Source organism: Quercus robur, chromosome 2, assembly GCF_932294415.1.
Source record: "Quercus robur chromosome 2, dhQueRobu3.1, whole genome shotgun sequence".
In the NCBI taxonomy this organism is placed as follows: domain Eukaryota; kingdom Viridiplantae; phylum Streptophyta; class Magnoliopsida; order Fagales; family Fagaceae; genus Quercus; species Quercus robur.
The window spans coordinates 12,634,402-12,706,490 of NC_065535.1; the positions used below are offsets into that span (position 1 = coordinate 12,634,402).

At 36.3% G+C, this 72,089-nt stretch overlaps 4 protein-coding genes across 6 annotated transcripts; 3 read left to right on the plus strand and 1 right to left on the minus strand.

The window, feature by feature from the left end:
* The first annotated feature begins 12,192 nt into the window (after nt 1–12,192).
* LOC126712419 (thaumatin-like protein 1) lies at nt 12,193–15,558 on the plus strand. The gene is made up of 3 exons (XM_050411741.1): nt 12,193–12,677; nt 12,781–13,453; nt 15,156–15,558. Exons 1-3 carry the CDS (start codon nt 12,632–12,634, stop codon nt 15,361–15,363), a joined length of 927 nt encoding a protein of 308 aa, XP_050267698.1. The 5' UTR covers nt 12,193–12,631; the 3' UTR covers nt 15,364–15,558.
* Nucleotides 15,559–17,327: 1,769 nt separating this feature from the next.
* On the minus strand, nt 17,328–23,713 carry LOC126712421 (endoplasmin homolog). Its single transcript, XM_050411742.1, has 14 exons — nt 23,547–23,713; nt 23,165–23,436; nt 22,983–23,063; nt 22,654–22,765; nt 22,430–22,556; nt 22,195–22,333; nt 21,003–21,120; nt 20,618–20,817; nt 20,314–20,529; nt 20,042–20,207; nt 19,586–19,727; nt 19,322–19,472; nt 18,743–19,147; nt 17,328–17,850 (listed from the first exon to the last, which is right to left on the minus strand). Exons 1-14 carry the CDS (start codon nt 23,611–23,613, stop codon nt 17,569–17,571), a joined length of 2,478 nt encoding a protein of 825 aa, XP_050267699.1. The 5' UTR covers nt 23,614–23,713; the 3' UTR covers nt 17,328–17,568.
* A 22,939-nt stretch (nt 23,714–46,652) lies between these two features.
* On the plus strand, nt 46,653–47,635 carry LOC126712422 (uncharacterized). The gene has a single exon (XM_050411743.1). It carries the CDS (start codon nt 47,132–47,134, stop codon nt 47,450–47,452), a length of 321 nt encoding a protein of 106 aa, XP_050267700.1. The 5' UTR covers nt 46,653–47,131; the 3' UTR covers nt 47,453–47,635.
* Nucleotides 47,636–64,614: 16,979 nt separating this feature from the next.
* On the plus strand, nt 64,615–69,632 carry LOC126712423 (E3 ubiquitin-protein ligase CIP8). Of its 3 annotated transcripts, XR_007651110.1 has the most exons (3): nt 64,615–65,846; nt 68,877–68,948; nt 69,412–69,632. XR_007651110.1 is itself a non-coding variant. In XM_050411744.1 (2 exons), the coding sequence occupies exon 1, from the start codon at nt 64,745–64,747 to the stop codon at nt 65,828–65,830; it is 1,086 nt and encodes a 361-aa protein (XP_050267701.1). In that variant the 5' UTR covers nt 64,615–64,744; the 3' UTR covers nt 65,831–65,846; nt 69,412–69,632. The 3 variants fall into 3 exon arrangements, 2 of the variants coding, with proteins under 2 accessions (XP_050267701.1, XP_050267703.1); XM_050411744.1 differs by lacking the exon at nt 68,877–68,948; XM_050411746.1 differs by lacking the exons at nt 68,877–68,948; nt 69,412–69,632 and adding an exon at nt 68,703–68,719.
* The last annotated feature ends 2,457 nt before the right edge of the window (nt 69,633–72,089 follow it).

Here is a 72,089-nt window from a genome sequence, read left to right on the forward strand (position 1 = left end):
TTGGTGTTCTAGTGATGGTTGCTGGGTTATAATGCGTAAATGTGACAGATTCTATGGCGTGCAAAACTGCAAATGGATAACATACTTAGACTAACCTGACCAACCAACCCTATTATTATATGTTATTATTTTTGTTGTTATTAAACATTGGTCAGAAAAACAGTTTTTTATTTAAATCTTTATAGCTTGATTTGCCACAGGCGAAAACTGTTATGAGGCATAATAGTTAGCGTGTGATATGTCACATGAGCGGGATCTGTATCTAAAACTTTTTAAGTGTTTTGTAATTTGCAGAATACTAAATTCTTTATAGGTTCTTAGAGCACTCACAGCAGTGATGCTATATAGGTATAATGTTATTTTTTAGCTCCTCAATACCCAAAAACCATTATGCAGCAATGGAGCTAAATCTAAAAGATTTAGCTCCTCAGCTACAGTGCACATCTATCTTTAAATGTGCACTGTAGCTCAAAAAAAAAAAAAAAAAAATATTACACTTCTCTCTCCTCTCTAATTAAAATATTCCTATCCTTTTCTCTCTCTCTCTCTCTCTCTCTCTCTCTCTCTCTCTCTCTCCGGCTTCTCTTCCTTCTTCTTTCTTCCTCAATTTTTTTTTTCTCTCAAAATTTTTTTTCTCTCTAGCTCTCAGCTCCCCGGTCAATTTTTTTTTTCTCTCTAGCTCTCAGCTTGCCAGTCAATTTTTTTTTTCTCTCTAGCTCGTCGGCCTCCCTCATCCCTCAGCTCGTCGGCCAGCTCCCTCACCGCCGACCTGTTCCACCGACCCAACTCGCCGACCCACGCCAAGCCCCATCGCCGATCTCCCTAAGCCCCAAGCCGCCGATCCACGCCTCCGCCCAATCCTCCGATCAGACCCACGCCGCCCAGTCTTCCCCACTCCGCCGATCAACGCCTTCGTCCAGTCCTCCGATCAGACCCATGCCATTCTCTTTGTTGTGTGATTGAGTTTGTTTGTTTGTTTTTTTTCTTTTTTTTTAATGTATTTTCATGTGGGAATGATGTTTGATTTTTTTTTCTTCTGTGGGTTTGATGGCTGTGGTGGTAGCGATGGTGGTTGTTGTGGCTATGGTTTGGTGGTACGGTGTTTGGTTTTTTTTTTTTTTTTTTTTTGTGGGTTTGGTTGTGTCTGCTAGTGGTGGTGGTAGTGGTGGTTGTGGGTGTGGCTGATGGTAGAGGTGGTTGTAGATGGTGCTAGGTTGTTTTTTTGGGTAGTGGGATATATTATTTTATTGTAGGTGGTATATTATTTTATTGTGATGTTTATATTATTTTATTACGTTAATAGCTAAAATAGATCCACTGCTGCAGCATATGTGTAGGTATAATAGATAAAGTAACTTTTGGTGAAACTAAAAAGCTAAATTTTTAACTCCACTGCTGTGGATGCTCTTAGAATATAAAGCTAATCTGTGAATCCCATTTCGTTCTGGTAATATGACATTATTCTGTGTCTTTTTCTAAAGATTCCTGAGGTTTTTTTTTTTTTTTTTTTTTTTTAATTTAAAATTCGTCCTTTCTATAGTTTTGACTTTTGAGTAAAAAATGAGCCCAAATTCGCCTACCCCTTTCTCAAAAAAAAAAATCGCCTACCAGATCATCTTGGATCCACAGTACTCTGTTATCAAACATCGAACGCCCAAAAATAAAAGAACCCAACAAATATCGAAAGGCCTAAAAATCTAGGAAAATTATATTTTGAATCCAATAATTTATAATTGGGAAGGCATCAAATTAAACCCATGTAGTTTAAAAAAATTAAAAATTAAATGGTTACGTTTTAAAAAGAAATAAATTAAATGTTATATTTTTAAAAGTACCCTCAACCAATATTATTAAACCACAAACACAATGCCCTTACGCCTCACACTTAAATAGGTTGATACTTTTTTTCTTTTTTGAGAATGTAAATAGGTTGATACTTGATGCTCAATTTGTTACCTTTTTAAAACTATAGAGTTTAATAAATTAAACCTCAATCAACTATAAGGTATAAAATGTAAAATTTCTATAATAAAAAATTCTGTTCTTTCAAATGCTTCTTTTATGAGAAAACATCCTATCAACCAAAGGGGATGATCAAATATACTCTAAAAATTAAGTCAAGCTAAGAGTTTTGGGGAAGAAATAAGAAATGGGGAAGACTTTTTAACTGGCTCCTATGGTGCTTGCGCCATTGCTTTATAGTGGGAGCTTGACCTATCGCATTTAAGGCAAAAGGAATGGTGGTTATTCGTTAATCGAAGTAATGATTGATGACTGGATTGGCGCAAAGACTTTTCTTCGGTAATAATATCAAGCATCGGAATTTACTGGTTAAAATTAGGGACCCTCCCCTCGAGCCTTGTTATCGAGCACTTCTATTCGAGTGTCCCTATTTGAGGTGTGATTGGTACGTATCAACGTTGGTCGATCAACAACGTAAGGTGGAGCTTGAAACATAAATGTGGTCTCGAATTGAACACATTTCTGCTTGGGTGCTAGCCTAGGGATTTCTATGGGAGTGCATTCACCTTGGGCCATGAGAAGCCCTTGATTTTACATCGAGCTTGGGCCTCAAGGCCCTCCACTTTACCCCTCCAGAATAAGTCTAATAACACAACTTCTGTCACACCTTAGTCCTTTGTTGATGTGGTGAGCACTGAGCTGTTAGTAACAAAAAGAGAAGTGATATGTTTATAATATTTTTAAAATATTTTTATAATAAATTATAAATAGTTAGATGTTATTGGTTCTAATTTGAATCTACTATTGAAATTACTTTTTTACCTATTCAATAACAACCTGTAACAACTTGCCACTTAAAAATTATTGTGAAAATATTATAAACATACCATTTCTTGTAACAAAAATATAATGATAAGCTCATGTTGAAGTGATCATTAATCCCTTACAATTTATTATGTAACAAATTGTGGACAAAGTTCTTTAAAATATTATCCCTAAAATTGAGGCAGACTTTTCTTCTAGATTATCTCGTGTATCTGTTCCTAAAATAGGAAAATCTCAATACTCACCCACGGCCAATCTCATAACTTGAAACATGCTGGAAGGCTTAAGTCTTAAGCCATATATCTTGTAGATCACCGAACTTGTAACTAAATGGCTCAGTTAAGCTTGCCTCAAGTTTTGAGCGCAATCAATTGTGATGAAACACTTGGGTTGAAAGATCATTGAAAAGGAAACTAAGAATACATAGTCTTAATTCTTAAGTCACTGTCCTCAATTTTGTTGTCTTTTTCGGGCCAATTCTACTTTACTCTCCCTCAATCCAAAAAGACCATTAATGGTATTTTTATTGGCCGAATTGTTATAGCTTTTTATTCTATTTAAGAATTTTCAAAGAGTAGTATCTATTACATATTCTGTTACACACACATTTACACACACATAAATAAGAAACTAAAGCTATTACTTGGAGTCATGATTTAAATTGAAAAATGTGACTTCAAGTCAGAGTTATAGTTGCTTTTTCAAGTCACATTTTGGAGCCACTTCAAGAGATCTTTTATTATAATAATTTCTAACAGCTTAAATTTTTGGAATAAATGATAATTTATCAATATCAAAGAATGTGATCTTAAATTTGAATCATCTCTTTTTGGCCCATATCAAATGTGACTATGAGAGGGATAGTATTAGAATAATGACTTAACCATCTTTTAGTATAAATGGTAATTTATAAAATATTGCCTCTCATTTCTTTTCTCTTTTACCTTCATCCATAACATGGTTTGCGGAGATGATGGCTTCGGATTAATGTGGTTGGTGAATTTTCCATAGCCATTCTTCATTCCTTAACAAGACCAGATCCTCCATTACGGCTTAATTTACGGGAATCGAGAAAGCACCCTCCAAATGCACTTGCCTTTGCCGAAGCACATGAACAAGGAGTAATCCATTGGCCGAAGACATGCATATGGGTCCACATTCTGTGTAAGAACCCCTTGAATAGAATCTAAAAGTGTCCCGGAAGTGTCTAGTACAAGATCTTTAGATGGGTCCAACTGTGTCTTTACACATAGAGTTGTTCTCATTTGTACGCTCTGATAATCTGACCCACATACGAACTTTATGCATGTCAAAACATGTATGGATCGAGCTCCTAATTGCAGCTTTCTTTTGTGGGTCAAAACAAGCATAGAGCAATGATTTGATAGGAATAGGATCTACATCAAAAAGACACTTGAAATTAAACTTTGGCCAAGAAAGATAGAAAATAGAATGTGGACCTCTTGCTACTCCGACAGAAACAAATTGTAAATTGATCAATATTCAATAATGCAAAACTAAAGATTAAGCAACCCCTCCTATTAACCAATAATTATTTTCTGCAGTGTCACTTATTGTACGCCATAGTAAATTGATCAAAACTTAATTTCTACACGCTAGTTTATACGCAATCTTTGGCAAATCAACCATTAATTAATTACGTACCCACTTGTTCACCCTTCCCATCAAAATCAAGGTTAGCTTAGCATGCATGTTACGTGCTCTTGAAAGTATATGTTCGACACTTAAAGATGACTTGTCAGTGTCTATTCATATGTGACTAAGATATTGACTGCGAACTACTAGATTATGTGAAGAATTGATAAACAAAGGGAAAAGCGAAAAATCCTTCTTTAGATTTAGAGGTTTCAAAACTTGAAAGCAGAAACAAAACTTTTAATAAAGTGATTTGAGAAGGAAAGAAGTAAGGAAGAAAAAAAGAAAAAAGGAATAATGGTATTGGTTATCTAAATTACAAATGTTTCTTTACACGATGGATAGCATGTCAATGTGGATTCTTGGATGTGGAAAGGAGATCATTGCCGAGTGTTAAAGATTGTTCATCACCTTTTTGATATGTTGACTGCTTCATCTTGATCTTGTTTTCCTGGAATTTCATTATTTCTGCACGTTCATGAATTTTCCAAATGGTTCTTTACACGATGGATATTATGGATAGCATATCAATAAGGATTTTTGGATGTTGAAAGAAGATCATTTTCCTAGTGGTAAAGATTAATTTTTCATCACCCTATTTGATATGCTGACTTCTACTTCTCGATTTCATGTTTTAAGCACGTTTGTAATAAAGATTATCCAGTTTGTTACTTTTAAGTCAATGGTGAAAAACAATTTAGCCAATCTAAAGACACATTACTAATTTACAATTTCCTTTAATTCTTCACGTCATTGTGGTAAGCAATTCTGCCTATGCAAGATCTGTTTTTCGATATTCTAATGCCAACACACTACAGTACTATGATAGGCAATCAAGCTTATAGCTAGAAGATCCATGCAACATGAAAATTAGTTGTATGACAGAACCATTGAACAAATTTAGGCCGTGTGTGCAATTTGTGTGGCACTGAATTAATTAGCTAGCTTCCAGCACGTGCTAATATATAATATGGTCCAAAAGATGCAACTCTTAACTTTACCCTAGGGCACTACACCATGGACCAGATTACTTGGGGACAAGCAGCGTAGGAATTCCACTTTTGCATGTCATCACGTATAGTTCTAGCTAACGTTTTGATAAAGCTGGTTTTGAAGGTCAACCACTACTTGGTTTAGTTCACTCGGAAAGACTGCCAAAACACCAAGAATCATCGTCCTTTTAAGAATCTTATCTTGGAAACCATGGCCTTGAGCAACTTTATGAATTGAACAATTCTAATGATAGTGCTTTCAATTGATATAACCTTAATCTAAAGCTAATTTTTTGAGATAATCTAAAGCTGAGAATTGAAGCACCTATACGGTTACGGTACGATACAGGATACTGCAACAATTTCTAAAAAATTGGGGGTACAATAAGGTGAGGACACGTGCATAAATAAATTAATAAATGTTTTTTATATGTTATTAAACATTTATTTTTTACGTACTTTTTTTTTTTTTTTTTTTTTGCTATGTAAAATCTACATCCATCTCAAATCCTAATGAATTTTCATATTTTAATTTTTCACCACAATTCATCCCAAATTCAATTAAGAAATCCCAAAATTTATTCTGAGTTTGGATGGATTAAAAATTTAATTAATTAAATCCATCCCAATACAGTCCCTATTATTAATTAGACTCATTACTTTTTCTCTTTTTTTTTTTTTTTTGGGTAGAACATTACTTTTTCTGTGTTAGTGATACATGCCTATATTACTTTTTTTTAGAATAGCCTATATTATTTGTTCTCGCATATATATTTTGTGTGTCCAGTGATTGATCGGGACGTAAGTACGAGCAAAAGTAACCATCTTATTTTTGCATCGTGATTTGTTAAAGTGGCCCTCGCTTTTCAAGTCAAACTTTTATATTTGTCCTAAAAATCACCGCCAAAACCCTAGTTAATTAGACCCACTCTTGATCTTTTCAATGAACGTAATTGTTACTTGTAATTTGTCGACTATATCCAGTCATTATACATGCATCGTGATTTGTTTTGTACCTTAATTTTCAACTCAAATGTCTTACATGTCCTAAAAATCATACCAAACCAGTTTAGACTTTAGACAACCACATTGAACTTTTGAAACATGATCACATGGAAAGCCGTAAACTTTTCTAAATGAAACGTAGGCATTTTGCTTTTCCACATTACCAACTCGTGTTTTGCGAATATTCCAAGTAAGCCTAGCCTGCATATTGTTGGTAGAGGATACCTTATTCAGAACTCAGAATTCTCATTTTCCTTCGGCAATGGTATTGACTAAATGACTATTGAGTATTGTTTTGAAGAACCACGAAGGGGCAGTACTATTTGTAAAGCAATATCGAGCAAACATCCATTACTTCTCTACGTATGCCTTTTTCCTCTTTTTAATGCATACTTCAATACGTATATATATATATATATATATATATATTCACACACATATATAAATATATGCTACGTATTAACTGAATATTATATAGCTAGTGTAATAAGTCTGTAACTTGTGATAATAAGCATCACTGTGATGAACAGTGTACATCCAGCAGCACTTGATGAATGAAAATCTTTTTGCCACAATTTTTTCATAGTTATAATGTAGTAGACTGTGATGTGAGTGGTGGAAAAAAAAATAATAAATTTATGTGAAAGTGGTAGATAATCACATCGTGACAAAATTATAGCAAAAATAATCGTGGTTTTAGAACAATTAATGATGAATTCTAGATAAAAATAAATAAATAAAACAGTGCTAGAGAGCGGAAGTTCTCAAAGAAAATAATGAATAGGAGTAGGGTACTAGGGTCCCATAATTCAAGTGCATTCCACGGCACCAGTAGCACTGTGACTTGGAGACGCAATATCTGCATTCCTTTTAGTAATTCTTATAGCAAAGCCACATGTTATATATAAACCGACTGTCACAGCCTAGCTTGAATGGGGCTCATTAAATGTATTCTCAGATCCTCTCTTCCTGTCAAAGTTTTGTCTGCTGATTGAGTATTTGCCAACCCCCAAAAATAAAGGCAAAGCCGGTTCCTACCTTTTGCTTTAAAAGGTTCCTCCTTATTTATATAGGCCCCAGATATAGTTGATAAAAAATTCCAGAGTTTTCTTAATAATTCTTCTTATTGAAGAAAATAATTTATTAAAAAAACAGGACCAGTTAGCTAGAGCTATTTACTATATCAGGGTGCCCTATATTATTATATACAAACTATGATATAAAATTTTCCCCCCATGGCATGCACATTCCAAGCGCTCCTTCAATAGTCCTCCTTCAAGAGTCAAGAATGAGCTTTTAGCATTATCTCTTCCTGTATGTCAAGAACTTCTTTATCCTTGACCACAATCATTGCAGATGGTATATGTGAAAAATATGTCTTGCTCACTGGCAAAAATATATAAGAACAGATAGCATGTGAATAATATTATATTCCTCATATATTGTTTAATTTCGTACAATGTGGTCATGTATATAACATGTCAATATTCCAACCATTGTTTTGAAAATAAAGTAAACTATGCAATAGATATATAGTTCTTAAAATTTGACAGGGTCTTATGATTCTAAGATCCTACATCCTTAAACCGTTCTGGATTTTACTACGATCTCCACTAAGGACAAATTCGTGTGGGATCTAAATCCAGATCTTAGGATCTTATAGAATCCCAATTCCATACCGATACTAAAAATCCTATGATATAGAGAAAAATTCAAAAAAAATTCTTTTATTGGGCCTCCAAATGGAGTCCAAATGCCCCAAACTTATAAGCAATTAAATAAACAAATAACCCTGTGGCCCTAACCCAAATTATATATTATAAAAAAACATATATAAAAAAGGAAAAAATAAAACCCTAACCTGAGGTTCACATCAATAATAAGCTGCCACCTTAACGACTTAACATAATAAACAAAATCACAAAAAACAGAAAAGAAGAGACTAAACTACTAGAAAGTTGGAGGCAAATGCAAAAATCTGATAAATCTAGTAGGAACGCCACTATAAGAGAGACCATCAACAACAATGGTGAGTTTTTTTTTTTTTTTTTTTTTTTTTTTTTTTTTTTTTTTTTTTTTTTTTTTTTTTAATTTTGCTGTTAGTTGCTTACTCATGAGAATATGAGATGTATTGGCTCTCAGTTGCTTAATTTTTATTGTGAATAATAAAATTATAATTGATATAATGTGTTCATGGCTAGTGTATGGCTTAATTCATCATAGCTATTTATTGTGTTTTCATGGTTTAATTTTCTAAACTAATCTCACGAGAAAAATTGTGTTTTCAACGAGGCAGTGATAATATTTTTAACTTGGTACTTTACCTTTTATTAGTAATTTCACTCATTTGTATTAAAATTACTTTTTAATTTATTTTTTAAAATATATATTATGAATTATAATTATGAGTATTTTTTATTATATTTTTTTTAATCAGAAAGTAGAATTTTACGATTCTCGTGCCAATCCTACGATCCAATCCCCAAACCCTTTTACTGATCCCATGTAGGATCTCAATCCTGAATTCCTAATAACCTTGGAGGAAACTACATAAAGGTGGGATGAAGTTGACAAAAGATCAAAATCCTCTAAAGTTAGAAGCCGAAGAAGTTTTATCAATTAGCAGTAACCAAAGCAACAAAACTTGGATACAATAGTTTGTGATTTGCAAAGACGACGCTTTAAACACGATCCTTCCTTTTCAAAATTCTTAGACTTCTTCTCATTGGGCCATTAAAAATATTATTGCTAGAACTAAACTGATTTTAAGTTCCTTTATTAAATGGTAAATCATATTTTTACAAGACTAAATATTCTTTCACACTTGTTTACATTTACTATTTCACACACATCTATTTTTGACATAAATTATTTCATTATTCAGACTCCAAATCTTTCCTCGTCTTTGTCAAATACCTAGTAAGTACTAAGTAGTAACCAAAGAAAGGCTAAATAGAAAAACTTAAAACTAAAATTAAAACTCTACGTTAATTATTTCCAAGAAATTACCCTCTTATTCCTTCTTGCTTGATTTTGATCCTAAGTCTTATTCCTTCTTGCTTGCTGTTGATCCTAAGCCTAAATACTAAGTCTTATGTTATTTTTCTATTCTTCAATTTCGATGTAGCTTTCGTTTCGGTTGTGTCATGTATCAAAGTTGTCAAATTTTACATGTTATTGCTATCTCATTAGCTGAATAACCTCAATCACCTTTATTCTGCGAATAAATATTTTTTTAAAATAAATAAATAAAAACGTCAATTACGTGATTCTAATATTAAGGATAAAAGAAAATTGATATGATTTGTCATTTCAATTGGAATCTAATTCCAGTTGAAGAGATGTCGAGCCAATATATATCTGTAAAGATTTGCCACTTTTCTTTTATACAGATTTCAAGATTTGCCTGAATCATTGAATTTAGGAACCGAAAGCCAAAGATTCTTAGACATAATGCTTCGAATACGTTTGTAAATTAGGTGGGAAAATGGCCCCAGGGTCCAGACCAAATCAAAAGATGCTTAGGGCACATTTAAAGAGGTTCAACTGAAAAGCCTTATCAAGATTAATCGCTTTGTGTTTGCCATATATGATACTGGATTATCCACCACCCCCGCCCCCCCGGCCCAACCCCCTCCCCCAAAAAAAAAAAAAAAATTTATATGATACTGAATCATAGAAAGTCCAATAATGCATATTTTATAAACACACAATACTTATATTAAATGAATATTTAATTACTTGAGAAAATCGCTAAGAAGAAGCATAGACATACTCTTCCAATAGGATCTATTGGGTAAAAGAAAAAATCCAGAGGAGATAGTGATCCCTTTAAATATGCTTAAATTCAATAAAAAAAATGTTTTATTACTTGAGAAATATAATACATTTTCCGATATCATGATAAAAATACCAAATGAATATATTGTATTTCTCTTGTACTAAAATATATAATAGTACCTTTATATATAAGAAGTATATAAGTGCACTATAAGTATGTGTAAGTACAGTGGACCTAAAGAGTAAGGCGGATATGTCTATACATGTTAACAGGCACCTTAATATTCAACTTTGTACCATGTTTATACTGGAAATAAGGTGATTAAGAAGTTCAAGATTTCATTCCAACCCTACCCTAAAGCTTAATTAGAAAGGATTTTTTGGCATTGCTGTATCCAATAGCACAGACAAGCGAAAGTATAATAGTTTATAGGTAGGTTCTATTGCAAGGATGAGAGTTTTGAGTTTTGACACAACGAAATCTTATGTCTCATAAATTACTATTAAAAATTTGAGTTTCATGCATTGGTTACGATTTTTTTTTTTTTTTATTCTTTTTGTTTGTGTTCCTAAACTAATTGTTTTTTTGCACTCATTATCATATGCAAACTACCAAGAGTATATAGCTTAATTGATTAGTATCTCCTGAATTTTTAACGAATAATTTTTAGATACTTTCAGAAAAATTTATGGTGTAAAAAATATGTAACTTTACAGGAGTTACACCAAATGTGAGTTGAACTCATTTCTATAACGGTGCTTTATGGCAATTGCTAATAAACTAGTTTAGAAAAATTTTGACACTATTTTCATAGAAAATATAAAAAGCCATAAAAATAATTAATTGATTTTTTTCCCATAAAAATTTTCTTAACATAATTCTTTTTTTTTTTTTTTTGTTGGTTAATACATGATAGAAATTCTACTTTAATCTAATCTAAATGTATATGTATGTAAAACTCCCTTCTAAAGACTTGAAACTCGGCCCTTGTCCTTCACATCTCACAAATACTTATATTTATGGAATAATCATCATGCTAAAAGTGCACATTGATTTTAACATAGTTCATAAGCTAATACTTTAAAGCAGCCGTTAACTTTCCCATTCATATGCAAACCCACAGTAATTACCTACATGGTTTAGCACTTTAGCAACGGTAACTTTGACTTCTTGTTTGATGTTTGATACGAAGCAAGTGCCATTATTCGTCTTTATCAATGTTTTATTTTATTTTAGTGAGAAAAAGCAGGTTTTTTGTGCGTGATCGCCAAAAATTATAAAAAGGAATGTTGGTAATTATGCCTTAAGGCCACTAAAAAAGGAAGCATGTGTAGTTGTCTACAAAGTGGTGATTAAATGATTTAAATCATTAAAAGTTAGGGGAGCAGAAATATTACGTTCCACCAAATTTGAAAGTGAAAGAGAAAGTTCATCAAAAAAAAAATTGAAAGAGAGGATGACAGAAATGATGGTAGGGACTTAAATTCAGTGAACTTTTGAGGTTGTGTGTGTTTTTTTTTCTTTTTTTTTGGGTTAATAAAACTTTAGAAACGTATAGAGAGTTTTGTAATTGTTTAAATTAATCAAATCAAAGAAAACTATAGGAAAGGCAAAATGTGAGTATTACTTACACATCAGATTGAACTTCATGTCCTAATTGATTCACTTAAACTCTCAATTTATTCATGCATAATGGGTACGGTGATTGAGAAATGCACCAAACTTTGACACTTAACAAAATAACTAGAGATTAAATTGTAGTAACTATGCGTAGCACAAACAAGTGAAAAACAAATCAAACTAAAATTTTACTTGAAATGAAAGTGTTAATGAGTAATGACCCATTTTAGCAATGACCCGTCGGATTGTGCTGATGAACCATAGAAGGTTCACTTTTAGTAATTGGTCCCAAGCAGGCCCTACATAAAATCCTAATGGTGATTACCAGTTACACAGTATACAAATTCCCAATACAAACTAGGAAAGACCACTAGAAAGCTCTCTAATTCCATTTACACGATTTTCCAAACCCAGAGTTTACGGGTTTTTCTTTTCTCAGGAGAAAAAACTTGCAGTTTACGTATATTCTTTCCTTTTTTTTCTATATACATATAAAGTTGGAAACCTTTCCTGCAATTTCCATTACTCCAGTAGAGAATCAGAAAGCAATTTCTCACTTTTACGTGTGAAAATTCCCGTCTATTTCTCTATTTTCAGTTCTTCTACCTGCGTACTAATCATATAAATATAACCCCACCTCGCATTACCCAGCAACAACATCATCACCATCATCATCATCATCATCTTCTTCTTCTTCTTCTTCTTCTTCTTCTTAGAAATATCAGGCAATGCAGCATTTCCTTCACCATAGAAAAATCTAAAACACCATCAATAACCCATATTCATAGTAATGGATCTTATTATCAGCCTCATAGTCTTGCTGACATTTTGTAGAGGTAATTTTTTAAACGCTTCAGATTTTGCAGTCTTTGAATTATTGATTTATATATATCAAAATCACTCTATATATTAATCTCAATATTCCTTACTTTGATACAGGCATATCTGGGGCTACATTTACATTATTAAACAAGTGTGACTATACAGTATGGCCAGGAATTCTCGCCAATGCAGGTAGCTCCAAATTAGATAGCACAGGGTTCGAACTCGGGTCAGGCGGGTCTCGGACCCTCCAAGCCCCACCAAACTGGTCAGGAAGATTCTGGGGCAGAACCGGTTGTACATTCGACCCAAACACCGGTCAAGGAAGCTGCACCACCGGTGACTGCGGGTCCAACCAGGTCGAATGCAACGGTGGAGGCCAAAAACCACCGGCAACTCTGGCGGAATTCACAGTCGGGTCGGGTACCCAAGACTTCTACGACGTGAGTCTAGTTGACGGGTACAATTTGCCTTTGATTATTGACCCGAGTGGCGGGTCGGGTAATTGCTTGTCAGTCGGGTGTGTGACCGACTTGAACCGACAGTGCCCGAATGAGTTACGGTTCGGGAACGGTTCGGCATGTAATAGTGCGTGTGGTGCTTTAGGGAGCGATGAGTACTGCTGCCGTGGCGCGTATGGTTCTCCGAACACTTGTAAGCCGTCGAGTTACTCGGAGATGTTTAAAACGGCGTGTCCAAGAGCGTATAGCTACGCTTATGATGATGCCACCAGTACATTTACATGTACATCAGCTGATTATACCATTACATTCTGCCCTTCATCCACAAGGTAAGGATAGTATCCCACTATTTCGTATCTTTTCTTCTTTTTCTTTCCTTTTCTATTTTAAAATTTGAAGTTTTTATTCTTCTTGAATTTATTAATTTAATGCAGCTTAAAAAAATATTTATTTATTATTACGAAGAAGATGGGTTTTTAGTTCGGTAATTATCTTTTCACACTCATTGATAAACATTTCATACAGGCAACATTCATAATTTAGCATGGGATGTCCACAATTTCTGTTGATATGCACATTTAAACAATAAAATGACACATAAAAATAAGAAGGGTGAGAGAATTAATACTCATTTTTAACAATAAGTCTAGAGTTACAATTTTTTCTCTTTTTACAATTGTTAAGGTCACAAGTTATAAATGATACCTTTTCAAAAACATAAGTTATAAATAATAGATAATAAAGAAATGTAAATGATAAACCTCGTGGAAATCAATAAAAACTTAACATTGTGAAAGCATCTATTGTTCCATTTTTAGATGAATCTATCATGTGTTTTGACAATTTGTGTTGTCTTCTTTAAGACGATTCTACTTAGCTTTCATATTACTTTTTTGCATTGTCTTCTTTAGTGTTGACTTGTGGGATACATAAAGGTTAGTGATAGGCTACCTGTAAGCAAGAATGTTGTCAATAATTTAAAATATAATGGCTGTGATACAATTCAAGTTCATGTGGAGTTGGTCTTTGATTATATTGGTAGTAATTCGCATCCTATGAGAAATGGGTTGAGATTGATTAATCCATAGAAAGGTAGATGATCGTGACCTGTGGTTCCATTGATCATGTTAAATATATGAGCCTTACAAGTATAAATAGAATCAACTTATTTTAATGAGTTTTAATATTTGATCAAAATTTTGAAGTTTATCACAATATTTTAATGAGATTTAATCTGTTCCTACATTTTGATAGAGTTAATTAATATATTTGATTCACTCAACATGACCTTTAATATGACTTCCTAAGGTAACAAATTGCTGGTGGTGAGCAATGTGCAAAGAAAGAAGATTGGTGATAAGTCTATGCAAAAATGATGTTAGGTTTATTATTCATCAATAATGACCTGTCACTTGGGTGAGTTGTGTAAAAAAAATAGTGTAGTGTTTAATATGAGTTTGAGTTGCTCTAATATTCTTATTTATTAAAGGTGACATGGGCACAACACATATCCTAATATGATCTCATGTCAGTCAAATATCTCATTCATTGCTCTCATTTAATATTCATGTGATTTCACTTAAATTTTGTAACTTGTTTTAAAAAGTGAGATTTGTTTGGAACCCATTTCAATAAATGATGTATGTAAAAAATTTGTATCTAAAATAAATATACCTTTTTTTTAAGAAGAATTTAGAAAGCTTTACCTAATAAGACAAATATATCAAATAAGCAACCATTGAAACCCTTCCAAAACACACTTATTCACTAAATGGTGCATTTTGATATTTGATTTACTTGTTACACAATAAGAAAATATAACATAAACTAGAAGACTTTACCCATTTTTTGATAAGAAACGAAAATTTTACCTAAATGTTATAGAATTCAGTACTCCTGTTGGAATTATTTTAATTTGAATGGAAAGGATATTATAGCATTTTGTTTTCATTAAGACAATATTTCCGAGCTATGTCATACATCTTCAACGAAATTTATGTGCTTTTTTTCAAATGTTTTTTGTTTGAACAGTCAAAAAGCTGCAACAAATACACCTCCCACAACCACAACAAGCACAACAAATAGCTCTGGAACCGAGTCAGGGGAGGTGCCAATGGAGACCAACAGCTCTTGGTTACCAATCTTTGCTACTGGAGACTCATCCAAGACCCTCTCTTCTTGTACTTTACTCATTCTTACATTGACTTCCTTTCTCTTCCTCTTCTTGCTTAACTCTTAGTCTCTCTCTCTCTCCATATATATTATACATATTTTAGTCCTTATTTTAGATTTCCAGGCCACATCCCACGTGCATAGATATTTGAAATTTTACGTATCGCTTTAATTGTTTCACTCTGAATTTGTGCAAGGATTTTTAATTTCTGCCACAAATTAGAAAGAAAGAGCTAATTTTTTTAAGAAGAGAATTTCATTATTCGAACCGAGTTCCATGTGCTAGAAAACTGAAAGTGTTTGCTTTACTTTTAAGTCCTTGTATATATACATGGGTTGGCGGGCAACTGCTAAAGTGGGTCAACTTTGCTGGAATTGCAAGCTTTGCTAGTAATGTGATTTTGGGAGGAAATGATGGTGCCTCTAGAAGCGGCTGTGTAAGCATTATTTATTTAGATCTATCTCCATTTGGGATATATTTGTTTATTATGTTCCTTTATATCCAAGGCTTATCAGATATATTAGAAGTCTAAAAATTCAATGACTACTATATTTTATAAGAAAGAACTAAAAGGTTCAAATCTCTCTTACCATTGTTGCAACTAGAAAAAGAAAAAAATTAATGAGATTTCTGAAATAATCCTAAATTCAGGAATGACGTTAATAAACTGATACATTTTTTTATTAACATTAAGCGAGTAATATTTAAAAAATGTTATATTGATTCAAAGAAAATTAGTTTGGATTAAGATGGTAATGATTTGTTTTAGGTTATGTATAAATTTAGATTCAGAGTGGGCAACCAAATAGTTATGATTTTTCAATTACAAATCGTAGTTGGTGTAAAAGAAATAGTAGAATTCATGCGTGAGTGATTGATTTGCATTTTTTTTATTTTAATAAAAAGAGAGATCACGTGAATCCTGCATAATTTTTTTTCCCCTTAATAAAAAAGAGAAATGCTATGTTCACAACATTTCCACAACACTTTCACAACAAATTCTAAGTGGTAGTGAGGTTTTTGTTTCCTAAGTAAATTTTTATAGAGGTCGGGTCTTAGTGTAATGACAAGTGTCTTTCATCAAAGGTAACAAAAGGTTAAAGTTGCATATGGATATTAATCACCCCTCTCATTCCTTGCCAAAGTATGAGTTTTTCAATCAAAAATTCAAAATAGGAAAATCTAAGAAGAGATTAGCCAAGAAAATTACCTAACAAGTTGTGATCAAAGCCACTATAAAGGAGCAATACTTAGAATGCTTAGAGAAGGAGGTGGGCCTTTCATTGGTCAAATGAAAATACACCAGGAAATATGAGAGATGTTCTCAACCTTAAATGTATACACTTTTTTTGCTGAAACCTTAAATGTTTACACTTCGACCCAACTCAGACCAAGTATTTGTGCAATGAGATGAGAGAGTATCAATAGTAATGATGGATGTCAAGCAAGTGCTAATGTATCTCATATCTTCTTCAAATGGTGAAACTGGGCTTCTATCATTTTACTGGGCCTTAAGGCACTATGAGAAGGACTTGTAAAACAGATAAAATTATTTAACTTCATCAAACTCTAGGGAGGAGAAGGTTCCATTAGCATTATTTAGTTTAGAAGGAGATATCGGTAACGGTTTCAAATTATGATCCAAAGAGTTCTAATCAATATCAATTGTTACATATCTCCATTGGTGGGTTATGATGCAATTTTGGGTGCCAATGGATATGGACTATTATTTTGGATTTTTTAACCACTGATGAGGTTCAATATTTATGGAAAAGAGATTATTTCAACAGGTTTAATTATCCCAAATGATTACATTGTGGATGATTTAACACGTGATTAGTCCTATAAGCCACCACGTATTACGATGAAGAAATCATCCAACCCAGTTTGGAATACTTTTTCCTTGAATAATTATCTGTTTTGCAAACTGTTCATGCTTTGATTGCTTTCATATGGCCGAAATATTTCTTTCCGCAAACCATTGCAAAGGAAAATCCAAGATCGCAGTTGAAGATAAAATGTGTGAACAATTTTGCATAAAATTACACATAATAATCTTTAAACTCATTAACTAGGTGGTAAGAACAAAATTCTTAGTCATATGATTACAGAACATCTCTGACCTAATGCTTCCTTAAACTGAAACCAAGAAAAAAAAAAAATAAAGGGACATGCACTGTCTCGGGGTTGTCTATTGAGACAACTCACCCTAAGGGGGGAAAACAAAAAAGGGCAGAAGAAGAAGAAGAAGTCGCCCAGCTTTCAGGCAATCTACAACTCATCCTTGACAGCAGAAGGCTCTGTCTCTGCATCATCCTTAACAGCATCAGCTTCAGCCTCGGTAGTAGCAGCAGCTTCTTTTGTTTCAGTTTCAGTCTCAACTTCTTCAACTTCATCTTCCTCCTCAACTGCTGTATCAGGATTGATGCCTAGGCTAGACTTCACTGAGTTGTAAATACGAGCTGCAAAGTCCTTGGGTTCAGAAGGCGTGAAGCCACTCTCCATGAGTGCAGTGTGGTAAATAAGCTGTGCTGTCTGCTTTACGCTCTCATCCTGAAAAGCAACCCGGTTGCGTTAATAAACTGAAACCAGCAACAAGTGAATGCCTAATTAAACATATTAAAAAACTACTGCACTTTCCTGAATTGCATCCAAGTAAAAATACAATACGTACAAATTTGGAAATGGTTCCAGCAAGAAGCCAGGCCGGCTTCCCCAATATGCAACCATAGTTTAAACCACACACCATGGATCAGAATCACTTTATTAACAATGGCATTCACTTTCCTCAAATCACTCCATAAAGTGATTGCTGCATTTGGTACACTAATCATTCTAATTTCTAATTCACAAAACTGCTGAGCCATTCTTATTTCAGATCCAGGCTGGAATTCAGATATTTCAAACCAAAGAACTAGAAATCATTCAATTTCATAAATCAGGGCCCTCTAAAATTTCTACTGCAACAATTCTTAATATCCTACTAAACATTAATGCTAAACAATTATTTAGATTATTCCAAGGCAATCACAACTTGAATAAGCATTATTTGGTATACACCATAAGTTACTATTGACATTGCAATCTAAACTACTTGTTTAACACGATTTGTTAGTAGAATTATAGGCACCCTGCGGGAGTAATCCTAGGAATTCTAGGAATTGTAATTTAGGTGCGCAATTATGACATGCAGGCAAGTTCTAGGTCAAACATCCTTACACATTCTGAAAGAAGGCAAGTATTCCTTCTCAGAAAGGACGGGCACTCTTTTGGGAAAATGGTAGGGAGTTTGAATAGGATTGATGAAAATCACACAGGCAAGAAAAGATATGCGCAAGCCAAAATCTTAACTCAGACACAACATGAGCATCCTTTTCTATCTTATCTAAATTTTCATATTCAGCCTTCTAAATATGCATGAAGGAGGGGAAATTCTAAAGTGTACCTCAGGGTTCTTCACCACTCTCTCCTGGAGCTCCTTAATAATTGGGTGCCTTGGGTTGATCTCGAGTACCCTCTTTCCACGCATATAGGCTTGCTTACTAGCATCTGATAAAGTCTGAGACTGCATAATCCTCTCCATGTTTGCACTCCATCCATACTTGGAGGTCACAACCACACAAGGTGTCTCAGCCAAACGATTTGATATCTTCACATCATCGACATTATCAGCGGAAAGAGCACCCTTCCACCATTTGGTGAGTTCCTTGAATGATTCCTTGAGTTCCTTGTCTTTAGAATCTTTCCCAAGTTTCAGACCCTCCTTGGACACATTCTGGAATTTTTTGTCTTCATAATCCATAAGGTATTGCATCAGGTATTCATCAACTGGATCTGTGAAGAAAATAACCTGCAACAACATAGGGAAAAATAATTGTCAGTTGAGTAAATTAAACAATTTTAACAGAAAAATGTTTTCCAACATCAAAGCACAAATAAAAACAGTGAAATGGGGAAAGAAAAAACTATTATAAATTTAATAAGGATGATCTATAGTAAAAGAAAAATCTTTTTGCAAATGTACCTCAAAATTTTTCTTCTTAAGCCGCTCAAGGAATGGAGATTTTTCCAATTGTTCCTTGCTGGTTCCTGTAATGTAGAAGATATCCTTTTGACCCGCTTTCATTCTTGAGATATACTGATCCAATGAAGTCAATTTACCATCTGACTTTGTACTGTCAGAGAGATCCAAAACCAAATAAGTCCCCCAGAAAGAAGTGAAAGGCATGACAAGAAATGGCAGCTGAAAAACTAGATTGACAAAATATACATAAAACAAAGTACATACGTCTCGACTCTGAGAAGTTTAGCCAATCGATTCCTGTTAGTTGCATCCTCAATAATACCAAGTTTAATGGACTTGCCAAACTCATTCCAGAATTTGGCATATTGACCTTTCTTCTCATCATCATCACTGGATGTTTCAACTTCTGCTTATCCATCAACATTCAACATGAACCAAAAGAGAAAAGCAAATCAAAATCAGCAACACTTCCAGAACTAATTTCAAAACTAGCAAGTGTTTAACCAACTAAATATGAAGCAAGAGACAGAAATTAGAAATGTTTTTTTGCTTTAGGATAGCCATAGGCCAGTATATGGCCAGGTTGTGGTGAACAAAACATATATGGAATGATGACTTAGTCTATAGATTAGAACGACACAGAGCTTTAAGTTGATTATCAGAATCAATAGAAAAAACGTTTTTCTAAAGCTTAGAAGAAGCATGTTACAGATAAAATACCTTTCTTGTCTTTGTCATTGGCTTCATCTGGATCTTCTTCAGCAATTCTGCGGATCATATCAAGGGCCTTCCTGATGAGTTTCTTCTTAATTGTTTTCAAACTGCTGTGTTGTTGAAGCATTTCTCGCGATACATTGAGTGGTAAAGTGTCAGAATCAACAAGACCCTGTTCAAAATGTAAACCATCAAGAACCAATACTGCAAGCCACATTTCCTCACTGTTGCATTTATACAAATCTATTTTCAAGAATAAAAAATAATCTAAGATTTACCATTAAAAAGTTTAGATACTTTGGCAAAAGCTCGTCAAATTCATCTGAGATGAAAACCCGTCTGACATACAACTTGAGGTTGGATTTTTTGGAGTTATAATAACTCTCGTATAGATCATTAGGGGCCTTAGGAGGCACAAACAAAACTGCCTTGAACTCAACATCACCTTCAGCTGTAAAGTGACTCCAAGCTAAAGGCTTATCTTCACTAAAATCCTGTTGAACAGCACAAGTTATAATGATGCAAACTAAAACTTTGAAAAGTTACTAAAGTGTCCAGCAATTAACAAATATTGCAAATAACCTTTGCAAGAGAGTGGTAGAATTTGGTGTACTCCTCCTCTGTCACCTCCTTTGGACTCCGTAGCCATATAGCTTTAACATCATTCAAAAGCTCCCACTCGGAACTTTTTTCCTTAACTGTCTTTGTCTTTGGTTTTTTCTCGGCATCTTCATCTTCACCTTTCTCAGCATCCTCTTCTTCCTCAGAAGAACTGCTTTCAGCTGCTCATAGCAGTTGAGTAATGAGAAGGGAATCAGAATATGCAAGGAGAAAAATATGCAACGTGCATAAAAAAAAAAATTTGGCTACCCACACTGAGGTCTTATCATGCATACATGTAAACACATAAATAAATACTTCAACATATAACAAGCAAACAAAAATCTTAATATTTCATTATACATACATGATTCCTCTTCCTCGCTGGAGTCATCTTCATCGGCTGGAACCTCCACATCAACCTCCTTGGTTGCCCAGAGATAGATGGGGAAATTGATAAATTCAGAATATTTTTTCACCAATTCCTGCAAAAAGGAATAACCATGACTGACTTTCTGAGGAAACAAAAATGGATCCCTAGTAATAATCTAACAGGAAGAATAGAAGACACATTGAATTTATCATAATCCAAGGTAATAAGTACCCAAACTTTAAGATGCAACCAAAAGCATACATAAAAATGTCATCAAAAGACAATAAAGTCAAAAGAAGACAAACAGTAATGATCCGTTTGGATTGAGGAGAGTAGAATAGAGTAGAGTAGAATTGGCCCAAAATTAGCCTATTTTCAACCAACTCAACTCTACTCTACTCCCCTCAACTCCCCCCTCAATCCAAACAGACCCTAATTGTTTTAGCAGAGCTTGACCTTATAAAAATGACATACTCAAGAATTACCAAGTGAATATCACAAAGTTATTATTTTAGTCCATACTAATTTCCAAGGTTGTTCCACTGCCTCAGATTACTCTGACTCAAACAGTGCAAGAGCTAAATGACACAGTACACTTGTTAGATTTTGGCAGTTTTGCACTTGTCAAGAGCTAAATGAAACTCTTTTAAATTTTCTGGTGGTTTTGACTGTGAATAATTGGATACAATTAACATGTCAAATGCCTTGACAGCACAGTGACTGGTAAGAAGTAATGAGAACAGGACAGCAACCAAACACAATGACCACCAAATTTCAGAGAGAGTAAGCAAAGGCCAAACTACCACTAGTTTCTTTAAAGGCAAAACAAGTCAGAGGAAATTGGAAAAGGGAAATAGCAAGTAGTAAGAACAGAGCTAATAATGTAGTACATCACTAACCAGAAACATATAGAAATACCAATATCTTAAATAAAAAATCAGACACAGATTAGAACGTTCAACAAAGGCATATGGCATAACAAACCCATCATATACAACAGACACAAAATGAATATCCAACTACATGAGAAGCAGTGAAGCACCGATATAGAAAATAAAGTGAGTCCTTAGCCTCCCAATACGTCAATGTCAGTGTAATAGGTATAAAGAAATCGTCAGTACTGCAAGCGATAACAACTACAATATACAATTAAGTTCTTAAGATCAAATAGTTAAAATATACGCACTTTCAACTTGCCCTCCTCCAGGTACTCCCCAGCTTCATCCCTGAGGTGTAATTTAATCTCAGTTCCACGTCCTAGTGGCTCATTCCATGTATCCTCGGATATGGCAAACGCCCCATCAGCCTTTGATTCCCACACGTACCTGAACACCAGATTCATTGAATGATTATCAGTCCAACCAATTCAAGGTTCAGAGAAACAAATTATTATGAAAAGTCAAACTGATCAAAAGGCTTACTGTTTGTCTTCATTGTGTTTGCTAATGACTTCAACATAGTCAGCAACAAGATATACAGAGTAGAAACCAACACCAAACTGTCCAATGAGATTGAGATCTCCACTGGTCTGCATTTTCTCCACGAATGCTGTACAAAAGAATAATTCATACTCACATAGTTAACACCCAAAACCTACTCAAGCACAAAACTTTACATTTCAAAATGCAGTGTATTAAGAACATACCAGAAGTTCCAGACTTTGCTATGGTTCCCAAGTTCTTGATTAAATCCTCCTTTGTCATACCTATACCTCTGTCACGAATTGACAGGATTTTCTTCTCCTTATCTAATTTAATCTGCATTACATTGTGTTTTATAAAAGGTTACACTTTATCTACTCCACAAAATACCAACACTGTATTCTATAAGCAAGAAAAATCCTAGCTTTAGCGTTAATCGACGTCGTATCGCTACAGTTCCTATATTCAGCATTACATCGGGCAAAACTAAAAACTTTTCACTATCTTCAACATGAAAATTCAAATATATAAATTATTGATAGTCGTTACTGACCTCGATCTCAAGCTTAGTGTTGTCACCTTCACCCAAAATCTCTTTGTCAGTGAGAGAAAGGAACCTAATCTTATCCAATGCCTGAAACACAAAAATTAAAAAACAATTACGAATTTTCCATTAACACTAAATCATAACAACAATCATGAAAAGAAATATGCTATCAAAAATGGAAATCCTACATCAGAAGCATTGGAGATCAACTCTCTGAGGAAAATGTCCTTGTTACTATAAAGGGAGTTGATAATGATATCCATGAGCCGAGACACCTCAGCTTGGAACTGAAATTTCTCCGCGCTGTTACGGATCGATCTGTTTGAAATCGACTCCGATTCTCTCTTAACGACATCGGAATCAGTGGAAAGGCCATGTGGTACAGCGCCGAGCTTGTCCTCCACCTTTGGTGGATCTACAACCTCATCGGAAGCCTCCGCATTGGCGTGAATTTTCCGACCTACACAACCATAGATCACAAGCACAATTTATAACCAGAAAATTCGAAACGAGATCTAAGAAAAAAAGGTACCATCTTTAATGGCGAAATGCGAAAACCCTAGGGTTTACCTTGATCTGGCAGAACAAAGAGAAGGCAAAGCAAAAGCAAAGCGGAAGGGATCGTCCACTTCCTCATCGCACTCTTTCACACAGGCTTTCTAGTAGCTTCTTCGCTCACTGAAATAGTCCTCTTGGATTAGCTCGGTTCTTGGGCTACTTCAATTTTGCTCTGTGGATATATATAGCTCTGTTATTGAGTCAGGGGACCGTGAATTTCACGGGGTATTGACTCCCCCATTGACGCTTGGATTGGGTCTTGTTTGCCAGCGTGGATGATCTAACGGCTAAGGGGTTTTGAAGTGAGACGTGGCGAGATTTTATTGGTTTCTCTTTGTTTGCTTGACGTGGAGAAACCAAGAGTGGATGTCGGACCCACCAGACGACTTAGAAAGTTAAGTCCACTTGACCCATCTGATTAGCTTCGCAGTGACTTCGTGGATGATCGAACGGTTGGATTTTGCGTCTTGGACGTGGCTGGGTTTTTGGTCTTTTTGGAGGAAACGTGGCAGGGTTTTACTGGGCCATTTTGTTAGCTTGACGTGGAGAAATCATAAGTTCCTGACTTCTAGTTTTTAGGTTTGTTTTTTCTAATTTTAAAAAAGGCCAGCGTTTAAACAGATAAGCTAAACAATTCATCCAAAGTCGCTTTTGATAAAAAGGGATTGTTGTTACCGTGAAGTTCACACACCGTACACATAACGGTTAAAATTTTCATGTTCAAAAAACAATTTTAATTATAAATTTGAAATTGTGAAATCATATCAATTTTACAATTTAACTAAAATCATTTTTTGAACTCAAAATTTTGGCTGTAAAGCACACATACCATACACACTAATTTGTGATTAATAGCGCTCTTTGATAAAAGCTAATCTTGATTGACGAAGTTAGCTAAAATAATAAAGTTTAGTTTTAAATTATTTTGGATTTACTTCCTCCAATTAATTACATGACGGTTCATAAAACTATTCAATTGTCACATAATAAATCGGAGGAATATAGCTCCAAAGTGGTTTAAAGCTAAACTTTTTCGTGACCCAAATGGACCAAAACCTAATTTGCACTTAAAAAAAATAAAATAAAATAATCATGTACATGTTTTTTTACAATTCATTGAAATAGTATGTTGTGATCCGTGTTTCCTCAAAAAAAAAAAAAGTTGTGATTAGTGGAGGGAAAAAATTGTTTTAATGGTAGACACATGAAAATAATAAACCAATCACATCTTATTATCTAAATTACTTATATGTAAAAAATAAAATTTTTAAAAAAAGTGTTATAAGTAACATAACTCTCTTTTTTCCTCGAGTATACCATAAAATTAATATTTAATCTAATTTTTTGTGTAAACTTTATGTACTTTTACATGTTAAATTATAGGAATATGTCGTACTAGAAATTATAGGAATATGTCCAGCTCAAAAGTTATGTTTGTTTTTTTCCTGAATAAATTTATAACCCTACTAAGTAACAATAATTTATTAACTGTTGATGTCTATTACAAATTTGTTAATCACTATAGTCTCATGTATACGCAAAAACAAACAAAAAAAAAATCTAATTTACATATTAATAAAACAAAAATTAGCAATTCCAACAACACAAATCCAGGAAACCCCCCGGTTAACCTATCAATCTATGATTGGTGATTGCTAGCACCCCTTGTAATTGTAACAGCATGAATGATGCAACCAAACCAGAGGCACGCAATGGCTTTGCATGGAGGAATTCATTGAGATTGGGCAATACAATGAATAGTGTCAATATGTCGGCCTCGGCCTTCTTGGGCTTGACCTCGGGCTTAAATCAAACTACCAAACCTGACTATAAATGCATAATCTGGCAAGTCAATAGCTGGCCCATGGGCCACAATTATGGGAAAAATACTCGTTTGGAATTCATTGGGCAATACAATGAATAATGTAAATATGTCGGCCTCAGCCTTTTTGGGCTTGACCTCGGGCCTAATCAAACAACCAAACCTGGGCCAAAATGGCCCAATATCATGTTTTTTTGAAATTTTTAGCAACAGAGCATTGTTTCGGAAATAATTTGGGATCTACCACTTTTTGTGGTACTCGAGCTTGGTGAGCTCGAGTACCATCTTTTCATTGGTCAACATCTTCTCAAAAAAAAAAAAAAAAAAAAAAAACAGTTGCCCGAAAACGTCACTATAGGGCTTAAAAACGCCACTATAGGGCCCATTGAACCTGGTATGGGGACTTATAAAAAAAAATTTGCAGGAAAACGCCGCTATAGGGCTCGAAAACGTCACTATAGGGGTTAAAAACGCCACTATAGGGCCCCTTGAACCTGGTATGGGGACTTATAAAAAAATTTTGCGGGAAAACGCCGCTATAGGGACCGAAAACGTCACTATAGGGTCCCTTGAACCTGGTATGGGGACTTATAAAAAAAATTTTGCAGGAAAACGCCGCTATAGGGCCCGAAAACGTCACTATAGGGCTTAAAAACACCACTATAGGGCCCCTTGAACCTGGTATGGGACTCACAAAAAAAATTTGCAGGAAAACGCCGCTATAGGGCCCAAAAACGTCACTATAGGGCTTAAAAACGCCACTATAGGACTCCTTGAATATAGGGCGATGGTGGAATGGAAAAATGTGGTACTCGAGCTCACCAAGCTCGAGTACCACAAAAAGTGGTAGATCCCAAATTATTTTTCGAAACAGTGCTCTGTTGCTAAAAATTTCAAAAAAACATGGTATTGGGCCATTTTGGCCACCAAACCTGACTATAAATGCATAAATCTAGCGAGTCAATTGCTGGCCCATGGGCCACAATTATGGGAAAAGTACACATTAGGGTAGGGGTGTTCGGGGTGCAATGTGGTTTTAGACCATTTTTAGCACCGCACTTTGCGGTGCGGTTTAACTAAAACCATAATTGCACGAGACTTTATTTTTGCGATGACATGTGTGGTGCGGTTTAGAGTTTAGCCAAAATCATAACCGCACCGCACCTCATTTTTGTAGTCATATGTATGATGCGGTGTATAAGATGCGGTTTGAAAGATTTGAAGTTGGTATATTTCTCAAATTTTGGGCTTTTTCTACCTAGCCCAAAACTAATTTTTCCCTTTGTTTTGGGCCAAGTTTTAAACTATTGAGCTAATTTTTCCTTACTTTGGGCTAGTTTTCCTAGTTAACACTTACTAAGGTTATCAAACTTTTTTTTTTTTGGAAAACTAGGGTTATTGAAATATTAATAATATATTTAATATTAAAAATAAATAATATATTAATATATAGAAAGGGTTCGATGTGGTTATAAAATCGCAAACCGCACTGCACCATGCAATGCGGTGCAGTGCACTGTTACTTGTTGTGCGGTGTGGTTATGCCATTTTACGAGCAGTTTTAGTGCGGTTTTTGCGGTTTGTGCGATTTGGTGAACACCCCTACGTTAGGGTATAGTATTATTAAAAAATAAAAATAAAAAGACTCTAATACTTTTTTATACATCTATATAGACTCCATTAGTTTTTTTTTTATAGGAAACTTAGAAACTTATTAAGAAGAAGATAAAGCTAATACATCTTGAAATAACGCTAATTCAATGATAATAAGATTTTCCTCTATCCATGTAACATAACCATTAATGTTCTTAGCAAATTGTGCTAAGAGATGTGCTGAATGATTCCTTGTCTTTTAACATGTACTACCATTGTGTCTCTGAAATCATTCATTCGAAGTCGAATGCCATCAACGATGTTGCTTATAGTTGTTGGAGCCTCCCTAGTCCCGTTCAAGGCTTTGGTGATAATAAAGGAGTCAAACTCAAACAATACCTCACAAACTCCCACATCCCATGCAAAATCATCCCCTCCTCCATTGCCTTTGCTTCGCTTTCCAACGAACCCAATGGGTAAGGTATTTTCATGCTCATGGCTACCATGACCCTCCTTGTGCTATCCTTGATGACCATTCCAACTCCAAAGCTATAGATTGTGGAGAAAGTAGCACCATCAACATTAAGCTTGTACCATGGGGGAGCTAGAGGAATCCACGTGATGTCCTCCCTAGACGAGGAATGTGACAACTTAAGGTTGGCAATTTGAAACTCCTCCAACAAGAACCTATGCCTCTAGACTAACGCTGACTCTGAATTCGAGCTCGACCTTGGCAACTTTCGTTACAGCTAAACCACAGGCACCACGCCACCATAACAATTAGCTCAAGTAATTCATCTCCGAAGTGCTTAACATAGATCACATACCACAGGAAGTCAGCAAATTCAGGAAAGGACAAACCGTGAGCATCAAATGAAATTCCTATGACCAGTGGCGACTCTAGGAATTTTTCCCAATGTGTTCCTTAAGAAGCATAATTTTTCCCAGTAGCAGCTCCAGGAATTTTTCCCAAATGTATTGTTGTTTAGTTGTTTCATTAATTTGTTTGTCTTTTATAAACTATAATTTGTTATAATGTTGTTTCATTAATTATAAAATTGTTAATTGTTATTTAGCCTAATATAATATAATTTGTTTGTCTTTTATAATGTATTGGTTAATTAAATTATTAATTATTGTTTATTAGTTGCTTTCCCCAATTAATTATTAGTTAATTAATATCCCAAACAAACAAAATTAATTAGTTCAACTAATTACTATGGTTGTTTGGTACTTGGAATATCACACTATTACTTAAAAAAAAAAAAAAAAAAAAAAAGAGTCAATAAATTGTGCAACACAAAAATATTTAGGCCATATAGCTTAAGTCCAAGTCTAAAAAAGAGTGATTTATTACATATTTTATGACAATTAGTTGAACTAATCAACTAGCGCACAGCACACAACCATATTTATTAATTATTAGTTGCACACTTGCACTAGTACTAACACACAGCACACTTGCACTACCCGACCCCATGCCCCCATCCACCCCCCAATTCAACAGACAAACCCTAATGCCCCCATGGCCCCCGATCACAAGACTCGAGCCAATTAGATAAAGCCAATTTATTGCATCTCACCAAAAGACAGCAACACTAAAAGACAATTAATAATCTCACCAGTCACCAACACTAACACAAACATCGGATAAAGCCAAAAACACTGTTTAAGATAATATAACTTGATTCTTGTCTAGTCTTCAAATGACAAAAGCAAAAGAAACTGGGGAACTAAACTACACTTGCCCAGTTGCCCACCAAAACAGTCAAAGCTTTTTTTTAGAGAAACCATATGGGAGACTCTAATTATGCTCCATCAACAACCAGATATACAGAGTAAAACAGGGTAAATATCAATAAAGAGAGACTGAGACAAAGATGAAATACCTGTTAAGGGAGCAGGAGGGCTTGAGGTTGAGGGGCGGCACCGTCGGGCACAATGGCGAGGCGAGGAAGACCGATCGAGCAGCACGTTGTCGAGATGTAGCTTCCGTTTGAATGGGAGATCGAGTTTGAGGCTGGCCCGATCTGGCGATCCGCGATCTCCTTCTCCGTCCAACGCGTCCGTTCCATTGGTTGTTGGTTGTTGCGTGACTTGCATCTGTGAAATGTTTGAGGCCTGATCTGATTTCAATATATTAGGTTAGGGTTTTTTTTTTTTTTTTTTTTTTTAGAATCCGTGGGCTTGCTGTTTGCTCTGTTACAATTTTTTTTTTTTTTTTTTTTTTCAGATTTTAAATTAAAAAATTTTTTTGGGTTTTTTTTTTTTTTTTTTTTTTTGCTTGAAAGTAGAACAAATAATTTTTTTTTTTTTGTTAGGGTGTTCCTAATTATTTTTTCGGTAAACAAATAAAAAAAAATTAATTATTATATATATATATATATTTTTTTTTTCGGTTCAGGGTGTTCCTGGGAATACTTTGGGACCAACGTGGTGTCACCACTGCCTGTGACCTTCCAAGCTTCCTGAGCTATTATGCAATCCTAGAACACATGCCCTTCATTCTCGACAGCAGCTCCACATGCCTTACAAGTTGGGTTATCTAGCTCTTTCCTACGGCACAAATTAACCTTGGTTGGTAGGATGTTTCTGCTTGCTCACCATGCAAAAGATCTGACTTTGTTCGGGACTTGTAGCAGCCAAAGCTTCCTCCAAAACTGTCTTTGGCCTTTAGCATTTGACACCTGCCCTGATCCACCATCATTGCACATAGACAAGATATTTAGTTTAGCTCTACATCCTCATTTCTTTTTCTTTAGATTAAAGACATTTACTGTTAGAGGCTCCAACAAATTTTCAAATTCTTTCTTTTGCAAGTTCCTTTTTGTTTTCTTTTATTTTGTTTATAATTGACTTTCTTTGAGTTATACTTTTTTTTTTCTTTTTTTTTTTTTTATGTGTATCACGTTAACTCTTTTTTTTAAAAAAAATGTAATTTTGAAATGAATGGTTCATTCATATACTTTGCCACTGTACATTCTAATTTTGAAATGTAATTATTAAATGTAATTATGCTACAAAAGAAGTATTCAAAATCATTCGTGAACAGTTAAACAGTATGGCTTCCCTTACCTTCTTTAGTAGCCTTTGTTTACATTTTATTTAAAAATTTTGAATTGAAATAAAAATAGTTATCACAATACTCTCTGATTAATGATCAAAATATAAGTGATCAATTACTATTTCCTTCTCCTTCCTCACTTTTTTTTTTCCTTCTTCATATTTTTTTTTCCTTTTAAGAAAGTTTTTTTTTTTTTTTTTTTACCATCATTGTATATGTTTTTGGTGTTAAATTTTTTTATTTAGGTATGTAGCAACCTTGAGTTCTACTTTTTTTTTTTTTTTTTAATTATTGTGGGGGCTATGGCCCAAAATGACCAGTTGGGCCTTGGGCCGTCCGAGGACACTAGTTAGTCCGAGGAGACAACGTGACTTAGACGATTTGCGTTATAAGCCTTATCACTGGAGACAAAGAAAGAGGGCCCGAGGAGGAACCCCTCCTCAGACACTGAAAATCCGGAGCAGAGGTATGTCCAAACCACTGAAGCGCATCCCCTAAACACATGAAAAGGAAGAAAACACAAAATATCTAAGCAAAAGCTGCCACCACCACATTAAATGCACTGCAGCTACTTTCCTGGCCGCATTAATGTGGAGAAGACTCCTGAACAGTGTTACCTTGACTACCACAACTCACAAAGGATTGAAAGAGGTGTTTGATGGGATAGGTGCTCAAGTGGAGGCTTGGATGATCAACAAGTGTAAAGCCCAGATGATCAGGAAGAGCCTATATAATGTATAGAAGCCCCCATAAGGAGGGGACGAGAAAAAGAAGAGAGAATACTGTAGCATGCAAAAGAACCCTAAAGTAGTGATTTGTATTCATAAATTAAATTATGTGTCTCCTCGGACCAGAGGTTATTTCATTGTAACAGCTTTTGTTCTTGTCTGTATATTCCTTAATCTCATGCAAGCCTCTGCTTAACTTATCCAAATCTAGTTCTTTTACCCATACTCTACAAAATTCATTGCATTGGGCCTTTTGAATTAGGATTCCATACAGTGTGGTCGTGGGTTCCAAATTTTGTCCTTACAATTATGTATCACGTTAACTCCCTTTTTTTTCTTTTTTCTTTTTAATGTAATTTTGAAATGTTAACTCCCTTTTTCTTTTTCTTTTTTTAAATGTAATTTTGACACGTTAACTCCCTTTTTTTTCTTTTTCTTTTTTTCTTTTTAGATCTCGATTAGTTATTTATTTAAATAGTTGATGTGGTTAAATTCTAAAAAATCTTTATCTTTATTCTGAACAATTTTAATAGGATTTTCAGGAAAAATGATCTCATCAAAATTTAAATCAAACACAAACTCTAACAAACTTATGCTATTATCTTTAATAGCACGCACGCTAACTTTGGTATGTTGATTAAATTTTTTTATTTTTTTATTTAGGTATGTAGCAACCTTGAGTTCTACTTCTTCTTCTTTTTTTTAATTATGTATCACGCTAACTCCCTTTTTTTTTCTTTTTTTTTAAATGTAATTTTGACACGTTAACTCACTTTTTTTTTAGATCTCCATTAGTTATTTATTTAAATAGTTGATGATGTGGTGATAAGATTTTAAAGAGTCCATGATAGAGTTAAATTCTAAAAAATCTTTATCTTTATTTTGAACAATTTTATATGATTTTCAAGAAAAATGATCTCATCAAAATTTAAATCAAACACAAACTCTAACAAACTTATACTATTATCTTTAATAACACGCACGCTAACTTTGGTTTGTTGATTAATTTTTTTTTTTTAAATACTTTGTTTAACCCTAATTCTTTTATCTCTCTCAAGTTCATGTACGCACAAAATTTTTGAATTGCATTAAGGAGTCATTGGAATGGAATATTAGATAAGTTCGGGTGAGAAACTTTACAAGAATTATTATATGTATTAAACCTCACATAAAGTGGTTGTTATCTAAGAAATTGTTGTAAAAAAAATTTTCTTTTGTAATAGAAACTATATTTATCATTTGTATAATTCTATGTCAAATTCAATTTAAATTTTTTTTCCATAAGTATTAATTTACTACTTCATAAAAAATGTTACGTACCTTTTTCTCAGTTTTAAAGGTTGTTGATATATTTGAAATTTAAACTATTTTTAACTTTTGTTATGGATGTGTAGTAAGTGGCTAACTTTTAGGACTAAAAAACTAAATTTTTGGACTAAACAAAAATTGATAAATGTTATTAAATTTTTTTGCAAAGAACAACAACACCAAAAGAAACATGTATCTCCTGCCATAAAATTTGAAATTTAAGCTTTTATTTACTTATGTTATGGATGTGTAGTAAATGGCTAAATTTTAGGATTAGGCAAATAATGTTAACTGCCATACATAAAAGTTGAAAAAAAGAACAACATCAACAACACTATAAAAAAAAAAAAAAAAAAAAAAAAAAAAAAAACATGGATGTGTAGTTACTAAATTTTAGGATCTTTCTAGGAGAATTTCCTTTAACAAAAAACTTATTAATTTACTTATGTTCCTTATAAAAATGCAATATAAGTATTGATAATCATAGTTTGTCAATTTTAAACTCATTGGATACTCAGCTATTGTAAAAATTAGTAAAAGCATCCAAATCCCAATCCAAAAATGCAAGCCATGTATCAGGTGGTTGGGTAGTTTTTAAATGTGGGATAGAAAGTGAGATTTTTTTTAAGTAGTACATGGATAGAACATGAGATTTTTTTAAAAGTGTAGTTTTTCATTTTTTGATCAACTTTTAAATAAGGATAGGGTCACCTCAATTCCCCACCTTAATCTTTTAAATTTCCCTAAATTTTAGCCTTTTATTTTCTTTCAAAATCAGATATGTTAGTGCCTAAATATAAGGATATGGATGCAAAAGTTATAGTAGTGGTTTTATAGTAGGAGTCTTTTTTTCCAAAATATGGAATAGATTTAAAAGAAAAAAGGGAAGAAGAAGAGGAAAACGTGAATTTGGGTTAAAAAAAAGGGTGGTCAAGTAGTTTTTAAATGTGGGATAGAAAGTGAGATTTTTTTTAAATAGTAAATGGATAGAACATGAGATTTTTTTAAAACGTTTAGTTTTTTTTTTTTTTTTTTTTTGGATAAACTTTTAAATAAGGATAGGGTCACACCAATTCCCCACCGTAATCTTTTAAATTTCCCTAAAATTTAGCCTTTTATTTTATTTCAAAATTAGATATGTTAGTGCCTAAATATAAGGATATGGATGGAGAAGTTATAGTAGTGGTTTTATAGTAGAAGTCTTCTTCTTCTTCTTCTTTTTTTTTTTTTTTTTTTTTCCCAACTATGGAAGAGATTTAAAAGAAAAAAGAAAAAAGAAGAGGAAAACGTGAATTTGGATGCTGTTCCTACTGCTATGAACTTAAACTACATTCAGTATACTTTTGTTCAATAAAAAATTTAGAAGAATAGCATTGACGAATTAAAATAAAAGTTCATTATTATTCCTATTGGGTTTTTTTAATCCACCTTTAATAATACTTTATAGTATTTTTTTTTTCTTCTCAACAAACAATCATGAAGTTTTTATACAATTTTTTTTATAGATACTTCTAATCATTAATTCCCAATTGTATAAACCTTTTGTTAAGGTTAAAGCACCATTTAATACTTTATTAAAAAAATCTCAAAATACAATTGTGGTTTTATACAATTAACGTGTATCTCTTGCCATAAAATTTTCAATTTAAGCTTTTATTTACTTATGTTATGGATGTGTAGTAAATGGCTAAATTTTTGGGATTAAAAAAACTACATTTTAGGATTAGACAAAAAATGACAATTGTCATACATAAAATTTGAAAAAAAGAACAACATCAACAACACCAAAAAGGAAAAAACACACCAAAAAAAAAAAAATGTGGATGGGTAGTTACTAAATTTTAGGATCTTTTTAGGAGCATTTCCTTTAACAAAAATCTTATTAATTACTACTTCATAGAAAATGTTACGTACCTTATAAAATACAATATAAGTATTGATAATGATAGTCTGTCAGTTTAAAACTCATTGGATACTCACTAATGTAAAAATTAGTAGAAGCATCCAAATCCCAATCCAAAAATGCAAGCCATATATCAGTATGTCCCACGTAATTAAGGGTATTTTTCTAACAACAATATTTTTCTTTTCAAACTTCAGCGCCTCTTTGCATATTTGTTTGATATTATATTTATATCCGGTAAAGTGAGAAATTAAATGTACATTCAAATCGTTTAAATACAATTAAAGACATTCATCTTCCTGTTCACCTCCACAACTCTCAACTTCTAAACTCACTAAGCCACTTCTTCTCTCTCTTACACTTACACATAGACACACAAAGTTACAAACAGATACATTATTTTCTCATCTAAATTAACCAAAATGGCATGGTTTTGTTTTAAAGTGTGTGAAATGAGTACGGCAAATTTAATCTAATTTTAACTATAAATGATTTTGTGAAATAAAGTAAACATTTTCTAAATTATATTTTCGTCATATTGATCTAACAAATCATAACCTAAATTTAAATATATTCTCAAAACTTCTACCTAAAATAATAATTTAATAATTTTAAGAAGTGTAACTTATTTCTCCTATTTTACTAAAAAATTATCACAATTACACATATTATTACAATTCTTACATGTGATTAATTTGTTCAAAATTAGTTCACTTTATTGAGGTTTTAATACACCCTATTTGTGACAAGGAAAAATCTATTGATTATTGTGTATGTATGCGCAACGACCACTATAAATTTAATTTAATTTTATGTAGAAATGAGTTCAAAATACAGCAATGGTGAATACCGATGACATAGAATGTTGTCGAGAACAATGGAGATATTATACTTGCTTGAGAAGACAATGAAAGCAGAAGTATTCGATTGGCAAGACGTCGTGCTAATTACTCAAGACAAATAAAACAAACTTTGGGTGGTGATCACATTTTAGTGGGAGGCCCAACAAATTTAAATGAAGAAGATGTTGTACATTCTAATTCAACATTAACAAACCCATCACTAATACCACCTAATTAAGAGGCTGGATGAAGTTGTTGGCGTACACGTATCCGTAACTTGGCACGCAATATGCCAGTTGAGCATAGGGCTATGCAAGAAGTCAGTGGTGAGATTATAGTTTTGTATCTTTAAACATTCTTCATTGCTTCGAATCTTATTATTTTGAGAAAATTTATTGTTTTTGGCATGTTAGTTGTATGTCAATGTATACAAAGATACTAAGTCAATGTTTATAATATTAAATTTAGGTCTCCCCCCAACCTATCCAACTATAATGGCAAATGACTTTGAGGCTGGACCAAGTCATATAACTTCTAATGTTAATACTAGTAAGTTTTATACTAGCCTCTGAGTACACGCTCACACGCGTGCTCAGAGGCTCTTCTATTTTTTGGGTGAGGGTTAATTTAGAGTATTTATTATAATTTGAGATTACTACATTTTTCAATCACAAAAAAAAAAAAAAAAATCTAAGGGTGTGATGAAAAATTATTTCTCCACATATGATACTCATCACACCCCTAGGTTTTTTTTATGATTGGAAAATGTAATAATCCCAAATTATAATAAATACTCTAAATTAACTCTTACCAAAAAAATAGAAGAGCCTCTGAGCACATGCATGAGCGCGTGCTTAGAGGCCAGTATAAATAAAAATTACATATACCTTATAATTAAAATATAAAACACGTATAAATTTTAACACTCTTATTGTCGTTATAATTGGATATTGTACTAAGTTATGTCATTGTATAAGATAACATAATTATCAAAATCAATACTTTTTTTATTTATTTTTAACTTCACGTTTTTATTAGACATTAACATTTTCATATTTTGATTTATAACTTTTTGTAGGGTCACGTTTTGCAGCCTAAGCTCAAGATGTATGAGATCTTGGACCTGCAAGCCCGATACAATAAATTTGTAGAGAGTGGGTCGAAGAGCTAGGCCTTAGTGCATGTGTAACAGTTAATATGGTGTTCTTGACAGTCAAGCAAAAATGAACTGAGTTTATCAAGGAAGGTTGGTCATCGGCACAATCCAAGGAGCCTTTTCTAGTACGCGTTGAGTGGTCGGGGTTCCAGTCCCCCCCTCATTGCCTCCCTTTACCCCCTTTTATATTAGTTTCCTTCCTCTCGATTCAAATTCATAGTGCTGATACTTGTCCTATCAGCCCCCCCCCCAAAAAAAGTTGTTGGGAGTGGTTGGAAAGGCAGAAAAGTATGGTTATGTCAGGTACAGAGCACTGAATGCAATGATGGCAGCTTTCCCTTAGATATTTCCATTCTTTCTGTTGTCCTTTTCTGTTTTAGTACTTTTCCAATTCCATGGAGTGACCCGAAGTGCCACTTTCAGTGATGGGCTGTTCCATTTGTCCTCGGCCATACCTGTCCGAGGAGGGGTTCTTCCCATGGCCAAGGAGGGGTTCTTCCTTGGACTGGGCCCTTGACCCAACGTGTATATTGGTATGGGCTCCCCAATCTGTTACCCCCACAATAGCCCCTCAAGATCCTTCTTTTCTTCCCCAAGGGAGGAAAGGAGGATCTCGATGTGATGATAGTTCTTTCGCGCCCGTTTTACACTATGTCTGATTGTAAGATATTCCTTTAGCTTATTCAAGTCGCGTTCCTGCCGTTTTGATACACGAGGCACGCTTTCATTAAGGTCTTTTACGAGGTGACGCAAATCCAACGGCTGAAGACTATTTTGGAAATTGAGCGAGATTTATTTTGCTTGTAATTCTTTCCTTGAGATTCGGGCTAATTAATTGCCACCGAGTATGCCTCCTATATAAGACACATGGGGGGGGGTCGTTCTTCGTCATTTACAGATCCTTGAGTTCTGCGGGAGTTTCAAGCTCTTAACTCTTCAGACGTTCCCAAGGGCCCCACCAAGGTGGTGATTGAGGTTTAGGGAATGAAATGGCCAAGGATAAAGGTGAGGGTGAGGGAACCAAACCCTCTTCAGAAGCTAAGGGCGTCGCCAAGATTCAGGATGACATAGTTAAGACAAGGGAAGCAGAGGCCAAAGACATTTCTTCCTTTCAACCGGGCAAGAAGGAAGTCTCTCTTCCTTCAGCCAAAATCCGAAGCAGGTGTAGATCGCATTAGATTTTTGGTATGACAAAATTTGGATTTCACCCAGCGCCGTGTGTCACGTGTGCGCGGATTTGGATTTCTCATCGCCAGTACCATCCATACTTGTTTGATTGCTGCTAGAACAAGATTGTGGATTTATCGTTCCCATGGACTGCTTTTTGTAGTTAGCTTTTGAAACATGCTTGCCTAAGCCCTTTTATGTACTATGTACTTCTTCTTTATCTAATAAAAAGATGACTTTATTTTACTTTGCGAACCTTTCCTTTTCTGTAATAATTGTTTTATGAATAGGTGTGTTGGTATTTTTTCTTTCGAATAGTATTTGGAATTGATGTTGTTGATGGTAAAAAGTTGTCACCCTAAATTTATTAAAACTAACGGGCACCCGACTGCTAACTTTAAATAAGTTAACTATATAGGACTAATCAGGAAAATAACCATGTGCTCTACATTGCGAATAGCGCAACCGCCAAAGGGCGTGTAATTTAAAGTAAGCGGTCCGAGGGGATCACCGGGTACTAAGATTCTCTTCAACATTTACGATGATGTTATAGTGTTAACTTCCCTTAAGCATCTCGTCTGAGGACCGAGGCATGATTGAATTTAGCTTAAACACTTAGAAAGTTGCCAGTGCGTGTTAATTTCCACAAAGCAGGAGGTCTGAGAACCCGACATAACTAAGGTTCTGTCTAACCACTTCAAAATATTCTAGTGCGTGTTAATTTCCCCAAAGCAGGAGGTTCGAGGACCTGACATAGCTAAGGTTTTGTTTAATTGCTTCAAAAGACTCTAGTGCGTGTTAATTTCCCCAAAGCAGGAGGTCCGAGGACCCGACATAGCTAAGGTTCTGTTTAATCATTTCAAAAGACTCTGGTGCGTGATAATTTCCCCAAAGCAGGAGGTCTGAGGACCAAACATAGTTAAGGTTCTGTCTAACCTTTTCAAAAGACTCTGGTGCGTGTTAATTTCCCCAAAGCAGGAGGTCCAAGGACCCGACATAGCTAAGGTTCTGTTTAACCGCTTCATGAGATGCCAGTGCGTGTTAATTTCCCCAAAGTAAGAGGTCCGAGGACCCGACATAGTTAAGGTTCTGTTTAACCGCTTCTCTTTCCATGCTTTGACTCTCAACTTCTTTCTCCAATGGGAATTCAACGAACTGGGCTACTAGACCCGCAAGAACTAGCCCCTTGACAAGTGCACGAGGCGTATACTTGACGTCAGAAGCCCTTAGGACTGCACCCCATTGAGCAATCCTCCCCGCGTAATCAGTGCTTCGAAGTGTAGACCTAAGCGGGAGCTTAGTTATGACAACAACTGTGTGTTCTTGGAAATAACGGGGAAGCTTTCGTGTGGCATGCACCACCGCCAAAATGGTCTTTTCGAAGGACTCAATCTGGTAGGAGCTTAGTCCCACCATGATTAACCGTTGCATCCACCAACACACAAGCTCTTCCCACAGACGACGCCAATTGTAGGGTCACGTTTTACAGCCCAAGCCTAAGATGTATGGGATCTTGGACCTGCGAGCCTGATACAATAAATTTGTAGAGGGTGGGTCGAAGAGCTAGGCCTTAGTGCATGTGTAACAGTTAATATGGTGTTCTTGGCAGTCAAGCAAAGATGAACTGAGTTTATCAAGGAAGGTTGGTCCTTGGCACAATCCGAGGAGCCTTTTTCTAGTATGCGTTGAGTGGTTGGGGTTTCAGTCCCCCCCTCATTGCCTCCGTTCACCCCCTTTTATATTAGTTTCAGTCCTCTCGATTCAAATTCATAGTGCTGATACTTGTCCCATCAGCCCCCCCCCAAGTTGTTGGGAGTGGTTGTAAAGGCAAAAAAGTATGGTTATGTCAGGTACAGAGCACTAAATGCAATGATGGCAACTTTCCCGTAGATATTTCCATTCTTTCCGTTGTCATTTTCTGTTTTAGTACTTTTCCTATTTCATGGAGTGACCCGGAGTGCCACTTGTGATGGGCCGTTCCCTTTGTCCTCGGCCATACCTGTTCGAGGAGGGGTTCTTCCCATGGCCGAGGAGGGGTTCTTTCTTGGACTGGGCCCTTGACCCAACGTGTATATTGGTATGGGCTCCCCGGTCTGTTACCCCCACACTTTTTTTTTGTCATTTAAGGTTTTTTATAATTTGGATTGTTAGAATTTAATGTCACATTCATACATACATATTTTGAATTTGAGTAATATGAGAAAATAAATCATTTGATCTACCATTTTCCTTGAAAACATGGTTAAAATTGAAAAAATATACACAAAATACACTGATACCTTGATCATTGACTTGAATTAGTTGGTTTTCAATTTATGAAATTTTATTAAAATAATATAACTACGCTATTAAATTTGTATATCATTGAAAAAAAAAATCTAACATCTATTGCAATCTTTTTTAATATTGAATTCTTAATTTTAATTTGGATATACATTTAAATCAAATTATTAAGTTAATATGGATCCGTAATAAACCCCTATATACTTTTATTTACATGATCTTTATTTTTGTTTTTAATATCAAAATTTTAAACTTTTTTTTTTTGCTTTCCTAAAAAAAATAAACGTTTTTAAAATTCTCGAACCTAATGAAATATGAACCATATATGTAATTTGTATATTTTGTCCCCTCTATCACTGACTATGAAAATTAATTTAATCAAGTATATAGAATGAGCAGGATTTATCATTAAGGCTAAAAGGCTCATGCAATGCAAGTATAGGCTATGTTTTGCGTTTATACAAGAATGGCACTAGATGGACACTCTAATAAAGAAATGAAAATTCAATGAACAATTTTTTCAAACGAGAAAAAGGCAATAAAAAATATCCAAACCCATTTAAAAAAAAAAAAAAAAAAAAAAAAAAAAAAAAAAAAAAAACTACTACTACTACTATATAGAAGAAACAGTTACAATAACCTAATTATAAATCCTTTTAACCTAGGTTTTCTGATTTTCTCGCATAAGTAAAATTTGATCTCGTACAGTATCTTGGTGGCAGTGGCATGATTAATTAGCATGTGTAACAATAAACATTTCTCTAAAATTTGGAGCATAAAAGCACTCGAGAGAGTAAAGATGCTATTGTGGAAAATTGGTTCAAATTCACTACCAACCAAAGAAAATTTGATGTTAAGATTAGGGTCTAATGATAATCTCTTACCTTTGTGTGAAAGTGCTATGGAGATATGTACTTACCTATTCTTTAAATGCTCGGTCGCTAGAGCAATATGGATTGCTAGCAGGTACTGTTTAAAATCAAATAATGCTCCCAGTAAATTTATGTGAAGATATCATCAAAGTGGTGACAGAACCTTTAGAACATGGTGTAGGGAATTTAACAGAAATCCCAACCTGTGAGAAACAAAAAAATAGAGAAAACACATACTAAAGAAAACAATCACACGCACAAGACAATATTTACATGGTTCGGCAATTTGCCTACGTCCATGGAGTTACAGAAATTTCACTATTATTAGGGAAAAGTATAATACACAGTGCAGCTACAAGAATTTTTCACTCTATAAAAAACACAGCAACCGACTCACAATAATAACCCTAATCACCAAAGTCAGTTCCACAATGGGTTAAACGGGCCAAAAACCAAGCCTTCGCTCCATGGACTAAGCCTCAGTAAGTTTCCCATTAAAAACCACCCAATATTATTCGGGTCAGGTCGGATTGTCAAACTGGATCAAACAAAACTAGGTTCCACAAAACCCAACACATGGGATATATGGATAACAACATAATGAAAAAGAAATTCTCAAGCTGTCCTTATAGATGGCCTTCACTTTGGATGCTATTTGGAACTTGAGAAATCAAATTCTACACAATTGTGGCCAAGCTAACATTATTGCTATTGCCTGAAACATTGAAAATAGGTTCTAAGAATTTGCTTCTGCAATGATAAGTGAAAAGCCATTCAGAGTGGAAGGTGGTGTGAAGCACTGGGCCCCCCTCTAGTGGGTTGGATTTTGTTTAATGTAGATGCTGCAATCACCAATGAGTTTTCCACTTTGGCTGTAGTAGCTAGAGATGATAATGGATAAGTCATCACGAGTTGTGCCCTCCCTTACAAGCTGAGGTTGCAACTATTCTATGGGCTCTTTAAATTGCTCGACTCTTGAGAAAAAATTGGATCAAATTATTGTGGAAGGTAATGCAAAAATTTGTATTGACTTTCTAGAGCCTATGAGTTCAAAGGGAAATCAAGTGCATTGGTCCGTCTCTACTTTAATTAGAAATAGTTTAGAATTAAATAAGAGTTTTTTGAGTTGTAAAATTTGTTGAATTAGTAGAGACTGTAATGGTGTTTCCCATGCTTCTGCTAAGCTGGCTAATAAGTCTAACCTCGCTGCTATTATTGATAATATTTGCAGGGCGGATTGTTTTTGTGTTCCTTAGTTTTTTCCGTTAATAAAAGTTCAGATTATCCAAAAAAAAAAAAAAAAAACTTCAAAATTTAGTCCTGTGAACCAGATTCGTTTATGCATATGGCCACGAACTACAATGAGTTTAGAATATTAGTTTTAGTTGGGCTGAGATGCTCTGAATCATCAAATCTTGGTTGCCTTTTCTACCTTCCGAGGATGATACGTTTTATTGGGAAGCTTGATTAATTGCATCGGAGCATAAAAATCATTAGCTTAACTTAAGAGCCTTGGAGTTCACACACCAAAGAATTACAATATTTCTGTGTGGGCATCAACGAGCAATCCCACACCCCTTGGTTCAAAATTTCCCAATTATTTCAATTCTAAACTTTTTGAAAACTATGATCAAAACCGAACCTTAAAGTTACCACCATACTCCTCCATGATTACCACCTGAATTAAATTAGTTTATTTTTTATTTTTTATATTGAGTTTAAACTTATCACATCCACTTTTGATAATTGTGTTTTTTATCGTTAAATCAATACACTAATTAGTTCTTAGTATAAATAATAATTGAACTCAAAATCTCTTATTCAAATATACAAGATTTATTAGTTAAGTTAATTGGAACCCATAATTAATTAAACTTCATTCAAACAATTTTGATTAGCTTGAACCACACAAATTTTGTTTTATCCTCCCTTTTTTTTGTCATCCAATTAGGATACGGTAAATAATGATGTTCACCTATACGTATACAACGAAAGATGGCGCATAATGGTTATTGGTTCCCCTTCATTTCATCATCGTTAATCCTACTCCATAATTAAATGCGGTAGAAGAAGCTTTAAGCAACAGCAAATCCTAGACTTACCAATTACGAGCAGCCATGCCTATCAACAGGGCTTGGTCCTGGCTCAATGCTCAAAACTGTTAATTATTATATCAAGATAAATCAAGTTATACATATTATAATTCTTTTTCTTTTTCTTTTTTTGATAGGTATAATTCTTTGCTATTGTTACAGACATCTGTACCACTTAATAATTCTTTTTATTATATTAAATTTTAAAAAAATTCTACGATCAGATTTTTTTTTTCCGAGAGAGAGGGGTTATTACACTATTATTATTTTTTGTTGGGTAGAGAATTTATTGTTTATAGGACAATGATAAGGATGCATTTCGCAGGACCACCAAAGTGCCCACTTGAGCGCGTGAATCGTGAAGTTTCCCTAGCATGCCGGCAACAAAAAATGATAGAACCAAGTCATTTTATGCTACTAGTAAGTTGTCTGTATGATGTATGGATAATATTATAATTTTTTATGTAAATTTGTTTTTGAAAAATATTATACATATATTATAGCATATTTATTATAAAAACTTTGTAAGTAATGAGTTCATCATAAAAAAGTAATAATTATAAATTTCACACATATATCTATTATAATTATTTTGTTCAAGTAATGAGCAATAATTAAAACAACTTTGGAGTAATATTGTATAATAAAAGTTGATAAAAACATATTAATTCATTCTATATTAGTGATTTTTATTATGTGATGTAATAAAAAGCTTTATTACGATTTTTTTTTTCTTCAATGCTTTGTTATTGCGGTATGGTGACACTTACCATTTTTATTTCATTATCCAATTGATTTACACATTGTCTTTTTGACTTCTTTGAGTATCTATACAATTGTCTATTTGAATATATCTTCTATATTTTGCCATAAATATATAGAAAACTATTGAATACTCTAAGAGTACCATAAATGCGTACTCTTCCTCTTTCAAATGAATTGTGGGCCGCACCATAAATTTAATTAATGGGACCCATAATTATGTGAGATGAGAGAATACATATTTATGGTACTCCGAAAATACTCAATAATTTCTCCATCTTAACCATTTGAAGTTTAGTTCGTCTGTATTTGTTCAATTTTTAAGCTTTCATCACTTTTTCTTTTGTTGCATCATTTGTGTTAATCACCAATGAATTGGCATGGGGAGATTCTTGATTGGATCTTACAAAGTTTGGACTTTGTCGTTAAGATTTTTTGTAAGTATTTACATTTATATTAAATTTCAATGATGTGACAATTTTTTGTAAATGTTTTTATTTTTTATTTTTGTTAATTTTGGAATAGTGCAGCAAAAAGAATTAATATAGCATATTGGATTGTGTATATTTTTTTTCTTCCATACTTTTTTGTCATTTGAAGGTGCATAAAAAATCTTAACAACTATATAATTTTCAAAACCATCTTTTAGATTGAATTCATTCAAATGAAGTAAGAAAATCCTTTTTTTTTTCAAATCACGTGGGATTCCTTCTCTAATATCAATAATTTTACAATAATTTAAATAAGTTGTACCTCAGTTTATTTTTCAGCAAGATCTCTTGTAGATTTATTTAGAATTTTCTCGGTATCTCAATCAAATAATATGATGTATTATTATTTTACGTTAATGATGAGTATAACTTGAAATGATTAACAAACCTGTTTCGTAGGATCTCATTCAATGCATTTTATCTTTACTATTGTTTTCATAGTATTTAAAGATAAATCCTCATATGAAAATTGTTTTGCATGTATTTTTGGTATTTCTTGTATAGGATCATGTTTTTTACCATTCCTATTATTGAATTTTTTTAAAGGAAAATGTTAATTTAATGGCATTTTGTAAGATAGTATATGCTATTTATTAGAATTTTTGTAATTATAAATTTTAGAAATATGCACTTGTCAATAATTTCAACAACCTTAGGGATCTCAAAATTTATATATATTTTTGTTGCACTAGTCGATGACAGATAATTTGTCTGCATAAATTGCATAGAACATTATTAATAGACAAAATCATATTGAATTGAAATTGGGGAAAAATGGAGACATGATTTCATGAGAATGAGATTTTCTAGAAGTATCATCTATATGTGGGGGAGGAAGAAGAGAGTTTGTAAGAGGGTAAGAGTTTTTGCTTTGATTTACACGTGAGAATTGTCAAACTTTGGTCATAATATGTAAGGTAATAACTGGGCTTAAGTTTTTCATAAGATTTGGTTTACTTTTAAAAAGTAGTTCATTTTGTAGTGAATAACTTTTGGTCTAATTGTCAAGAACAACTCATATTTGATATGATGGTAAAAAGAAGTTACTATAATCTATTGAATAATAGTAAAAATACTTCATAAAAATAGGTAAAAAATGCTAAATTTATATAATAGTTAAAATAAGTTACTATGACTTATTGGATAATAGTAAAAAACAACTTAATGAAAATAGATAAAAAAAAGGTTAAATGCAACATTAGAATGCCACGTGGCAGGACATCATGCACTCTAGGGATAGCAATTTTGCCCCGCCCCGTTTGACCCGCCCCTCCCCGCTTCGCCCCGTGCGGGTTTTCCCCACCCCACAAAGGTGGTGGGACGGGGATGGGGCGAGATTTTAGACCCGCACCACGGGGCGGGGCGAGGATGGGTTTACACTTTTTAGACCCACCCCGCCCCGCCCCGCATTAATAAGGGTTAAAAGGTAATTTTTTCATACCTTAAAACCCTACTATTTAAACAAAAATATCATCATCTTATTTTATTTAAGTGGAGATTCTTTTTGAAGAACTAGGCAATTTTTATTTTGTTATGTATTAGGAGTTTGGATTATTTTATTGTGTCATACTATGAGATTTTTGTTGTGATATTATCTTGTTAAATATTTAGATAATATTATTTAGTATTTGCTAAAAATTAGTTTGATTCGATAGAATAAATTTATTTATAATTTCAAGTATATTTTTATTATTGAAACATGTCATTTTATTTGAAAAAATGGTAATAGTTGTAGGGAAAATTAACAAGAAATAAAGTTTTACGGTGTAGGGCGGGTCTTCGCGGGGCCTTAAGGGGCGGGGATGGGGCAAGAAATTTTCCCCGTCATACGGGGCGGGGCGGGGATGGGGCAAGAAAAATCCATGCGGGGCAGGGGCGAAGATCCCATCCTTCTGCCCCGCCCCGCCCCATTGCCATCCCTAATGCACTCTCATATGAGGTCTCTGCTTTTATATATATATATATATATTGATTGATTGATTGATTGATTTTTGTCACAATTTATATTGTGAGATGTGATTATGTGGATCTACTTTTTTTTACCATTCATAATTCGATGTGTGGTGAATTTACTGAATTATTTTTTATCATTTATAATTCCCTGTGCGGTGAATTTACTAAATTATGACAAAAATTGTATAAAATGATGTGGACATGTGGTCCTAGCATTGTTAGGCTAGCAATATCACCATAGAACATTCACATAAGCTCGTAAAAAAATTATATTTATCTATACTATTTATAAGAGGATTTCTCTCTTTAGATTGGACTATTATGCGATTTAGAAATACCATTAAATCTTACATTTAATAGGAAAAAAACTTGAGAACAATCCGGTAAAAATATATCTTCAACTCCACTTAAAATACTTACAAAATAGGACACTTTCCTATTAATCCATATTTTCGAAACAAACTTATCATTTATTTTTTTTAAGAAAAATATTGACACTAGACCAACAAAGAAAAAAAAAAAACCCATGCATATATTTTCTATTTATTCACTTTTCAAAACACCTATATCAAATTATCTCTTTTATATTACATTTTATTAAAATATCAAATATAATTGATTTTTATGATTGTTTTTATTTTATAACATACAAAAATCATCATTCACTATCTTTCTTTATTTTTGAAATAAGTAAAATAAATAAATAAAAAATTAAATTCAAAATGAATACTATCAAGTGTTAAGGGTAAATTTATATGATTATTAGTAAAAAAATTCTTATAAATCAATCATACACTCATTATTTTTTTGCTGAATCAATCCTACACTCATTAATGGGACTCATTTTAGACAAACACATTTTTCTATCATTCACCGAATCTCGTGCTCTTGGCCTCTTACACGTATACAGTTTTACACTACAGTACGTCAGTACCAAGTATTCTAACAATAACAGACCACCACAACGAATTGCAGTATTGCCACGTATGCAGCTCACTATATCTCCGAAAAAAAGAAAAAAAAAAAAAAGAACGTGGCGGTGTTTCTTTGGACTATAAAAAAATCGGCGGGTGAACTCAGTCCTGTGCAAAACAATAAACACAAAAGTGGATGGCTACCTGCCACTTTCCCCTTCTATGAAAAACACAAATTCAGACCCCAAAAAAAGAATAAAAAAATGGAGATAAGCTCAGAGTTCCTCGATTAGCATACCCTGTTTTAGTAAATTTCAACCCAATAATAATCAATACCCCTCAAAACATTCTCAATACGACTCATTAAATTTAAATCCCCTCAAATTTTCCAATCGATCCCACCAGGTCGGCCGCTTTGTATAATTGCATTTGCAAATCGCATCGTTTCATATACTCATACACGCACCCACTCACCCAAACTTGGCTTCAATTCCAAGTCAAAGTCAAGTCCTCTAACCCAAACAACCAAACCCCAAACCCCGAATTTTTTTCTCTTCCTTATATACCCCTCCCAAATAGCCCTCAGAACGAACTAACCAAACCAGCCAAAATAGTATAGCCAAGGGGGGGTTAAAGTCAGCGAGAGATGGCGTTATGTGACGCTGTGGTGGGGAACTTGGCGACGATCTACGTGGCGGTGATTGCTGGGATCAAGGCTTGTGGGTTGGTCGGTGGGCGAAGCTTTGGCGCTGGGTTTGTGCTGATTGTGTCCACCGCTGTGGTGGGCCTCATCTTGATCGGCACGTTGACGTGGGACTTGTCTCGCAAGGCCACGTATGCGGTTTCCAAAGAACACGCCCACGAGATGTGCAAAGGCGGTATTTGCTGGCACGGCGTTGCGGTCAAGTCTCCGGCTTCTCAGGTCCGGTTTAGGCTTCCACAGCAAATTCCTTATGGCGCTTTGTAAATAAGATAAAAAACACTGTAAGATACACACGCTTTCTTTTTGGTTGGTGGGTTTTGTAGCTGAGAGGCACGAGGTGTTTGTGTTTTTGACTGAGAGAAAAATATCAAGATACCGTGTAATATCGAATGAAAAAAAAAAAAAAATCAGGTTTGTATATATAATAAAGGCCCTTTTGATTTGCTACGTTATTGTCTTCACTTTTCATGAAAATTTTGGGATGCAAAATGCAAATGCGACTTATCTTCTTCACTGTATTCGAGGTTGAGAATGGCTTGACGTGACAGAGTAGTGGTGGGGGTGGAAAAGCAATGGTGCGTGGTTAATGACTTTTACGCAGTCGGCAGGAAGAGACTGGTTCGGTCTTTAAACCATGTTTGGACATAAGTGCACAAGCTCTTTGGGTACAATTCTGGTATCCTAATCATCAATCGATTCAATCCATTCGTAGTGGGCATGAGTTGGCAACTTTTGGAATTTGGGTTAAAATTTGTCAGTTTTTAGAAGGCTAGCTAGGCTTGAATTGTAAACATCCAAATTCGGGCCAGGCCATTAAAAATATGAAAATGATCGGCTCTCAATTCGGACTAAAATTGGTTGAGCTTGCATTTGTTTTCTGCTCACAAATCATAACATGTACTATATGTGCCATCATTTCAAAAGGAATTTTCTGTTTTTGAGAGTAAAAGGAATTGTGTTTAATAAACCTCTTTTTTTCTTTTTTTTACACAGCTTACTAAGATGATAAGTGTAGGGATAAAGGGCCCAAAAATAGATATTTGGCCGTGGACCGTGTCCAAGGGCATTAAACCGTTTGAAAACATGTAGACACTAATAGGGGCATACAAATTAGTAGTTTGTGGAAGAAGTCTGGTCATGAGGGATTAGGAGTGTAGTCTGAGGAGAAATACCTCCTCGGCTAAGCAGAGTAGAGGTCAAAGGTCCGACCCTTCGTTAAGAACAAGACACTAGAAGATCCTACTGATAAGGATAAGCATCAAAAGGGGATAAGACGAAGGAAAACTAAGAAATATCTAGGAGAAGGCTGCTACCATCACATTGAATGCTTTGTAGCTAATTCTCTGGCCGCATTAATGTAGAGGTGATACCTGAACAATAACATTTAGCCTTACAGCTACCTACAGAGACTTCAGAAAGATGTTGATGGGACAAGTATCAAAATCAACAATTTGATTTACACGTGGAGGGCTACGATGAAGTGAAGAAGGGGAATATAAAGAAGAAAAACCCTATTATCAAGGGGATCATGAGATAATTTGTAAAGAAAATCACTGTACATTCAAAAACTGTAATTGTGTTTAAGTCCAAGAGAAATATATAAGAACTAACTTCCTCGGACTTTGTCGAGGAGAACTTTCCTTGCACAAATCTGTTTATTCATATCATCAAGCATCACTTAGCCTACTGTGATTGCCGTCCAACTCATTAGAGTTCAATTTCTAACCCACTCTCTAAAAATTCATTATTTTGGGCTCATTGGGCCTTAGCCTTTATCACTTTTGGGCTTTGCAATCAAATCGTGTCCTTATAATAAGTTATGTGTACGGCACTATGATACCCAAACCCATTTAGGCCTTGGATTCTGACTCAACAGTGTGGCCCATGATGCCAACCCCTTTCTACCTAAGGCCAGAGCCTGAGCCCAAAATAGCTAGAAGCCCAGGTTGCTGCCTCAAAGATCGATGAGTAAATAACCTCAATTAGCACAAACCTAGCATCGCCACGTGGGCCTTACTCGGTGAACCACTTCAAAAGACAATTGCTCGGGGGAGTTGTCTTTCGGATGTCCGGCAGTGCCTTGTGAAGTACTACTACCGAGCATCTATACTGAAGTGGGAACCAGTTCCAATGTCACTCTTACCACACCCCACTCCCAACTAAACACCTACTTTGAGTTAACGACATTGGACCTTTTTTCCACTAACTACAAGAGTAATCATAACTCTTCACTAACTCTTGACTATAAATATGAAAAGCAGAGGAAGAATTGGGGGTTGAACAAATGGGAGAAGAAACTAGGAAAAGGGTGAACTAGAAAATACAAGAGAGAGAGCGGAAGTGATAAAGAGGGTGAGAGTGAGAAGCAAGTCTGTTGGGTCTTGGTGTTGAGAACAACCCAAAATAGGAAATCCTTAGCCCACCTTACAAGTAGATTGTGAGCCCAAGTGAGGCCCAACCCCCATAGCTTCATTTTTTGCGCGAACAATTGGCGTCATCTGTGGGAATCTCCTACAAAACTGTGGTTCAACTGAGACTCACGCTATGGAGAATGTCCATAAACGTTTAGGGAGCTATGCTGAAAGTAGTTCGTTGGGGTCTTCTGGAGAATCTCCTTGGCAAGAGAGAAGACACAAAAGACGTGAGGATAAGGAGAATGAGCGAGAAGAGGAACGCTCTGGCCTCAGAGAGGGGTCATATCAAACATTGTTTGGTGCTTCGGGGTATGCGCAATTTGACGAGAGAGATGAGGAGCTTAAGCGGTTGCGAAGATTGGTAAGAGATTTTGAGTTAAAGGCCAGGGGTAGGCACCGAAAAAGGGATCGGGATAATCGAGCAGGGGGATCTATAAGTGGGGGAGAACACTATGGGACCGGATCCAATCGGTCCGGTTCCCGTCAACACCGAGACCGTTCAAATTCACAGGAGTCCCGTCAACATCAGGAGCATTCGCATTCACGAGAGTATGCAGACCAGGGTTCAGATTCCCCAGAAGAACGACAACCCCATAATGCCGCCATAAATACTATGAGCTGCACCTTGCGCAGAGCCATTCGGTCCCCATTCTCAGATGACATTGAATGGGCCCTAATGCCGACCAGATTTACGCGACCACCATTTAATTCCTACGATGGGAAAACGGACCCAGTAGAGCACGTCAGCCATTATATCAAAATGATGTCTCTGCACACCCACAACGATGCGCTGATGTGTAAGGTATTTCCTTAAAACCTCGGGCCCATTACTTTGAGATGGTTTAACGGGTTATGGAAATGTTCTATCCATAGTTTTGCCGAGCTGATCTAAGAATTCGGTGTCCGGTTCGTGACATGTAGCCGGGTACTGTGACTAGTGGATGCATTACTATCAATGAAGATGAGGGTCAGGGAAACCCTTCGCAGTTATGCCAGCCGGTATTGGGAGCTCTATAATGAGATCGGTGGGGGCAACGAGAAAATTGCTGCGAGCACCTTTAGGATGGGATTGCCCGAGGACTCCGAACTATGAGAGTCGTTGACAAGAAAGCCTCCCGAGGATATGAGGCAGCTCATGAGACGTGTTGAGGAGTACAAGCGCCTGAAGGATGATAGGCTGCAGAGTAAGGGTAAGGCCTCGTTGGTGAATCATCCTTAGTAGAGTAGTTTTCAGCCGAGGCCTCGAAAGGATTTAAGGATACAAGAGTCAGATTTGCAGCTGGGGGAGGTGAACGAGACATTTAAGGAACCGGTGCACAGGATTATAGACCGGATCAAGAACGGACCGTACTTCAGGTGGCCGAACAAGATGGAGGGTGATCCATCTCGGAGAAACCAGAATCTGTACTGCACCTATCATAGAGATAAGGGGCACACCACCGAGCAGTATCGGGTGTTAAAGGACCATCTAGAGCAATTGGTAAAAGCGGGACATTTGAAGGAGTTTGTGGTGGATTCTAGGAACCGGGGTACTGGGCAAGGTGCTTAACAGAGAGGAAACTCACTCCCACCGCCATTGGGAGTGATTAAAGTGATCCATGCTGCCCCAATGGGTACAGTTGTGACCAAAACAAGGGTGTTGACTGTTGTACTCGTGGAAGATTGCCCAGACAAGTAACCCTCCGAAAAGAGAACGAAGCTTGCTCGGGAGACTCTTGCTTTTGATGATGATGATGATTTAGAAGAAACAATTCAGCCTCACGATGATGCGTTGGTAGTGACAACTTGAATAAATGGATTCATACTCAAAAGGGTGATGATAGACCAAGGAAGCGGGGCCGACGTGATGTATCCAGACCTATTCAAAGGACTTAGGTTAAAGAAACAGGACCTTTCGAAGTATGACACGCCGTTGGTTGGATTTGATGGCAGGGTGGTAATTCCCGATGGTCAAATTTCTCTTCCCATAAATATGGAAGGTAAAGAGGTGTTGGTGGCATTCATAGTGGTCGGTTCGTTTTCTCCATTCATGACTATACTAGGAAGGCCGTGGATGTGAAAGTCAAATTCCCAACCAAGTAGGGCATTGCCGTAGTAAAAGGAAGCCAGTAGTTGGCAAGACAATGCGTAGTTGCTGCGGTGAATTGGAAGCATGAGCAAGACGAACAGAAGGATCAGTCCGAGAAAGTCTCTTTATAGCAATTACAGGAGCCCCGCGAAGGACAAGGGGCTGGCTGTGCCGAGGAACTTGTCAAAGCTAAGATACTACTAGACGTTGACAGATATTTCCAAATAGGAACAAGTATGAAAGACGAGGATAGGATAGAAATGTTGTTGTTTCTTATTCAAAATGTAGATGTCTTTGCTTGGAGCCAGTATGAGGTACCCGAGGTGGATCCTGAATTCATTGTCCATAGGATTAATGTAGACCTGTCATTCCCTACCAAGAAGTAGAAGCCAAGGAGGTCGGCCAAGGAACATGTTGAGGTAGTTAAGTTGGAGGTTAAGAAGTTAAAAGAGGCTGGGGCGATAAGGGAAATCTTCTTCCCGGAATGGATAGCAAATACCGTGGTGGTGAAGAAGAAGAATGGCAAGTGGAGAGTTTGTGTAGACTTCATGGATTTGAACTGAGCTTGCCTGAAGGATCCGTTTCCTATGCCGAAGATTGATCAGTTGGTAGATGCCATGTATGGACACCCAAGGATGAGCTTTCCGAATGTCTTTTAGGGGTATCATCAGATTGCCCTGGCAGCTGAGGACCTTGAAAAGATAGTGTTCATTGCCCCAGATAGCAACTATCATTATACCATGATGCCTTTTGGGTTGAAGAATGCCAGGGTCACATACCAACGAATGATGACGAGAATGTTCTGAGAACAAATAGGGCGTACGATTGAGGTGTAAATCGACGACATGGTGGTGAGAAGTAAGCAAGAAGTACAACATATAAAGGATCTCTAGGGGGTGTTTGAGATGCTACGGCACCACAAGTTGCGTCTTAATGCGGAGAAGTGTGCTTTTGGGGTAGGGGCTGGTAAATTCCTGGGGTATCTGATCACTAATCGGGGGATAGAGGTTAACCTCGATCATATTAAAGTAGTGAAGCACTTCAAGCCACCGAGCAATCTGAAAGAAATGCAAGTATTGACCGGGATGTTAGCTGCCCTTAATTGATTCATATCTAAATTTGTTGATCGTTGCCGACCATTCTACTAACTTTTGAAGAAGTGGAAGAGATTCCAGTGGAATGAGGAATGTGATGGAGCTTTTCAAGATTTGAAGGAATATTTGATGCAGGCACCCATGTTAACGGCCCCAAAGCCTGGTGAGGATTTATTCATGTACCTCTCGGTGTCCAATCACGCCGTGAATGTCGTGCTACTAAGGGATCATGGAGTGCAGTAGCCCGTGTATTACATCAGTAAGACCTTGGTTGATTATTTACCCCTGGAGAAGTTGGTGTTAGCCCTCATGCATGCCACGAGAAAGTTACCGCATTATTTTCAAGCTCACACTGTCTATGTCCTAATCGAGTACCCTTTGCAGTCGTTGTTAAAAAGATCTGATTTCACGGTCCAGATAGCTAAATGGAGGACCCGACTAGGTTCCTTTAACGTACGATATAGGCCACGAAGTTCAGTGAAGGGACAAGTCCTTGCTGACTTTGTTGCAGAGTTCTCTCCTAAGAATGAAAAGGAAATGGTTTGTCATGTGGAGAATCGCCCATAGAAGGTATTTGTGGATGGTGCATCAAGTGCTGTGGGGGTTAGTGCCAGGATCATCATTATTACTCCTGAGGGAATACGGTTGGAGCATTCTTTTAGGTTGGGGTTCAGAGCCTCTAATAACGAGGCTGAGTACGAAGCCTTACTCGTCGGATTAAGAGCCATTATGGGTATAGGTGCCCAAGATGTAGAGGTTTATTTAGATTCCTGGCTGGTTGTTAACCAAGTGCAGGGCAGTTTTGAAGCTCGGGATTCCTAAATGAAAGCATACTTGCAGGTGGTAAAGCAAATTATGAATAAATTTTATACAACAAAGGTGGCCCAAGTAGCCCGGGCATAGAACAGACATGCTGATTCTCTGGCTACGTTGGCATCATCAATGACAAAGGAGGTGTCTCGGTTAATCAAGGTAGAGCTCATAGAGGAGCGCGAGCATTAATGCGGCAATTGGTGTTAGTGCTGCTAGAGTTGAGATTGCCGTGATTTCCACGACCGAACCATGTTGGATGGACCCGATCATCGACTACTTAGCCAAGGATCGAATTCCAGATGATGAAAAGGAGGCTAACAAGGTTCGTTGAGTGGCTGCTCGATATTGGTTGTCGGTAGATCGCAAATTATACCAGATGTCTTTTGGGGGGCCATACCTTTTGTGCTTGCGTCCCAAGAAAGTAAGTGAACTCTTGGCCGGGTAGCATGATGGGGTGTGTGGCAATCATGTAAGGGGACGCTCATTGGTGCACCGGGCAATGACTCAAGGATTTTGGTGGCCACAGATGCAAAAGGATGCCACCGAGTATGTGCGTAAGTGCGAGCAGTGCCAAAAGCATGCCCCCTTGATCCATTAGCCGGCAGGCCACCTAAATCCGGTCAGCAACCTCTGGCCATTCGCACAATAGGGGCTGGATATTCTTGGCCCGTTTCCCCGAGTAACAGGAAATTGAAGGTTTATGTTAGTGACTGTTGATTACTTCACCAAGTAGGCGGAGGCAGAGGCGGAGGCTTTAGCTAATATTCAGGATGTGGATGTTAAGAAGTTTGTGTGGAGAAACATAGTCACGAGATTTAGGGTGCCGAACTCACTAATATCTGATAATGGACTGCAATTTGATAGTAGGGCTTTCCGCGAGTTCTGTAGTGACCTCGGCATCAAAAAAGGGTATTCCACCCCAACATATCCTCAAAGTAATGGGCAAGCTGAAGCCACTAACAAGGCAATCAAGAACGGGTTGAAGAAAATGTTAGATGGTACAAAAGGGAAATGGGCCGAGGAGCTGCCCAATGTTTTGTGGGCATACTAAACAACTCCTAGAAGGTCTACAGGGGAGACTCCGTTCTCTCTCACATATGGGGCAAAAGCCGTAATACCAACCGAGGTGAATTTATGTAGTGCATGGGTTGTAGAGTTTGACCCTTCCCAGAATGACAGATTGTTGGTAGAGCGTTTGGATTTACTGGAAGAATACTAAGAAACGGCAACTATACAATTAGCCAAATATCAACAAAAACTTGCTCAACGTTACAACAGAGATATGAAAACAAAGGAATTCAGTGCGGGGGACCTAGTGCTATGGAAGGCAGTAGGGAGCATGCGGGATATAAATGTCGGGAAGTTGGCTCAGACCTGGGAAGGGCCCGATAGGGTTACTGCCATCGCGGGTGTGGAAGCGTACTATTTGGAGGACCTAGATGAGAGACCACTACCCCTACCATGGAATGTCCATAATCTTAAGAAGTTCTATCACTAATCATTTGCACATGGAGGTGTAATTCAACGAATGTGTAATTTACGTTCTATTAGTTAATAAGACAATGAAACTTATCCGTGCAGGAATATTTAATTTCATTATTGTTAGTTAACTAATCCCAGCCAGCCAATGTGAGGACAACTAGGAGAATTAACACTAAAAATTCATTAAGGACAGAAGCCTGCTTCTCGGTTCAATCATTATCACCAAGCAGGTGGAAACCTAACACTAAAAATTCTCTAAGGATAGAAGCCTGCTTCTCGATTCGATCATTATCACCGAGCAGGTGGAAACCTAACACTAAAAATTCTCTAAGGACAGAAGCCTGTTTCTTGATTCGATCATTATCACCGAGCAAGTGAAAACCTAACACTGAAAATTCTCTAAAGGCAGAATCCTACTTCTCGATTCGATCATTATCACCGAGCAGGTTCAAACTTAGCACTAAAAGTTCTCTAAGGACAAAAGCCTGCTTCCCGGGTTGTTTACTATCATCGAGCAGGTGAAAACTTTACACAAATATTTCCTAAGGATTGAAAATTGTCCAGGAACGGGGACCTACATCCCGGTTTTCCATGCCTTACATTTTGCTCTAGAAGTTAGGAAGGGTGACAATTGTTAAGTGAGGGTTTCCATTGCCAAGGAATTAACTCATTCTCCTCTCCAAACCCGCCCTGGACATCATGCATGCCCGGAGGCAATCTTTCCTACCTGATCATTAAAAGAGCATATATATGTGCATTCGTGAAAAATAGGAGAATATAACGAAAGAAACAACATAATATTAAACATTCATAAACATGATTAAGGCTAAAGTCAGGAAATTAAACCTTAATCAAATATGACCAACACATAAAAACTGAATCAATGTCTTATCACCAAAACTCGATGACTACAGAAAATTTAACCCGGCAAAAATAATTGTTCTGTCACCACAATCCCGTGACATAGGAAAACTTACTAAAGAAAGGAAATTACTTAAATAAAAGGAAAGTAAAGGTAAATAGAAGGAGTCTGGTTCGGCAATTAAACTGTGGGGTATGCGGGTTGCGTCTGGGCGACGGTCTCGAGCGACTGCTGGTTCGATATGAAAGGTTGAAATTGGATGTCTTCGCCTGGTTGGTTGCCAGCACGGGGGTTACTAGAAACTTCCACATCAACCAACTTCACATGGGAATTAATTTGTTCCACCAGCTCCTTCATACTTGTCGTCTCCTCTTCATCAATAAGCCCCAGAGGATTCTGCACGGCTGGAGAAGGGCTCGGGAAGGGGATCTAACTGGGATCCCTTAGAGGAGAGTCCTTAGGGACCCCCAAGGCTTGTAGGAAAGCCAACCAACCTTCCTCGAAAGCTAGTGTAATGACCCCGTCCCAACTGTGTAGATATTGTCCACTTTGGGGCCCATACCCCTCATGGTTTTGTTCTTCCCCAGGTTGCGCTGGGGAAAAGGCCTCTACACATTGAAGGGATATCATTCTTTATAAACACATTCTCATGTGCTTCCCTAGGCGATGTGGGATTCCATGGAATGCAAGACCCTCCTTTTTGGGTCACTACAATCCACCCCCCTTACGAGCACACGCGTCCTCGCGTGTGGGACCCACACTTCCGGCTAGGGCATGGCTCTGATACCATAACTGTAATGACCCCGTCCCAACTGTGTAGATATTGTCCACTTTGGGGCCCATACCCCTCATGGTTTTGTTCTTCCCCAGGTTGCGCTGGGGAAAAGGCCTCTACACATTGAAGGGAGATCATTCCTTATAAACACATTCCCGTGTGCTTCCCTAGGCGATGTGGGATTCCATAGAATGCAAGACCCCCCTTTTTGGGTCACTACAATCCACCCCCCTTACGGGCACACGCGTCCTTGCGTGTGGGGCCCACACTTCCGGCTAGGGCATAGCTCTGATACCATAACTGTAATGACCCCGTCCCAACTGTGTAGATATTGTCCACTTTGGGGCCCATACCCCTCATGGTTTTGTTCTTCCCCAGGTTGCGCTGGGGAAAAGGCCTCTACACATTGAAGGGATATCATTCTTTATAAACACATTCTCATGTGCTTCCCTAGGCGATGTGGGATTCCATGGAATGCAAGACCCTCCTTTTTGGGTCACTACAATCCACCCCCCTTACGAGCACACGCGTCCTCGCGTGTGGGACCCACACTTCCGGCTAGGGCATGGCTCTGATACCATAACTGTAATGACCCCGTCCCAACTGTGTAGATATTGTAGTGACCCAAAAAGGAGGGTCTTGCATTCCATGGAATCCCACATCGCCTAGGGAAGCACATGAGAATGTGTTTATAAAGAATGATATCCCTTCAATGTGTAGAGGCCTTTTCCCCAGCGCAACCTGGGGAAGAACAAAACCATGAGGGGTATGGGCCCCAAAGTGGACAATATCTACACAGTTGGGACGGGGTCGTTATAGTTATGGTATCAGAGCCATGCCCTAGCCGGAAGTGTGGGTCCCACACGCGAGGACGCGTGTGCTCGTAAGAGGGGTGGATTGTAGTGACCCAAAAAGGAGGGTCTTGCATTCCATGGAATCCCACATCGCCTAGGGAAGCACATGAGAATGTGTTTATAAAGAATGATATCCCTTCAATGTGTAGAGGCCTTTTCCCCAGCGCAACCTGGGGAAAAACAAAACCGTGAGGGGTATGGACCCTAAAGCGGACAATATCTACATAGTTGGGGCGGGGTCGTTACAGCTAGTTTCTGAGCTTCCTGGATGACAGGCTCTACAGAGTTTTCCGCATCAGCAAATCCTTTATTATACCATTTGTTTTCACAGGCCTCCAGAGTTGCCCTTAAGTCAGCCAACTCCTTGGCCCGTGCAATGTTCATACTCGCAGCCTCCGCTAGTTTTAGCTCGGTCTCCCCTAGCTTAACCTCCAGCTTCAAGGATCTCTTTTCAGCTGCCACTTTAGCCTTCTCGGACGCGGCGGCCTTTTTCTCTGCAGTTGTAGCAGCCTTGGTTTTATCTTTAGTGGTTACCTCGACCACGTCCTTAAGGGCCTTCTCCCGATCGACAACCTCAGCAAGCTTCTTTAGCCACCCATTGAGTACATGAGCCAATTGAGCAGCTTGATGAAGCAATAATGATAAGTACAAAAACAGAAAAAATGTGCGCAGAAGTTAGTGGTAAACCAAAAAATAAGAGATTACCGCAATAGTATGCCATTGCAACCTTCTTCCCATGGGCTTGTTTGTGCCATCCTCAAAGGCGTGCACGTCCTCGGGCAAAAGGAGGCCGTGTGCCAAACTTTGGGCAACACGACCCCCCCTCACCTTTATCCCACACCCGTACACTCGCGATCGTTGGAAGAGGCTTGCCGTCCAGTTGGAATGTAGGCTACCACTCTGGCGCAACTCGGGAGGTGGACGCCACGTTCGTCCCGGTCTGAGCCATTGGCTCCTGGACGACAATGCCTCTTGATGGCTGGGGAGGAGTCCTTGTGGGCGCGTCACCCAAGCCAATGGGGGTCTGCTTGGCAATACGTTGCCTCTTCCAAGATCGGCCGGAAGAAGGAAGGGGAAGAGGGAGAGTTTGACCACGGCCCTAAGATGGTTGCTGCTGTGCGGCTGGCTGGGTGCCGGGTACGAAACAACTAACGGTCATCGTCTTTCATGTCACCATGTCTTCACCTCGATCAGATTCGGTTTTAGAGGAGCTAATAAATTCAGCAGTTGCTTCCTCGGTGTCCTGAACAGGAGCTTTGGGTTCACCAAAAGCCTTGGGTTCAATAGGGGCCTCGGGTTGAACGGGGGCTTCAGGTTGAACGGGCTCATGTGCCTGTTCTCGGCGGTGTTGAGGCACACAATCGGCCTATTCGTCCTGTATCGGTGCAAGTTCATCAGAACAAGTGTATCGTGGACCAAGGTCGTGAGCCTCGCCTACTATCAATCTCAGAGGAAGGAAGTTCAAGTGTTGTACGTCAATATAGGATAGGAGAGGACTGTCAACTAACAAAGCTTGGCTGAAGGATTGCCAAGTAGAATACACGGGTTCTACACCGAGAATTAAATGGGACGCTCGGAGCTACCAGTCACAATGAATGAATATTTCGGACCTAAGTACAAAATTCAGGTCCCTTACGTGCACTACTCTAAGATCTTGGGTAAATACTCTTCTGTCTACGACAAAAAAATACAATGAGTTAGTATTCGTAAGTGAAACAATCATAAGCAAAAAGAAAAGCGAGTTGGCGATCGATACGAACCCACTTCGTGCCACGAGAGAGGGCAAGAGATTTCATCAGCAAATCAGTTGTCGCGCACCCGAACAAACTCCCCGGCAGAATTCCTATTAGAATCAGGTGAGCATGAAATTAGCCGTACCCACATATCTCTAACTTTTAAGTAATAGTTGGTTTTCTTATTCCCACACAGACTATACATGAAGTTTATATCATGATGGTTTAATTGCAAACCGAATATCTTATTAAACCTACTGACATAACTAACTACCCGATAAAAGTTGGGGGGAAGTTGGTCAGGACACAACCCATAAAACCTAAGAGTATTGAGTAAAAGAGGGTCCACGAGAAATCTAACCCCACCCTCTAGGATTGCCATTAAAGGGAAAAAAGCAGTATTAGCCCCTCTGTGGAGAGCGATTTCGCTTTCGTGGCAGTACGCCACATCCACATCCTCAGGGATGTTGAACATTTGCCTAAAAGTGGCTAAGGACACCTTAGTGTTTAGAAGGTAAGCATAACCCATCTTAAACTCTAAAAACTGAAGGAAGAGACTAAAATAAAAGAAAGAGACAGAGAACTTACTTTGGGCTCTAGGAAAGAAAGGGATTTTGGACTGAGGAATAAGCACACAGATGAAGGCAAAGAGGAAACTCAATGGATGGAGGGTGAAAAAGTGAAAGGATGATTTGGGATGAACTATTTATAGGAGCCAAGAAGGAGTGAGTGACGTTTAATTAGCAATAATGAGGCAATAAACCTTACAAATACCTATGGTAACTGACACGCCCGCCACCTCGGTTCACGAACCATCAAGTAATGATGACAGCTAAACCAAACGGGCAGGTACAACACGCTTTTTGAGAGCGCATTAATGGGTTTCTAAATCGTCCAATATCCACCCATAAAGCTTCTCGGATAGCTATTGTCTCTTGGATTCCTTGATTCATCCTCGAGAGCCGAGCACGAATCAAGAGGGGCTAATGTATGGCACTGTGATACCCAGACCCATTTAGGCCTTGGATTCTGATTCAACAGTGTGGCCAACGATGCCAACCCCTTTCTACCTAAGGCCCAAGCCTGAGCCCAAAATAGCTACAAGCCCAAGTCTTACGCTGCCTCAAAGTTCAATGAGTAAATAACCTCAATTAGCACACACCTAGCATCACCACGTGGGCCTTGCTCGGTGAACCACTTCTCGGGTAAGAAGACAATTGCTCGGGGGAGTTGTCTTTCAGATGCCCGGTAGTGCCTTGGGAAGTATCGTTGCCGAGCATCTATACTGAAGTGGGAACCAGTTCCAATGCCACTTCTACCACACCCCTTTCCCAACTAAACACCCACTTTGAGTTAACGACATTGGACCTCTTTTCCACTAACCACAAGAGTAATCATAACTCCCCGCTAACTCTTGACTATAAATATGAAAATCAGAGGAAGAATTGGGGGTTGAACAAATGGGAGAAGAAACTGGGAAGAGGGTGAACTAGAAAATACAAGAGAGAAAGCAGAAGTGATAAAGAGGGTGAGAGTGAGAAGCAAGTCTGTTGGGTCTTGGTGCTGAGAACAACCCAAAGTAGGAAATCCTTAGCCCACCTTACAAGTATATTGTGAGCCCAAGTGAGGCCCAACCCCCATAGCCTCATTTTTGGCGCGCACATTATGAATTTTTTTTTTTAAGAGTTTCAATTTATGGCATCCGCTTCTAATGATAACTGGAACCCACAAGTTATACATTACTTTTATATAAATTCATTACTTATGCCATACATATTATGCATTGATTACAATAAGTCAACTGGATTCCAGTTGGCTTACCCTGTAAAATTTATTATTTTCAAATAAAAAAATAAGTCAACTGGATTTCAGTTGGTTCGACTTGTAAAGTTTATTATTAATATATATACACACACAAACAATAAACTGCATTTGCATTTATAATTTAAAGCCTTTAGGCACACAATAAACTACCTCTGCATTCATAAATTAAAGCATTTAGGCAAATGGAAGAAATGGTAGGTTTCCATTTATTTTATTTTATTTTTTTGAGAATGAAAACTTGGAATTTAATTAATCAAAGAGGCTAAATCAGCCTAAACAACATGTAGAATGTCTAGTGGTACGTCTTCCATCTAAAAAGTTAAATTGGGCGAATTAATTGCCTGTCTAACCAACGCATGGGCTACATTATTTTCTTGATGGCGAACACATACAAAACTAATGCGAAAGAGAGAAACTAGAAGTTTTACATCTTGAATTAAATGCCCATGTAGAGCTATGAAAACTTGGAATTTAATTAATCAAAGAGGCTAAATCAGCCTAAACAACATGTAGAATGTCTAGTGGTACGTCTTCCATCCAAAAAGTTAAATTGGGTGAATTAATTGCCTGTCTAACCAACACATGGGCTACATTATTTTCTTGATGGCGAACACATACAAAACTAACGCGAGAGAAGAGAGAAACTAGAAGTTTTACCTCTTGAATTAAATGCCCATGTAAAGCTAAAGAAGGTTCATGACTTGTAAGGTCCTTGAAGATAATGTTCGAGTCCCCCTAAAAAATAGCTTGAATGATGCTTATCTCCAAAGCAAATTCTATAACTATTCTAATTGCCAAAGCTTCAACTTGAGCAACCGTAGCTGGGAGGGTGATTTGTTGCAATAGAAAGGCCATGACAGCTCCCTTTGAGTTGCATATCACTACTCCAATTCCAGCTGTATCCTGCTTTGAAAAAATTGATCCGTCATAGTTCACCTTGAATCCATCTAGGTCTAGAGGTTTCCACCTACTTTGTTGTATGTATTGGGTAAATGAAGGGTTTCAAAATTTGAAACTTGAAAGCTCCTATTAAATTACTTTAGCTAGGCTTGTGCATGTTATTAGTCATTACACAACTGATATAAAATGCAACCTCCAACTCTTATACATGTTTGTTTGGGATGCATTTATAAGTCAACTTATTTATTTATTTATTTTTTTTACTATTTGTGGGCCTCATGTGAGACGCTTACTTATTTTATTTAATTTTACTTTTTTTTTTACTATTCGTCAGTCCCACATAAGTCACTTACTTATTTTATTTAATTTTTACATTTTATCTATGGTACTTTCAACAAAATGACTTATAAGCTGTTTTCAAATAAACACTAAATATGGAAATTAAATTTTAGCTAGCCATTAACTCCTTTGTAAATATGAAAATTAAATTTTAGCTACGCATTAACTACTACAATATAATAGGGTATAATTTATTAATTTTGCCGCATTTTTTCAACCAATCCCATTTCCATATAGCTAAGATGGGACCATTGTATTTCAAGTTCCAACATAACTACTAAACTATATGAGTTTCAGTTCTTTCTACATTTACAAATTTTATTAAAATTTTGATTTTGATGTGGTTGATAGTGAGTGATAGCCTATAATTTTCATATGAAATTCATAATTTTTTCTCCATCACTCATAATCGATGACATAAGAATTGTGGCACCAAATTTGTGTTCACATACTCTCCGTAAGTGTATTTTTTATGTGAAATTTTCATATACGTCTAACTCTCCCTCACTAACATATGGGTTCCACTGGTGTTTTACCCACAAGTGAGAGAGATGCTTTACTCGAGCTTAAGAGATGCCTTATCTTGTTTTTACCCTTGAATTATTATTTATTTCTTAAAAGAAAACCTAGTTTAGAGCAATTTCATCAGTCATTGCAAAATACAAAAAGTACAAAAAAATTACATAACATAGCACAAAAAACACTTGCATCAAACCACGTAAAACTTTGTAAATATCTAAACTTGCTACAGTAACCGTGCATACTGTAGCTTTGCATCTTATTATTTTATTAATTTTCCAATTTGGCTCATTTTTTTTTCTTTCTCTTTCTCTCTCTCTCTTCTCCCTTTGAAACGAACTCAACTTCTTTTCTTCTCCCTCATCTTCTTTTTCCTATGTTATAGAGCAACACACCCACAAGGACAATCCAACATAGAGACACACAAACACACCCACACAGACAAACCAATAGATAGCTTATGGATTGGTGGTGCAGGCGGAGATGCCGTTTGTGGGTCAACGGAAGTGGATCGGTGGTGGAGATCAGCATTTCTAGGTCAATTGGATCGGTGGATCGGTGCTTATGGAAGAGATCACTGCTTGTGGAGGAGATTGGTCATTGTGATAAAGAAGGAAATCTGACTGTGAGAGCGTGAGAAACAGAGAAAGCGTGAGAGACAGAATCCAGTTTGAGATTGAGAGATTAATGGCCTGTTTGAAAGTTTAAAAAAGGAAGGGGAGCAGAGTAGAGGGAGGGAGAGTAATTCAATTACTTTGTTTGAAAATTTTTTAAGGAAGGAGGGGAAGGAGTTTAGAGGGGTTTGGAGGGGTTTCAACCACCTCTAACCCCTCATTTTTAATTCCTCCAAATTGGAGAGATTTGAAGGGAGAGTAGAGTAGATAAATTATTGACTAGATAAATTTCTCAATTTACCATTTCTAAATTAATAATAAACCAATATTGCAAGTCCATTTTCAAATAGGAGTAAATTTGTCTATTTTAATCATTTCCTCTCCTCTCCATCCTAATTTTTAAAACATCCAAATAAGGGGAAGGGCTAATTACTCTATTCCCTCTTACTAATTTTAAAAACATCAAAACAAGGTGAAGGGGAACCATTCTCCTCTACTCTCCTCCCCACTACTCTCTTCTACTCTCCTCATTTTCTAAACTTTCAAACAGGCCATAAAGAGAAAGAGAGAAAGTGAGAGTGTGAGAGGCAAAATATAAGTTTGAGAGATAAAAGAGATTGAGAGAAAAATATAAAAGATAGAGAGATAATGACAAAAAATAAAAAGATAAAATTAAAAAAAAAAATGAATTAAATAATTATTTAAATAAAATTGGGTGTATAATAGAGTGGATGTTTTATAAAAATAATTATGTAAAAAAAAAAAAGATTTTTATTATAAAATAGAAGGAAAATTTTGGACCTATCGGTGCGGATGGTCTTTAGATCGGGCTGGCCCTGGTCCCCCTCCCCCCTTCCCCCCCCTTTTTTTTTCAGTACTTGTATGTTTTTATTTAGTACCACGAAATTCTTAAAAAATAAAAATAATATAATAAAACTAATAAAAGGATGAAAAAAAAAAAGTTAATGTCAATACTCAAAAGCCAATAGATTCTAAGGACGATAACCAATTTAAACGTGTACCGTTAGATTGTTTTGCAAGTCCACATCATCCACTTATTATTCACATCAAACGGCTCCAAATCCAAGGCAAACAATCACCTTAATTACATCTACACTTTTTCTCTCACATAATTGACGCACTCAACGTACTAGTCCTCATAAATCTAATCTCTCTCACTTTCTTCGCTCCTTCTTCTTCTCCACAATCGTACCGGGTCTATCTCGGTCGTATCGGACTACCCAAAAAAAAAACCCCGAAACACCATGGCCGAAACACAGCCTGAGTCCCAGACTTCGACTGAGTCTGTGACCGACACTGAAGCCTCACAGTACTGGTGCTACAGCTGCGAAAAACGCGTCACCGTCGAAACCCTAAATAACGTGCCAATTTGCAACGAGTGCAAGGACGGTTTCGTCGAATCGCTTCCTGCCACGTTGCCCTCTCCATCGACTCCGCCTTCTGGAGAGTCCGATCAGGTCGATGATCCAACCTTCGGCTCTCAATTCCTTCAGGTTCTCCGCTTGATGGCGCAGGCCGCGCGTGACGAGGACGCGCCTCCGCCTCCTCCTCGCGACCATTCGCCTGACGACGATTTCCTCAGGATTGAGCTTGATGGATGGTATAACGATGAAGAGGATGAAGATCCGAACAGCACCGAGTTTCAGAACCACGAGGAAGAGGAAGAGGAAGGAAATGAAGATGAAGATGAGGACGAAGATCGCTCATCTGATAACGAGGACCAAGAGAATCGAGATCGGCAAGAGAGAGAGGAAGATGATGAAATACAACGGCAAAGGCGGCGTGATCTGCTTCGGCTTCGGATCCAGGACGTTATGCCTCGGGCACGGAGCGGCCGTAACCGGATCTTGGATTGGGCCGAGATTCTCATGGGCCTGGAGGACACCTCTATCGAATTCCGCCTCGAAGTCCCTGATTCGGACCGGTACGTCGGCAATCCTGAAGATTACGTCGACGCCGAGGGCTACGAGGCGTTACTGCAAGCCTTAGCGGAGAACGATATCGGCGCAAGAAGAGGCGCGCCGCCTGCTTCAAAATCGGCCGTCTCGGCTTTACCGACGGTGGTGATTGCGTCGGAGATGGAGGCTTCAGTCTGCGCTATATGTAAGGACATGGTCAATATTGGCGAAACCGCCACTAAATTGCCGTGTGGTCATGATTACCACGGCGATTGCATCGTGCCTTGGCTCGGCTCCCGGAATTCTTGCCCGGTTTGTAGGTTTGAGCTTCCTACGGATGATCCCGAATACGAAGAGGAGAGGAAGAAGACGGCGAAGGCAAGTGCCGGTGGAGCTTCCGGTTCTGGCCGAAATAATTCCGTTTTGGATTGATTATCAAATCGAATCGGTATGCTTTTTTTTTTTTCTTTTTTCTTTTTTTAATGTGCATTTTAAAGTTGCTTATGAACTTTTGGATGTTTGTTTGGTAGTGGGATTAGATTTGAAATATGTTTCCATTTTCTTCTGAATGTAAATAATATTTACTCAGTTTGGTCTTGTTTATTTTTCAATGTCATACCCTCTGAGAATATTAGCACTTTGCTTAGTTTATTTGTTGAATACTAGTGGAAATAGTCTTTAAACTTTGGCATTCGCTCGGTCTCAATGTAAACCAATGAATTTTTGAACTGTTTTTTGTTTCATTCACACATGGGTACCATCTGTAAAAGGCAAAAAGAGTTGGGTGAGTGGAGAGAAACTTTTAAACAAATACCAGTGTATATTCTCTATTAGCATGGTTTCTTGGATTTGTCGTTAGTTACTTAGTTTTGGATGATGGCAATTCCCTTTTGAGATTTTTGCCTGCCCCAACTATCAGTCATGTTTAGTATAGCTTTTTCCTATTCTTTTTCTTAACTTTTTCATGTTTAGGCCAAAGCAGATTTGCTTGCGTTTTCGTATCTTGAAGTGGCCTCTGATTAGATTCCAGCCTTTGCATAATTATATTTGGGACCCTAAAACCTTTGAGCCATATGCCTTTACCAGTGTGATCTCGTGCTTTTGGTTGTCTCTTAGTTATCATTTGATAATATGCAAGTTTCTGTAACCACTCTCTCAATACCAGGAAAGAAAAATGAGCGTTTTTGAATGTGTGTTCTTGTGTAAGAAATCCGAAAAGGGAAAAAATAAATATGAGTGTATATATTATAAACTTGCATGGCTGCTCTTGGGTTAAACCTCACAGACAAAAGTTGTTTTAACTGTCAGTAGTAGCAACACAGGCACAAACTAGATTATACGTATAAGCAGTGTTCTTGCAAAAGCCTGCAAATAAATCTGGACCAAATTGGCTATTGCATTGTTGGTCAATTGTCTGCACTGTGTTCAATAACTGGAAATAGTTGCAGCAATATTTTGTTTTATAGTCTTTCATGAACATGTCTTATCCAATTTATGGTAAGCAGGTGGGTGCATTTGTAATCATACATTTGTATGGCAAGGCCCTAGCTTCCTAAGATGCGATTACTGATAAGGGATGTCTGTTAAACGGTGTTTACGTCTATCTTGAAATTGTTTGAAATCAGATAGCAATACATACATTAGTTTTCTTCTCTTTTTGGTTTTAAAAAATAGAACTATATGTATACACAAAGAGTGAGGATGTATGTAGCAAGCATTTTAACCTTATTACTATATTTTGGTTTAGGAGCTATTTTTAGAAACATTTTATTGGGGGAATAATAAAACAATAAATATTGTTGATAGCTTTTTATATTTTCCATGAAAGTGGTGTCAAAACTTTCCTATTATGGTTTATGGTTTATTAACAATTGCCCTAAGGGCATCCATTAACATGACCCATTTTGTTATTATTTTTACCTATTTTGTTTGGCTTGACTATCAGTATCCTGGTAAATTGTGACCTGAACCTTCAGCCTTCACCTTTATGAATTAAGGTGATAGTTAAAACTTCTACAATAACTTTACACAGCCCCCTTTCCCATCCCATGACCATCTTGTTCACCTGTTGTGATTGGCTCCCCACAATCTGTTGCTGTCTCTGATAGTTTGGAAAGCCTTTCCAGATTCAGCCGATACTAAATTAGTATTATTGTACCTTTGTGTTTTGATTATTAAAAAAAATTGCAAACTATGTATTTGCTCCCTATCTTTTACACCATATTTCAATTTTGTCTCTTGCCTTTCAATTTCAATTGTGTTAATTTGGTCTCTAACCTTTTAGTGCCTTGTCAATTTAGTCACTACTGTTATTTTTTAAATGGAAATTGTTGACATGGTAAATGGCCAAAATAAAAAATTAGTTTATTGCCACATCAATGGAAACTAATTTTTTATTTTGACTATTAGTCGCGTCAGCAATTTCCATTCAAGAGATAATGGCATGGACTAAATTGACACGGAAATAAAAGGCTAGTGACTAAATTGAAAGGTTAGAGTATGGTGTAAAGGATAGAGACAAAATACGTAATTTACCTTTAGAAAGAAACCACATTAGCATTATTTTCTGCCAATCTTTTGCTAGAAGTGTGTCACATTATTTGTCAATCACAAAAGTTCCCTTATATATTTTTCATTTGTTTACAAAGCAAAATTTTCATCTGAAATTTTGAGGATCTTAAAATATGATAATATTTGAACATGTAATAATAGCTGTATTATACAATATGATCATTATTTGATACCTGTCACTATATATAGAATTCACGGGTGACAAAAGAAGACTACTTTATTGAAACTACAATTAAAATATGATGATGGTACAATAATTGTTGTATATTTTGATTTATCCAGAAAAGAAAACAAATCATTGTATGACAAAAGAGGGTGGGGGGTTCTATTTAATCTAATAGATGAAGTGATTTTGATGGGCGCATGACCTAAAGAGATTTGATTGCTTGCAGACACTGGAAGTACCCATTAAAAAAAATAATAAAATAAAATAACACAGGAAGTACAATATACTATTATGTGTTTATGTTGTGGACAAAAGTCAACTGAAAACAAGAATAATAATATTCCTTAAAGTTATCCCTTCACTGGGAAAATGGTTTCTGCATTTCTCTGAACAGGTTGTTCCTGTTATGAAAAATGGGGAGGTTACAATTTATTAAATTTAACCTTTTTATTCTTGACTTCAAATTGACTTGTTTACTTCCATCGTAATGAAGATTTTAACTTAATAACACAAATAATCTGTTAAAAGCAGGGTGTTTACCTTTTATTCTATTTGATAATCTTTCAGAAGCAGAATTTTCTGTGTGCACACATTGGAATTACACCAATAGCCTAGGGTACCCTAGCCTAGGGTACCCTTTGGATGCCATGTCACTGATATTGATGGACCATGAATTCTCTTCTACATCATCATTGTTTGGCAATCTTTTCTTAATCCAGTGTGTTAGTTATCAATTGGCAGTGCAAAGCTTGTGATTCTTGTGCGTGATGGTGAACTGAGTTTGCCAATTCTGATTGTAGATTATCGATGAAGGTAAATGACAGAAACTTAATCATAAAGCTGTGATTTGGCATTTTGCAACTTTTAAGGACTAGTATTGATGCTGTGACTTTTCCATTTAAAGTGTGTGTTTAGATCAACTAAAGGAATATGTCTACCTATCAAAAAAAAAAAAAAAAAAAAGGGAATATGTCTAGATTAGGTATTTGGGCTTTCCTACCGTAATTATGTTCAAATATAAAAGGTTGATTATTACATTAGAGGTGTATATCTTACCAGTCATTCAAGACAAGATGTACCAGAATTTTGCTAGGGACTGGGCTCCAGGAAGGGCCGGTCCACCAAATTTGACAACTATATGTACGCCCCACGTTTTTTCTTGTTAACAGCTTTTAGAATTGACAAATGCTGTTAGAAGAGACTTAAAAATTCTGATTTTTTTTTTCTACGAAAGACTTGAATGGGTGTAATTAGTGGACTTTATATCCTTTCACAGGCGGAGCCAGGTATCAGATCCAAATCTTTTAGTGCGGGAATTACTAAGGTGCTTTTTGAATCTGGTATTTGCCAAAAAAGGGGAAGAAAGAAAAACTAACATATTTGATGAATTGATTTGTTTGTTTGATGTTTACAAGCGAATTAATTCTGCACGTACAATATTGATGCTTGTATTATTGTATTTGAGGAGATATCTAGGCCTTTAATAGTTTAAATTAATTACCTTGGCTTTAATCTTCATTCTTCATAGTTCATACAGTGTGGGGAAATGTTGGGTCCCACGCCGTAACGAGGCATATGGTGAGCACGGTGGGAGTGGGATATACAAAAACCGAGACCTCTATTCTGTTCAATATTTATGAATGACAAAAAGAGGAATATGAGTGATGATACAGAATTTTTCCCAAGTTTCACAAGTCAACTGCTGATTCTCTTAATAAATTAAAAAAAAAAAAAAGTTTCACAAACTGTTATTATTGAATTAGTGATTAGCGTTTCTTGTCCGGATCTATTATTAACATCATTTTTATTATCTTGTCCGGATCTATTACTAACATCATTTTTATTATCTATAATTTTTGAAGAAAAAAAAGAAAAAACTGTAACTCTAGCTTTATTAGAGAAATATTGCTCTTATCAACTCTAACTAACCAACCAACCCTTCTAAAAAAGAAAAAACTAAGAAACTAAGAATAATTTTATTCTCTTATTTTATATTTTAAAATGAAGAAAAAACCTTATACAAGCCATGGCAATGAAAGTTACTTGTCATCTATTCTTGTTGATGGCAGACTTGGGGGCAGCTAAATCTACGTGTTCATCCCAGCTAATGAAAAAAAAAAATCTTATTAACATGATTATAAATGGTCACTAAAATTCAGTATGATTTATTTCTATCGGTCAGGAGGATCACATGTAATTTGAACTAATAAACTTCATTCCCATTCAAATTGGATTGGTTGAGATCTTGTCATAGTGGGTAAAAACGCCATGCTCTCTTTTTCTGTTTAGTTTTCCTCTCTTTCTTACTATTTAGAGGGTATCTCTTGAGGCGGTTTCATAACACTACCTTCTCACAGTATGTGAGATCCACACGTGTAGAACCCAAATATGTTGTGAGAGACAACTCTCTCAAAAAGATACGTTTTTCTTACCATATTGTATGCAAACACAATCAAGTGAGAGCTTTTCAAGCTTCTCAACAAGTGGAAATATTTTTAGGATCCTCTATAGAATAAACAATATTAGTGATATGCTTTACCAATTTGAGTTTCTAATGGCATAAATTAGGGTTGAAAGTTAAAAACTCTAGTGTTGCAACAACAAAACTTCCAAAAGCGGTGGTCTATTTTTTTAATACTTTTATATTTATTGTACTTTTATAATATTCTATCATTTTTCTCAAATATCATATTTTTACTAGCCTCATCACATGCGCTTTGCGTGTACGATGAGGTTTTTTTTTTTTTTTTTTTGGTCTAGTGTCATAATTTTCCTTTAAAAAAAAAATTGGATGAGTTTGTTTTAAAGACATGGATTAGTAGGAGAGTATCCTATTTTGTAAGCATTTTAAGTGGAGTTTGAAATATATTTTTACCAGGTTTTCCTCAAGTTTTTTCCCATTAAGGATCCATTTGGTTGGTGGGGTGGAAAAGTAGGAGAATAAAAAATGGTAGGAGAATGGAAAAGTGGGAGGATAAAAAAGATTTTAATTTCTCTCATTTTTGTTTAGTTGGGAGTGGAAAAGTGAAGGGATGGAAAAAATAAGTTTGAATAAATTTACTCATATACCCTTATTAAAGAATGATGCCCAATTAAAACAAAATAGTGACAAATAACCAAAAAAAAAGCAATCACCCAAATTTATTTTAAAAAAAAAATCATGTCCCAAAAAAAATCACGTCTAGTTTAAAAAGAAAAAAAAAAAAAAAAAAAAAAAACAACAACAACAACTATCATGCCAGGCCTTAAAAGAAAAAGAAAGAAAGAAAGAAAGAAGAGGCAACATTACTAGAAAAGAAAAGGAGGCACACCCAGGCCCTAGAAAATCAAAAGAAAAAAAAAGGAAACATTACTACCCCCTAATCAGTTTTCTCCCCACTCTGGAGAGAAAACATTTTGATAAGCCTAGGGAGAAAACAAGTGGGTCCCACTATTTATTTTCTTTTCTCCCCACTCAACCAAACACACTTCAAAAAAAATTTCCTTCCCATTTTCTCTCCATAGTTTTCCATTCATCTTGTTTCACCTCCAAACAAACACACCCTAAACATAAGGTTTAGGGATATTTCTGAACTACACAAAAATCCAATTCAAAGAAAGAAATCCTCTTATAAATAATATAGATATCACATCTTCTCTAGAATAAACAATATTAGTGACATGCTTTAGCAATTTGAGTTTAATGGCATGAATTACGGTTGAAATTTAAAAAGTATAGTCTTGCACCAACAAAGCTTACAAAAAGGGTGGTCCATTTTTTATTTTAATTTTTAATACTTTTATATATAATATTCTATAATTTTTTCGAATATTATATTCTTATATCACTGGACGTAAATATATAAATATATGCCTCTTTTCTCTTTAATGAAGTGATTCAAATCCAGGCCTCTCTTTCTAGAATAAACAATATTAGTGGCATGAATTAGGGTTCAAATTTAGTGGCCATGTATA

Coding starts and splice junctions, on each gene's coding strand:
- LOC126712422 (XM_050411743.1), top strand. CDS start 47,132: ATGGCGTTATGTGACGCTGTGGTGGGGAACTTGGCGACGATCTACGTG.
- LOC126712419 (XM_050411741.1), top strand. CDS start 12,632: ATGGATCTTATTATCAGCCTCATAGTCTTGCTGACATTTTGTAGAG. Junction 12,678..12,780: donor CTTGCTGACATTTTGTAGAG/GTAATTTTTTAA, acceptor ACTTTGATACAG/GCATATCTGGGGCTACATTT. Junction 13,454..15,155: donor TTCTGCCCTTCATCCACAAG/GTAAGGATAGTA, acceptor TTGTTTGAACAG/TCAAAAAGCTGCAACAAATA.
- LOC126712421 (XM_050411742.1), bottom strand. CDS start 23,613: ATGAGGAAGTGGACGATCCCTTCCGCTTTGCTTTTGCTTTGCCTTCTC. Junction 22,766..22,982: donor ACACTAAGCTTGAGATCGAG/GTCAGTAACGAC, acceptor AATGTAATGCAG/ATTAAATTAGATAAGGAGAA. Junction 22,557..22,653: donor AGCAAAGTCTGGAACTTCTG/GTATGTTCTTAA, acceptor TCTTTTGTACAG/CATTCGTGGAGAAAATGCAG.
- LOC126712423 (XM_050411744.1), top strand. CDS start 64,745: ATGGCCGAAACACAGCCTGAGTCCCAGACTTCGACTGAGTCTGTGACC.